The following is a 72,089-nucleotide window of genomic DNA, read 5'->3' as shown; positions in this document are numbered from 1 at the left end:
TAAAATATATATTTTTGAAAGCATTATTACTTTACATTTCCTCACACCTGCCTAAAAGGCTCCTGTATAGGGATGAGCTTGGTATTCGAGTCGAACACATGTTCGACTCGAACACCGGCTGTTCACCCATTCGGCGAAGCCAGAACTCTGTAGGGCGTTCGTGCCAAATTCGTGTGGCGCTCACGGCCCACAATGCTCTGCGCCATCGCAGTGCATTGCTGGCTCATGACTGGTCAAGCATGCACTGTGACCCCGCATGCTTGGCCAATCACAGCGCCGGCAGCAAGGAGAGCCATAATTGGCCACAGGATGCCTGTGGCCAATTATAGCTCAGGGTGTTTAGTACACGCCCCACACTATATAAGGCTGCCAGCGCGGCGGCCTTGTGTAGTGTTCTGGCATCTGCAGGAGTTAGTGGGTGTTGTGTGCCTTCAGCGCAGTATACACCTGTATCTACCCTTTGTTGCTGTTCTCTAATAGAGCCATCTGCAGGAGTTAGTGGGTGTTGTGTGCCTCCAGCACAGTATACACCTGTATCTAACCTTTATTGCTGGTGTTCTCTAATACAGCCATCTGCAGGAGTTAGTGGGTGTTGTGTGCCTCCAGCACAGCACAATATACACCTGTATCTACCCTTTATTGCGGGTGTTCTCTAATACAGCCATCTGCACAAGTTAGTGGGTGTTGTGTGCCTCCAGCACAGCACAATATACACCTGTATCTACCCTTTATTGCTGTTCTCCAATAGAGCCATCTGCAGGAGTTAGTGGGTGTTGTGTGCCTCCAGCACAGCACAATATACACCTGTATCTACCCTTTATTGCTGGAGTTCTCTAATACAGCCATCTGCACGAGTTAGTGGGTGTTGTGTGCCTCCAGAGCAGTATACACCTGTATCTACTCTTTATTGCTGTTCTCCAATAGAGCCATCTGCAGGAGTTAGTGGGTGTTGTGTGCCTCCAGCACAGCACAATATACACCTATATCTACCCTTTATTGCTGGTGTTCTCTAATACAGCCATATGCAGGAGTTATGCCGCGTACACACGATCAAACAAGCGGGTGGAAAAGTCCGGCAAACTCAAGTCCGCCGGACAATCCCCCCGTGTGTAGCCTCCGGCATACTTTTTTGACCCGAAAGTACGGCGGACTTAGAAAGTAGTTTTGCACTCCAATCTTACCGCCGGACTCGCATTTCGGCGGACAATCCTGCCGTGTGTGTGCCAGTCCGCCGTACTTTTGAAATGAGCGGACTTTTCCCGCCCGGAGAAAAGTCCGCTCATTTCGAGCGGGTCTCCAGGTAGGCGGGGCCCGCGAAGGAGACGTCGCTGGCCCCGCCACCTGGTATGGACTTAAAGGGAAACCCCAACACCGAAAAAAAATCGGCGTGGGGGTCCCCACCAAGTCCACAACAGACCCTTGTCCGAGCACGCTACCCGGCCGGCCAGGAAAGGAGGGGCGAGCGAGCGCCCCCCCCTCCTGAGCCATACCAGGCCGTGTGCCCTCAACATGGGGGGTGCCTTGGGGAAGGGGGGGCCAAGCGGCCCCCCCACCCCAAAGCACCTTGTCCCCATGTTGATGAGGACAAGGGCCTCTTCCCGACAACCCTGGCCGTTGGTTGTCGGGGTCTGCGGGCGAGGGCTTATCGGAATCCGGGAGCCCCCTTTAATAAGGGGGCCCCCGGATACCGACCCCCCACCCTATGTGAATGAGTATGGGGTACAATGTACCCCTACCCATTCACCTGTAAAATAAAGTACAAAAAAAACACAACACACAAGATAAAATAGTTTATTGCACAGCTCCGGGGGGTCTTCCGTCTTAGGGGGTCTTCTCGCCCTCTTCTTCCGACTTCGGGGGCCACCGCGCCTTCTTATAGCTCTTTTACAGGCGGTGGCCCGGTCTTCTGTTGCCGCTGTCACCGCCGCCGCCGCCACCGCCGCCACCGCCTTCTGTTCTGTTCTTCTATTCTTCTTCTTCAGATGTTGCCTCGTCGAGTCCTCCGCTTACACAATGGCTCTGACCGGGCACGCGGCGACTTATATAGGGACATCACCGGATGATGTCCCCGCCCATTATGGTGTCACAGTCCCAGAGGATGCTGGGACTGTCACATCATAATAGGCAGGGACATCATCCGGCGATGTCCCTATATAAGTCGCCGCGTGCCCGGTCAGAGCCATTGTGAGCGGAGGACTCGACGAGGCAACATCTGAAGAAGAAGAAGAGAAGAACAGAACAGAAGGCGGCGGCGGCGGCGGCGGCGGTGACAGCGGTGACAGAAGACCGGGCCACCGCATGTAAAAGAGCTATAAGAAGGCGCGGTGGCCCGCCAGAAGAACCGAAGAGGGGGGACAAGACCCCCGAAGTCGGAAGAAGAGGGCGGCGGCGAGGAAGAAAGCCGGACTCCTCCGCTAGTAAAAGAGCTACAAAAAGATAGCGGAGGAGTTCGGCGAGAAGACCCCACGAAGACGGAAGACCCCCGGAGCTGTGCAATAAACTATTTGATCTTGTGTGTTGTGTTTTTTTTGTACTTTATTTTACAGGTGAATGGGTAGGGGTACATTGTACCCCATACTCATTCACATAGGGTGGGGGGCCGGTATCCGGGGGCCCCCTTATTAAAGGGGGCTCCCGGATTCCGATAAGCCCCTCGCCCGCAGACCCCGACAACCAACGGCCAGGGTTGTCGGGAAGAGGCCCTTGTCCTCATCAACATGGGGACAAGGTGCTTTGGGGTGGGGGGGCCGCTTGGCCCCCCCTTCCCCAAGGCACCCCCCATGTTGAGGGCAAGCGGCCTGGTACGGCTCAGGAGGGGGGGCGCTCGCTCGCCCCTCCTTTCCTGGCCGGCCGGGTAGCGTGCTCGGACAAGGGTCTGTTGTGGACTTGGGGGGACCCCCACGCCAATTTTTTTCGGCGTTGGGGTTCCCCTTTAAGTCCATACCAGGTGACGGGGCCAGCGACGTCTCCTTCGCGGGCCCCACCTACCTGGAGATGCGCTCAAAATGAGCAGACTATCCTCCGGGTGTGTGGGCGAGTCCGTTCATTTCAAAAGTAGGGCGGATAGTACGGCGGACTTAGTACGTCGTATTAGTCCGCTGAAAAAGTGCCGTGTGTGGGCAAGTAGCCCGTTCGGAAAGTCCGACGGACAGTCTGACGGGAAGTCCGCCAGACTAAGTCCGTCCGACAGACGGCTACGTGTGTACGCGGCTTTAGTGGTTGTTGTGTGCCTCCAGTGCAGTATACACCTGTGTCTACCCTTTAATGCTGGTGTTCTCTAATACAGCCATCTGCAGGAGTTAGTGGGTGTTGTGTGCCTCCAGCACAGCACAATATACACCTGTATCTACCCTTTATTGCTGTTCTCCAATAGAGGCATCTGCAGGAGTTAGTGGGTGTTGTGTGCCTCCAGCACAGCACAATATATACCTGTATCTACCCTTTATTACTGGTGTTCTCTAATACAGCCATCTGCAGGAGTTAGTGGTTGTTGTGTGCCTCCAGTGCAGTATACACCTGTGTCTACCCTTTATTGCTGGTGTTCTCTAATACAGCCATCTGCAGGAGTTAGTGGGTGTTGTGTGCCTCCAGCACAATATACACTACCCAATTGCTCGTTTTCCCATCTCCCTGCAGGCCATTACTATGTCTGGAAGGCCAACAAGGAGAGGCAGACAGTCACGAGCCAATAAAAGAGGGCAAGCAGGCTCTGTGTCTAGAGACAACAGTGCTGGTCGTGGACGCGGTGCATCGTCATCAGCACGTGGCCATGGGACACGCTTGTCCTTATTTTCGGCAGCTGGACGTGTTGAGCCGCATCTTGCCGAAGACCTGGTAGATTGGATGACCAAGCCCTCTTCATCCTCCTCATCCTCTCTCACCCAGGCTCACGGTACTAGCAAAGCAGCTGCCAACGCATCCTCTTCCCTCGTCTCAATGTCCTCATCAGTCACTCCTTCCCTAGACCCACCATGTCCTCCTGAGGAGTATCCTGAACTGTTTGAGCACAGTGTTGGGTACATGCTCCAGGAGGATGCCCAGTGTTTTGAAGGCTCTGATGATGATACTCAGCTAGAGGAAGGCAGTAGCGAGGCTGGATGACCTCCGGGGGCCAGCTTAGGGGCAGCACAATGACTGAATCACACCGCAGAGCTCCGCCTGTGCAGGGTGCTGCCTCTGCGCGTTATTCCAAAAGTTCTTTGGTGTGGGCCTTTTTTGAGACTAGTGCATCAGATCACACCACTGCTATTTGCATCATATGTCTCAAGCGTATCTTGCGTGGCCAAAACATCAGCCGATTGGGCACCACATGCTTGACCAGACATATGTTGACCTGCCATGCAGCTCGTTGGCAAGCGTACCTTAAAGACCCACACCAAAGAACAATGTGGACCTCTCCTTGCTCCTCATCAGCTGGGATCTCCAACCCCACTAGACCTTCAGTCCTCTCTGAAACCTGCACTGAGAGGAATGAAAGTGTAGAATTAGGTGTGTCACAGCCAAGTGCTTGCGGGCACTCTGCTAGCAGTACACCCAAGTCAGATTGTAGCAGGCAAATTTCCCTGCAACAGCTGCTGGACTGTAGAAAGAAGTTCACTCCCAGCCATCCACATGCCCAGTGGTTGAATGCTAGCTTGACTAAATTGCTAGCACTTCAACTGCTGCCTTTTCAGTTGGTAGACTCGGCACCCTTCCGTGAGTTTGTGCAATGTGCGGTTCCTCAGTGGCAGGTCCCTAAAGGCAATTTCTGGCTCTCTACCAGCATGTGGAAGGCAATGTCCTTGCCTCGCTGAACAGGGCAGTCAGCGGTAAAGTGCATATTACCGCTGACTCAAGGTCCAGCAGGCATGGACAGGGACGTTACCTGTCTTTCACGGCCCATTGTGTCACTCTTCTGTCAGCTGGGAAGGATGCAGGTGTAGTAGTATTGGAGGTTGTTCCACCACCACGCCTCCAAAATGCTACTACTGGTTGTAACACACCTCTCTCCTCCACCCCCTACTCATTTTCTTCGTCCATGGCCTCTTCCAGTGCTCTGTCCTCGGAACCAGCAGTGCTCCGTAGGCGTTTAAGGGGCTATGCAAGTACGCAGGCAAAAAGATGCCATGGCATGCTTGCGCTGGTTTGTTTGGGGGACAGGAGCCACACTGGGGCAGATATTTTGTCAGCTCTGCAGGGGTAGGCCGAGAGGTGGTTGACGCCACGCCAGTTTAAGCCAGGAATGGTGGTTTGCGACAATGGCACCAACCTTCTCTCCGCCCTCCGTCAGGGACAACTGACCCATGTGCCCTGTGTGGCTCACGTCCTTAACCTGGTGGTGCAGCGGTTCTTGGGCAGGTACCCTGGCTTACAGGATGTCCTGAAGCAGGCCAGGAAAGTCTGTGTGCATTTTCGCCGATCATTTAATGCATGTGCTCGGCTGGCTGAGCTCCAAAAGGAGTTGAACCTGCCCAAGAACCGCCTTATATGTGACATGCCCACCAGGTGGAACTCAATGTTGGCCATGCTGCAGCGGCTGCACACGCAGCAGAGGGCCATCAATGAGTACCTGTGCGACTACGGCACCAGGACACTGTCAGGGGAGCTCGTTTTTTGTCTCACCACGCCAGTGGGGCATGATCAGGGATGCATGCACTGTCCTGTCACCGTTTGAGGAGGCCACAAGGATGGTGAGCAGTGACAGTGCATGCATCAGTGACACTGTACCTCTTGTCCACCTGTTGGAGCATAGGCTGAGTGGAATAATGGACAGGGTACTTGAGGCAGAACAGAGGCAGGAAGAGGAGGACTTCCTTGCCTCTCAAGGCCCCCTTTATCCAGACAGGGTTCCTGCTGTCCCATCCATCACACAGGAAGAGGACGAGGAGGAGGATTGTGTCAGCATGGAGGTGGAGCCTGGCACTCAGCATCAGCAGCAGCAGTCTTGTAGGGATGATTTACAGTCCCAAGAAACCCATGGACTTCTACGTGGCTGGGAGGAGGTGGCTGCGATTCATGTTGTCCTTAGTGACCCAGAGGACTCCAGACCGAATGCCTCAGCTAACCTACGCTGCATGGCCTCCCTGATCCTGCAAAGCCTGCCGAAGGATCCGCGTATTCTTCGGATCAAGGAGAGGGACCATTACTGGCTGGCCACTCTCCTTGATCCACGGTACAAGGGTAAGGTTGCGGACCTTATCTTGTCATCGCAGAGGGAGCAGAGGATGAGACATCTCCGAGAGGCCTTGCAGAAAGGTCTGTGCAACGCGTTCCCAGAGACTGGAAGGTTACAAACTCCTGGTCCTGGACAACATGTTGCTGAGGCTTCGGTCAGAAGGAGCGGTGGAGAAGGTGGCCGTCTGACCGATGCGTTCAGAATTTTTTTTCGTCTGCAGCCCCAAGGTATGATCTGTTCCAGCAACCATCGCCAGCATCTGATTTACATGGTGCGGGAATACCTAGGGAGAAGGTCAGACTTGGACACCTTTCCCACCGAAAATCCTTTGGCTTACTGGGTCTTGAGGATGGATCACTGGCCAGAGCTTGCACAGTATGCAATTGAGCTACTGGCCTGTCCTGCATCCAGCGTTCTTTCAGAAAGCACCTTCAGTGCTGCTGGTGGCTCTGTCACAGGGTGCACCTGTCCACCGACTCGGTTGATCAACTGACCTTCATAAAGATGAATAAGTCTTGGATCACCACTAGCTACCAAGCACCTGAAGCTGATGTAACCGAAGAATTTTTTTTTGAAATGTCACATCCCTTCAAGACTGCCTATGCTGATGCTGAGTGACTGTCCTGTTATGTTGACTTCCTCCTCAATGATCCCGCTGATATCTTGGAAGAACATTTTTGGTTCTGGGTGATGCCACCAGCCCAATTTTTCAGCCCCTGTTTAACAGGGGCGTGTAATTACAATTTTTGATGCAATGCTTTGCAACAGGGCTCATTCCTGCACTCCAAATAGAGTATATGGGAGAGGTTGCAGTGTCGTGGCACCAGCACCAGTGCCTAAGGCCCAGTTTTTCAGCCCTTGTTTAACAGGGACATGTAATTACAATTTTTGATGCAATGCTTTGCAGCAGGGCTCATTCCTGCACTCCAACTAGAGTATCTGGGAGAGGTTGCAGTGTTGTGGCACCAGCAAGCAGTGCCTAAGGCCCAATTTTTCAGCCCCTGTTTAACAGTTTTACAATTCTTGATATAATATTTCACAGCAGGGCCCGTTCCAGTGTCCACCAAGAGTAACTGTGAGTACTTATAGTGTTAAGGCACCAGCACCACCACCACAACCACCAAATTTTTCCACCACTGTTCAACAATGGCATGTGATTACAATTCTTGATATAATCGTTCACAGCAGGGCGCTCCAGTGCCCACCAAGAGTCACTTTGAGGGCTTACAGTGTTGTGGCAACACCAACACCTTGTTCCGCCATTTCTGCAGAGCATGTAGGGCAGGCCCCTACTTTCAAACATCCAACTTACAAACGTCTCCTACTTGCAAACGGAAGGAGACAACAGGAAGTGAGACGGACGGCAAAAAAAATTATACAGGGGTGATAAACCTTCCCATGTTTTCCAAAAAGCTTAAAAATAGATTTTTTGACTGGAGCTACACTTTCAAAATGTACCAGTTCAAAATTACAAACAGATTCTGCTTAACACAACAAACCTACACAGTCCCTGTCTTGTTTGCATCGCCTGTATACTGCTGTTCTGAGTATATAGGGCCTGGGTGCCCCACGCCTTTCCTTTTTTTTTTTTTGTGTACGGGGTTCCCCTTAATATCCGTACAAGACCCAAAGGGGCTGGTAATGGGCAGGGGGGCTACCCATGCCATTTTTCTCAATGATTTTCATCCATATTGCCGGAACCAGATATTACATTAAAACTGCAAGCAGTTTTAAATGACTTTTTTTCCGTTAAATGTTATTTTGTGCAGGGACTGTTCTAAACACGGGAAAAATGTGGCACTTCACAGGCATACTATAGACACCCCCCAGGCATGATATTTGAAGGAATATTTCACTTTTTTTTTCACTTTAATCGTCATTAAAATCAGTGCTCCCGAAAAAACTGCAGTTTTTAAAAACAATTTTGGCATTGACCCATGTCCCCTGGGGCAGGAGCCAGGTCCCCAAATCCCTTTTAGGACAATATCTTGCACATTAAAATTAGCACTTTTTATTTCGAACGTTCGAGTCCCATAGATTTCAATGGGGTTCTAAAGTTCGCACAAATTTTCGGTCCGTTCGAAAGTTCTGGTGCAAACCGAACCGGGGGGGGGGGGGGGGTGGGTGTTCGGCTCATCCCTACTCCTGTACTACTTTTTTAAAGGGAATTTATTCTTCTTTATTATATGCTATTTGCTATAATAAGCTAAACAACTGCCAAACACAATGATGTTCTCTAAGGTTACCAGGTTCTTTCCATAGTTATTGCCTGTAGTGATGTAATTGTAGGGCTATTGCTTATGAGTTGTCCTTATCACTGGAATTGCAGAATCCATAGACAGTGCCAATCTAAGCTCAAACCAAATAAGCTCTGAAAAAAACTCTCAATATAGTATTTAAAAAAATCATAACAATCCTGTTAAGTCTAAATTCTGCTCTTAGAGATCGAAGCTATAGGCTGCTATAAACAGAACTATAGCCACATGTCAACAAATACCCTAAGACTCCATTCACAAACGACTTCCAGCACGACTTTTGGAGGCAACTTGGACACGACTTGAGTGCGACTTCGAGTGACTTCAACACGACTTGGGGCGACTTATAACACGACTTTAAGTCGTCCCAGGCCAGGCAACTTTGGCCGTGGCCAATCAGAGAATAATCAGCTCTAGAGGGGGAACTCCATGCCAAATTTTAAATTAAAAAACGGCATGGGTTCCCCCTCTGGGAGTATACCGGGCCCTTAGGTCTGGTATGGATTTTAAGGTGAAACCCCCTGCACCGAAAAAACGGCATGGAGGTCCCCCCAAAATCCATCGGTCGGTCGAACCGTACCAGGCCGCGTGCCCTCAACATGGGGGGTGGGTGCTTGGGAAGGGCAGCATCCTTATCCAAGCACGTAACCTGGCAGGCCGCAGGAAAAGAGGGGGGACAAGAGAGTACCCCCCCTCCTGAACTGTACCAGGCCACATGCCCTCAACATTGGGAGGATGCTTTGGAGTCCCCACCAAAGCACTTTGTCCCCATGTTGATGAGGACAAGGGTCTTTTCCTGACAACCCTGGCCGTGGGTTTTCGGGGTCTGCGGGTGGCGGGCTTATCAGAATCCGGGAGCCCCCTTTAATAAGGGGGCCCCCAGATCCCGGCCCCCCACGCTATGTGAATGGGGTACATCGTACCCGTACCCATTCACCTGGGGAAAAAAAGTGTCAATTAAAAAAAAACACAACACAAGTAATTTATTAATCAGCTCTGGGGGTCTTCTTCCGACTTCTCCGCTCTGTTCGGCCTTTTCTTCCGGTGTCCAGCCTCTTCTCCCGCTCTCCGGTGTCGTCTCCCGCTCTCCGGCTTCTTCTCTCGCTCTCCGACGTCTTCTCCCGGGCTCCTCGGCTATCTTCTTGCAGCTCTTTTACTAGCAGAGGAGCCCAGTCTCCTCCGTCCTCTGTCCTTCTCCCCTCTTCTCTCTTCTTTCTTCTTCCGATGTTGACACAATGCTCTCTTCCGCTGTAATGGCTTGTGCAAAGTGCGCGCTGACTTATATAGGTATGGGGCGTGGTCACCGGGTAATGTCACATGGTGACCCCGCCCCTTATGACAGCAAGTCCCGGGGCATGCTGGGACTGTGACGTCATAAGGGGCAGGCTCACCTTGTGACATCACCCAGTGACCACGCCCCATACCTATATAAGTCGATGTGCACTTCGCAAAAGCCATTACAGCGGAAGAGCGCATCGTGTCAACATCGGAAGAAGAAAGAAGAGAGCAGAGGGAAGAAGGACAGAGGACAGAAGAGACCGGGCTCCTCCGCTAGTAAAAGAGTTACAAGAAGATAGCGGAGGAGCTCGGGAGAAGATGCCGGAGAGTGGGAGGTGACGCAGGAGAGTGGGAGAAGAGGCCTGACAGAGTGGAGAAGTCAGAAGAAGACCCCCAACATCGGAAGAAGACCCCTGGAGCTGATTAATAAATGACTTTAAAAACCTGTGTTGGGGTATGGCCGGGATCTGGGGGCCCCCTTATTAAAGGGGCTTCCCGGATTTCAATAAGCCCCCCACCTGCAAACCCCCGACAATCCTGGCCCTCATCAACAAGGGGACAAGGTGCTTTGGGGTGGGGGGGTCGCAGGGCGCCCCATTCCCCAAAGCACCCACCCCCCCATGTTGAAGGCATGCGGCCTGGTACGGTTCAGGAGGGGGGGCGCTCGCTCGTCCCTAACCCCTTTCCTGACCGGCCAGGCTGCGTGCTCGGATAAGGGTCTGGTATGGATTTTGGGGGGACCCTCACGCCGGTTTTTCGGCATAGGGGGGGTTCCCCTTAAAATCCATACCAGACCTAAGGGCCTGGTATGCTCCCGGAGGGGTAACCCATGCCGTTTTTTTATTTAAAATTTGGCGTGGAGTTCCTCCTCGAGAGCTGATTATCCTGTGAGAGAGGCGACATTGTCGCTTCAATATAGATGGAGATCCAACTTGGAGGTGACTTCCATTGAAATCAATGGGTACAAGTCGCCTAGAAGTCGCATTGAAGTAGTACAGAAACCTTTTCTGAAGTTGGAGGGACTTCAGTAGTGTGCATTAAGATGGCTTTCTTTCACTTACATTGATTTTTACATGTAGCGCGACTTGAGGCGACTAGAGGCGACTTTGGGCAGCTTGAAGTCGGATACAAAGTTGCCTCTGTTTGAATGAAGTCTCAATTTGTAGTCTTAGGCTGTTTGGGTGACATCACAGACTCTTTATTTTTTTCCTTGCCAATGATGGTGGGCATTCCTTCCTCCTGGACTGAGTGGTACTCACACAATGATGTGTGAGTGTCACTTAGCCAAAGAGTACTGTGAGTCCAGGTTGTGTAAAGAAATTAACCCTGGGGGCGTGTCCACGACAGCCTGGACTTGCAGTGAATTAAATGCTGACTGTTATTTAACCCCGGAGAAACGGGACAGAGAAGAGGGAAGACCACAATAGAGCATTAAGGGGGTAATTAGTGCTTGACCATTTTTTTTCCAGTGCAGGAGAGGGGCCCTTTAATTAAAAAAAATATAATAGGATTTGCGTTTTAAGAACTTTGCGAAAGCTGTTTACTGCTTATTTAATGGTTCCTAAATTTTTGCTGAAGCAGATATTGTTCAGAATAGAGTGTGTTAGCTAAGAATAAACAATACCCATGTGTATATGAGGCCTAAAAGGAAAATCTTATTTACAGACAGGTCATTACTGTCAAAATTGCTTTAGAGAAGAACTAAATGGGGCCATGGTGTTCTCCTACAGGATGGAAAGGACTCAACAGGGGCACATTTGGAAGAATGAATGTGCAGAGTCAGGCAAGGCCACTCAGAGTTGAACCATGTAGACTGCATTCAGAGGGGTGCATGCCTTAAAGGATCTAGAGTACAGTTGCCTATTATAGGGGGTGTGGGGGGTCCTTTTATAGCTTATATACAGAAAAAATGTAAGTTTCATATAAACGTAACAGTCAGAGTGGATGAAAGCACTATACTGCTGAGGAAAGCATTTTATCTGTGTGGTCGCTCATACATCCCTTAGTGCATTCATCAGCAATCCAAGCTTTGTTTTATGCAGTTTTTAAAACTGTCTGCGGAATTCTTTATGTTTCTGCTGCCAATGAGGGGGGCCCTTAAGAAAAGCACCTTGGGCTTAAATTAATTAGCTGTGTAAAGGTTAAACTGGTTTTGCATGTCATTAGAAAGTTCATTTCACATCTAATTAGCTAAGAGCAGTATCTTCCTCTGAACTGGAAATCCACAGTGTAATGTAAAATCCCTCAACAGGGAACCATCTGATTCTCACATATACAGGTTTAAAGGAGAGTGCGGGCGTTAATTGGAGATATGCAGTGGGTAAATTGTTCTTGCTGGTCTTGGAACTGCATTGTGCAAGATAATCTGCAGGGCTGTAGATGTGATGGGGCCGTATGGGAAAATCATTAAGCCCTTGTACACACGGTCGGAGATTTCGTCAAAATGTGTCCGATTGGAGCGTTTTGTCGGATATTCCGACTGTGTGTGGTCTGCATTAAATTAAAGTGGAAAAAAAAGTGAAATATTCCTTTAAATATGGTGCCTGGGGGGTGTCTGTAGTATGCCTGTGAAGTGCCACGTGTTTCCCGTGTTTAGAACAGTCCCTGCACAAAATGACATTTAACGGAAATAAAGTCATTTAAAGCTGCTTGCGGTTTTAATGTTATATCTGGTTCCTGCAATATGGTTGAAAATCATTGAGAAAAATGGCATGGGTAGCCCTCCCTGCCCATTACCAGCCCCTTTGGGTCTTGTACGCATATTAAGGGGTATCGCCTAACCCATATTAAAAAAAGGAAATGCGTGTGGCCCCCAGGCCCTATATACTCAGAACAGCAGTATACAGGCGGTGCAAACAAGACAGGGACTGTGTAGGTTTGTTTTGTTAAGTTGAATATGTTTGTCATTTTCAACTGGTACATTTTTAAAGTGTAGCTCCAGTCAAAAAAACTATTTTTAAGCTTTTTGGAAAACATAGGGAAGGGTTATCACCCCTGTATAATTTGTTTTGTCGTACATCTTTTTTCATCTCACTTGCTGTTATCTCCTTCCGTTTGCAAGTAGGAGATGTTTGTAAGTTGGATGTTTGAAAGTAGGGGCCTGCCTTATATGCTCTGCAGAAATGGCGGAACAAGGTGTTGGTTTTGCCACAACATTGTAATTACATGCCATTGTTGAACAGTGGTAGAAAAATTGACCTTTGGTGGTTGTGGTGCTGGTGCCACAACACTATAAGTCCTCACAGTTACTCTGGGTGGGCACAGGAATGGGCCCTCCTGTGAAATATTATATCAAGAATTGTAATTACATGTCCCTGTTAAACAGGGGCAGAAAAATTGGGCCTTAGGCACTGGTGCTGGTGCCACCACACTGCAACCTCTCCCATATACTCTAGTTTTATTGCAGGAATTATCCCTGCTGCAAAGCATTGCATCAAAAATTGTAATTAAACGCCCCTGTTAAACAGGGGCAGAAAAATTGGGCCTTAGGCACTGGTGCTGGTGCCACCACACTGCAACCTCTCCCATAGACTCTAGTTTTATTGCAGGAATTAGCCCTGCTGCAAAGCATTGCATCAAAAATTGTAATTAAACGCCCCTGTTAAACAGGGGCAGAAAAATTGGGCTGGTGGCATCACCCAGAGCCAGAAATGTTCTTCCAAGATATCAGCGGAGGAGGAAGAGGATAGACAATCAACATAACAGGACAGTCGCTCAGCATCAGCATAGGCAGTCTTGAAGGGATGTGATATTTCAAAAAAAATTATTCGGTTACATCAGCTTCAGGTGCTTGGTAGCTGTGGGTGATCCAAGACTCATTCATCTTGATGAAGGTCAGTCGATCAACTGATTCGGTGGACAGGCGCACCCTGTGATCGGTAACAAAGCCACCAGCAGCACTGAAGGTGCGTTCCGAAAGAACGCTGGATGCAGGACAGGCCAGTAGCTCAATTGCATACTGTGCAAGCTCTGGCCAGTGATCCATCCTCAAGACCCAGTAAGCCACAGGAGTTTCGGTGGGAAAGGTGTCCAAGTCTGACCTTGCCCCTAGGTATTCCTGCACCATGTAAATCAGACGCTGGCGATGGTTGCTGGAACCGATCATACCTTGGGGCTGCGGACTAAAAAATTGTCTGAAAGCATCAGTCAGATGGCCACCTTCTCCACCGCTCCTTCTGACCGATGCCTCAGCAATACGTTGTCCAGGACCAGGAGTTTGTAACCTCCCAGTCTCTGGGAACGCGTTGCACAGACCTTTCTGCAAGGCCTCCCGGAGATGTCTCATCCTCTGCTCCCTCTGCGATGGCAAGATAAGGTCGGCAACCTTACCCTTGTACCGTGGATCAAGGAGAGTGGCCAGCCAGTAATGGTCCCTCTCCTTGATCCGAAGAATATGAGAATCCTTCTGCAGGCTTTGCAGGATCAGGGAGGCCATGCAGCGTAGGTTAGCTAAGGCATTCGGTCCGGAGTCCTCTGGGTCACTAAGGACAACATGATCCGCAGCTACCTCCTCCCAGCCACGTACAAGTCCACGTGTTTCTTGGGACTGTAAATCATCCCTACAAGACTGCTGCTGCTGCTGCTGATGCTGAGTGCCAGCCTCCACCTCCATGCTGACACAATCATCCTCCTCCTCCTCTTCCTCCTCCTCATCCTCTTCCTGTGTGATGGGTGGCACAGCAGGAACACTGTCTGGATAAAGGGGGCCTTGAGAGGCAAGGAAGTCCTCCTCTTCCTGCCTCTGTTCTGCCTCAAGTGCCCTGTCCATTATTCCATGCAGCGTATGCTCCAAGAGGTGGACAAGAGGTACAGTGTCACTGATGCATGCACTGTCACTGCTCACCATCCTTGTGGCCTCCTCAAATGGTGACAGGACAGTGCATGCATCCCTGATCATGCCCCACTGGCGTGGTGAGAAAAAACCGAGCTCCCCTGACCCTGTCCTGGTGCCGTAGTCGCACAGGTACTCATTGATGGCCCTCTGCTGCGTGTGCAGCCGCTGCAGCATGGCCAACGTTGAGTTCCACCTGGTGGGCATGTCACATATAAGGCGGTTCTTGGGCAGGTTCAACTCCTTTTGGAGCTCAGCCAGCCGGGCACATGCATTAAATGATCGGCGAAAATGCACACAGACTTTCCTGGCCTGCTTCAGGACATCCTGTAAGCCCGGGTACCTGCCCAAGAACCGCTGCACCACAAGGCACATGGGTCAGTTGTCCCTGTCGGAGGGCGGAGAGGAGGTTGGTGCCATTGTCGCAAACCACCATTCCTGGCTTAAGCTGGTGTGGCGTCAACCACCTCTCGGCCTGCCCCTGCAGAGCTGACAAAACATCCGCCCCAGTGTGGCTCCTGTCCCCCAAACAAACCAGCGCAAGCACGGCCTGGCATCGTTTTGCCTGCGTATTTGCATAGCCCCTGGAACGCCTACGGAGCACCGCTGGTTCTGAGGACAGAGCACTGGAAGAGGCCATGGAGGAAGAAGAAGAGGAGGGGGTGGAGGAGAGAGGTGTGTCACAACCAATAGTAGCATTTTGGAGGCGTGGTGGCGGAACAACCTCCAACACTACTGCACCTTGTCCTGCACCCTTCCCAGCTGCCAGAAGAGTGACCCAATGGGCCGTGAAAGATAGGTAACGTCCCTGTCCATGCCTGCCATGAGTCAGCAGTAATATGCACCTTACCGCTGACCGCCCTGTCCAGCGAGGCAAGGACATTGCCTTCCACATGCCGGAAGAGAGCCGGAATCGCCTTCCGTGAGAAAAAGTGGAGTTTGGGGACCTGCCACTGAGGAACCGCACATTGTACAAACTCACGGAAGGGGGCCGAGTCTACCAACTGAAAAGGCAGCAGTTGAAGTGCTAGCAATTTAGCCAAGCTAGCATTCAACCGCTGGGCATGTGGATGGCTGGGAGTGAACTTCTTTCGCCGGTCCAGCAGCTGGGGCAGGGACATTTGCCTGCTATAATCGGACGTGGGTGTACTGCTAGCAGAGTGCCCGGAAGCACTTGGCTGTGACACACCTAATTCTACACCTTCATTCCTCTCAGAGCAGGTTTCAGAGAGGACTGAAGGTCTAGTGGGGTTGGAGATCCCAGCTGATGAGTAGCAAGGAGAGGTCCGCTTTGTTCTTTGGTGTGGGTCTTTGAGGTACGCTTGCCAATGAGCTGCATGGCAGGTCAACATATGTCTGGTCAAGCATGTGGTGCCCAAGCGGCTGATGTTTTGGCCACGCGAGATACGCTTGAGACATATGTTGCAAATAGCAGCGGTGCGATCTGATGCACTCGTCTCAAAAAAGGCCCACACCAAAGAACTTTTAGAATAACGCGCAGAGGCAGTGCCCTGCACAGGCGGAGCTCTGCGGTGTGATTCAGTCGGTGTGCTGCCCCTAAGCTGGCCCCCGGAGGGCATCCTGCCTCATTGGACATGTGCCTCCTCCTCCTCCTCTCTCCTACCAGGCACCCACGTGGAGTCAGTGCCCTCATCATCCCCTCCCTCTTCATCGCTGTAGCAAACCTGGCAATATGCTGCAGCTTGTGGAACATGACTGCCAGATTGCTGTCCTTCTTGAGCATCCCCTCTCTCTGCATTCACACTACTGCCTTCCTCTAGCTGAGTGTCATCATCAGAGGCTACAAAACACTGGGCATCCTCCTGGAGCATGTACCCAACACTGTGCTTATAGAGTTCAGGAGACTCCTCAGGAGGACGTGGTGGGTCTAGGGAAGGAGTCACTGATGATGACATTGAGACGAGGGAAGACGATGCGTTGGCAGCTGCTTTGCTAGTACCCTGAGACTGGGTGAGAGAGGATGAGGAGGATGAAGAGGTCTTGGTCATCCACTCTACCAAGTCATTGGCATGTTGCGGTTCAACATGTCCAGCTGCCGAAAAGAAGGACAAGCGTGTCCCATGGCCACGTGCTGATGACAATGCACCGTGTCCACGACCAGCACTGTTGTCTCTAGACACAGAGCCTGCTTGCCCTCTTTTATCGGCTGGCGCCTGTCTGCCTCTCCTTGCTGGCCTTCCAGACATGGTAATGGCCTGAAGGGAGTTGGGTAAAACAGCAGTTGGGTAGTGTATATTGTGCTGGAGGCACACAACACCCACTAACTCCTGTAGATGCCTTTATTATAGAACACCAGAGATAAAGGGGTATACTGTAATGGAGTCACACAACAACCACTAAGCCCTGCAGATGGCTCTATTAGAGAACAGCAATAAAGGGTAGATACAGGTGTGTATTGTGCTGGAGGCACAAAACACCCACTAACTCCTGCAGATGCCTTTATTATAGAACACCAGAGATAAAGGGGTATATACAGATGTATACTGTGCTGTGCTGGAGGCACACACAACTTCCAATAACTCCTGCAGATGGCAAGTGGGCTCAAATAGAGAAGAGCTATGTAGGTGGATATAGCGGTGTGTACTGGGTACAGAGCACGCAGACAGCACGCACAAGCTCCTAACACTATTGACTGCAAGCTCTATTATAAAAGATAGATCACTAGCTATATAGGTGAGGTGAATATAGCGGTGTATACTGCGGTCAGGGCATGCAGACAACAACCACTACACAACAGCAAGATCAAAAATCCGCCAATAACGATCGGTGTATACTGTGTTGAAGGTACACAGAACACCCACTAACTGCTTCAGACGCCAACACACTACACAAGGCCGCCGCACTGGCGGCCTTATATAGTGTGGGGCGTGTACTACACAGCCTGAGCTATGATTGGCCACAGGCATCCTGCCTGTGGCCAATCATGGCTCTCCTCGCTGCTGGCGCTGTGATTGGCCAAGCATGCGGGGTCACAGTGCATGTTTGGCCAATCATGAGCCAGCAATGCACTGCAAAGACGCAGTGCATTGTGGGCCGTGAGCGCCACATGAATTTGGCGCGAACGGCCCATAACGTTCGGAATTTGCCGAACGGGCGAACAGCCGATGTTCGAGTCGAACGTATGTTCGACTCGAACACGAAGCTCATCCCTATTTACCACTAGTAGTCACTAGCTGGGGCACCAAACAATAGCACCAAATGTGAATTTGTGTTGTCCGTAACTGGTAACATCTATGTACGGATAGCAGAGCATCGATGGCACACTGTCTGTTTCACTCACATATATCTTACAGGTATAATGTTAAATGGCTTTGTTTAACTTTTACAACCTTTTTTACAGGTTGCACTCATTAGACCTTCTTAAAATGAAAGCACAATCTAAGCTGTGACTTTCAAAATGTGTCTCTCCGATTTAAACCCTGATTAAAAATGTGGTGCTGTCTAAATAGGGCAGGAAGGGATTAAGAGGCAAGGGAGATATACAACGTGTTTTCTTTCTTCTTTGTATATATTTCAGATTGGGCTCTTGAGCACTGTAAACAAAAAAGCATTCTTTAACAGTGCAACTAAGAATAGACAGGTCAACTTATAATAAGAAACCTGGATATGATTTTTTATTTCTAGGTAGACATAAGAATTAGCTTATATTTGCTTTTTAGTATATTGGATTTGTTGTAAGGCAGAATGGAATGGAGAGGCTCTCTTTCTCTATCTTTGCTCTAGCATGCTTGCCCTGACAGTTTACACTTTCAAATACTTACTCTCACACCAGCTTTATGCCTCTGCAGGAAAGCCAAACTCTCCAACCACCCACTGTGCCTTGTCTGGCTGATCTGTGTACACAACTCCCTCTAGTGGCTCACAATCTCTCAGATGCTTTCTCTCTCCCTGCAAGATTACCACCATTCCTAATAGAGATTACATAAATGCTTCTCCTTGTGTAACATAAAACATTAGAGTCTTTAACAAATGTAACATTCTATACTTACAAGCATAGGATTATAAAAAAAACATGTAAAAAAGGGCACAAAGCCCTCTGTTGTGATCTGTGTGGGGCCAGCTCCCAAATACAGATTCCAAAGGGTAGTATTTCCTTTACTCCACAGTCTGGCTTCCACCAAGAACCCGATGTGTTTTTCAAAGGTCCTTAACTGCTTCTTCATTGGGGTGGCGGGGCAGACTTCAATACTTCAATACTCTTTTACAAAATACTTCTCCATTAGTTCCTCCTATTTCCACTGCATTCCTTTTAATTACAACTCCTTAGTATTACATGCTTAGAAGATTTTATACCCCTGGCCCCTCTGGATGGATTCTTAAGTACCAAACCCATCTCATAAAAAGCAATTAATATTAAAATGACTATTAAGACCTTTGGGGGCCAGGGTCCCTAGTTTGTGAATCCATTATTCTTTTTTCTGGTCCAACTGAACAATTGGATCACTCTCTTTATATTGCATGCTTCTGTAAACCAGTTGGACTGTGTTCATATAACCAGTTGGACTGTGTACATATGTCCGATACGGTATCTCACAAAAATGAGTGACACTGAAGAATTGACACTTTGCTACAATGTAAAGTAGTGAGTGTACAGCTTGCATAACTGTGTAAATTTTCTGTCCCCTTAAAATAACTCAGTTCACAGCCATTAATGTCTAAACCGCTGGCAACAAAAGTGCGTACACCTCTAAGTGAAAATGTCAATATTTTGTGTGGCCGCTAATTTTTTCCAGTGCTGCCTGGAACACTGTGGGTTACTTTTAGGCATGGCGTTCACCAGAGCTTCATGGATTGCCACTAGAATCCTCTTTCACTCCTCCATGACGACATCATGGAGCTGGTGGATGTTAAAGACCTTGCGCTCCTCCACCTTCCATTTGAGGATGCCCCACAGATGATCAATAGGGTTTAGGTCTGGAAACATGCTTAGTCAGTCCATCACCTTTACCCTCAGCTTCATTAGCAAGGTGTCAGGGCTGGGCTCTGCCCATTCTTGTCTGAGCTAGCTGCTCAGCTGTCGGCTAATTGCCAGCTTCTATCTCTCCACAGAGACTCACCTGTTGATGATATCCTGCTCATCAGTCCTGCCTACTTAAGCTGTCCAGCCCAGATGATCTCTACCTTCGCCTTGGTCACATCTCTAGAGAGGATCTCTTGTGTTCCTATTAAAGACTTGCTTGGCTAACATTCCTTCTGGCTCTAGATCCTGCTTGCTGTTCTACTATATTCCTCTCTGGCTCCTTGACGTTTTGGCTTGTCTGACTATCCATTCCTGAACTCTGGCTATGTCTTGACTACATTTACTTTACCTTTTTTTATTATTATTAAACAAGTGAGATTTAACTGTACTTCTGTCCTGTCTGATTCATGGTTTCTGACACAAGGCAGTGGTCATCTTGGAGGTGTGTTTGGGGTTGTAATTGTGTTGAAATACTGCCCTGCGGCCCAGTCTCCGAAGGGAATGAATCATGCTCTGCTTCAGTATGTCAAAATACATGTTGGCATTCATGGTTCCCTCAATGAACTGTAGCTCCCCAGTGCCAGCAGCACTCATGCAGCCCCAGACTATGACTCTCCCACCACCATGCTTGATTGTAGGCAAGACAAACTTGTCTTTGTGCTCCTCATCTGATTGCTGCCAAACACACTTAACACCATCTGAAGCAAATACATTTATCTTGGTCTCATCGGACCACAGGACATGGTTCCAGTAATCCATGTCCTTAGTCTGCTTGTCTTCAGAAAACTGCAGGCTTTCTTGTGCATCATCAAGAGGCTTCCTTCTGGGATGATAGCCATGCAGGCCAATTTGATGCAGTGTGTAGAGTATGGTCTGAACACTGACAGGCTGACCCCCCACCCCTTCAACCTCTGCAGCAATGCTGGCAGCATTCATACATCTATTTACCAAAGACAACCTCTGGATATGACGCTGGGCACGTGCACTTAGCTTTTTTGGTTGACCATGGCGAGGCCTGTTCTGAGTGGAACCTGTCCTGTTAAACCACTGTATGGTCTTGGCCACCATGCTTCAGCTCAGTTTCAGTGTCTTGGCAATCTTCTTATAGCCTAAGCAATATATATATATATATATATATATATATATATATATATATATATATATATAGCAACAATTCTTTTTTTTTTCAGATCCTCAGAGAGTTCTTTGCCATGAAGTGCGTTGAACTTCCAGTCACTAGTATGAGAGAGTGAGAGCGATAACACCAAATCTAACACGCCTGCATAGCATTCACACCTGAGACCATGTGACACTAACAAGTCACATGACACCAGGGAGGGAAAATGGCTAATTGGGCCCAATTTGGACATTTTCACTTAGGGGTTAACTCACTTTTGTTGCCAGTAGTTTAGACATTAATGGCTGTACAGTGAGTTATTTTGAGGGGACAGAAAATTTACACTGTTATACAAGCTGTACACTCACTACTTTGCATTGTAGCAAAGTGTCATTTCTTCAGTATTGTCACATGAAAAGATCTAATAAAATATTTACGAAAATGTGAGGGGTGCACTCGCTTTTGTGAGACACTGTATATATGTATATCAGATGTTTCTTGATATCTGTTTGGTTATCAAGAAACCATATGGTGCCACTAGCCCCCCCGTTGTAATAGTAACAACCCCATAACTCTATGGCCCTGTTCACATACTGTATACTGGTGTGACCTGCATTTTACCACACTGGCTGAATGCAGGTCAATGCGAGGACGCATAGAAAACGCACCTCTTCACACCACAACATTAGTGTCATGTGCAGTACATTGCGTTAAAATGCTACATCATTTATGCATTCTAACACAATGCGCATAAATGCATGCAAATGCACATCGACACAAGTCTATTGAAAAAAACAATAAAGCTTTTTTTTTTTTGTCCCTTACAAGGAATCATATGGTATAGAGAGTGTGCAATGAGGCAGAGTTTATAGAAATAAATGAGAGATCATAAATCCTGGTATATGGTCCAAAACTGCTCTCTACACCCACATTGTATGAGCAATGGATGCACTCAATACACTGTTTGGCTTTCCCCAGTCTCTTCATCCACCTCCTCCTCAATATAGATAGCAAAATCATAATGGTTAGGGCTATTACAACTAGAAATCCTGTTTGCCAGTGCCTTTCCAAAACAAAAAAGTATTTGTCTCACTGTATGTTTCTCTTATGCCCTGTACACACGGTCGGACATTCCGATGACAAAATCCATCAGATTTTTGCAGATGGATTTTGGCCCAAACTTGTCTTGCATACACATGGTCGCACAAAGTTGTCGGAAAATCAGATCGTACAGAATGTAGTGACGTACAACACATACATCGGGACTATAAAGAGGGCAGAAGCCAATAGCTTTTGCCTCGTAATTTATTCTGAGCATGCGTGGCACTTTGTCCGTCAGGAATTGTCTACACACGATCGGAATTTAAAAGATCAGATTTTGTTGTCGGAAAATTTTAGCTCCAGCTCTCAAACTTTGTGTGTCGGAAATTCTGACGGAAAAAGTCTGATGGAGCCCACACACGATTGGATTTTCTGACAACAAGATCCAATTCGTCAGAAAGTAAGACCGTATATACAGGGCATTACTCCTTCTGTCAACTCACAAGCAGGAAAAGGATGTGATGTCAGAGGAAATTACCTGCAAAATGCATAGCAACTTACTGTGCATAAAACGCATGTCAGTGTATGTTAAAATGCGCACTTAAAAATGTACGTCAATGGAATGCAACGCACTTCCAATTTTTTTGCATTTATATGCATTTTAATGCATGTTTATGTGTCAACAGGCCCTAATGTTTAAAGCTGAACCCTAGAGATGATATATTGTGTATTTGTAGCACCCTCTAGTGCTCAGACTAGGGTAGGTAAATTTGTTTCTGACTCATAGTAGCTGGGTAAGTCTGGGATTTTTGTCGGGGTTACTGTAGGTCAGGCCTCTGGTACATCCCCCTGGTTCTAGAAGCTTGGAGAAGTTTCTGGAAGCTAGTGGTTGGAGGCCAGGAGGCTCTAGTCTGCATATTTATGGGAATCGGTCAATAATCAGGTAGGAAACCTGGCAGGGTGGCTGGGTCAGCCCAAAAAATATTGTAGAGCCTGGCCAGCACAGGAGTTGGGTGGAGATGGAGTCAGGAAGTGGTGTCGTGCAGCCTGGGAGGGGACCCCAGGACTGAGGAGGGGGCCCGGCCTCCAGGCTGGGAACTGAGAAAGGAAGAAGGACAGAGGGATCTCTACTAACCTACAATCTCTTCTAGGAGACACTCTGGCTTGCAAAGAAGGACCTAGAAAGTAGAAGGCCTGAACAGAAGTCTCTTCCAATGAAGCAGGATTTCTAGGGACAGTGTGAGTACCTCTACACCCCCAGAGCCTAAATGGGAGAGAGCTGCCTGATGCAATATCTAGCAAGTTTTCTGAGACAGTGCAAACAAGCTAAACCCAATCCCTTGTTCTGGACCATTTCACCAAGCAGCCAGGTGTGATGGTATTTTCAAGAAAAGGGACATACAACTCATACAAGTTGGGACTTTGCTAGAATTCCATGCAGGGGACACAGAGCTCCTAAAAAGAGCCATTGCCTTTTTCATTAAGACTGTTGCTGTTCCAGAAGAAATACAGTCGTGGATTTGTCATTTTTGCAGTGTACATAGAGAAGGAAGTTGTCCTCATTAGTTGTTCCTCAAGTCAAATTGAGCATCCCATAAACCCTATAACCTATCCAAGTTGTTTTCCACAATACAACAACAAAAACAAGCCCATAGACTGATTCCTTGTCTTTGAACGAGAGTTAAAAATGTGTGTTGCCTAGCTGTACAGGAATAGGGGGACCCAAAAATCCTGCGGGCCTCTAGGGAGTAGCGCTGCACATACTTGCATTGTTCCAGCTTGGCACAATGTAATAATGTGATACCTGATGGACCTCTGTAGAAGCTATACATCACTGTAGTAGCCCAAGTTACTACAATGATGGCACAGCCACCATTCAGACAACACACTGCGCTTTTCTTTATGAATAGAAAACATTCACTGATTGGACAGGGGGGAGATTGTGATGGCACCACCACACCTCTACACTTAATCCATTACTACAGTGATTTACATCTTCCACAGAGGCTGATCACACTAAGCCCCCTTAATGTAAACATAAAGTGCAACTGTCAGGAGAGAGAGCTATAGTGGCTGCCATTGCTGGTCTTTTTCTATGAATGTTAGTTACCTGAATGTGTGTCTCTTAAACCACTGACCTACAACAAGCATGTTGTAAATGAGTGTCAGCTTATATCAATACTTGTTCCAGGTCAGTGACTTTGAAAAGCATCAGAATGACAGCCAGAGAATAAACATAAAGCGGAGTTCTGCTTAAAAAAAATTAAAAGTCAGCAGCTACAAATACTGCAGCTGACTTTTAATAATCGGACACTTACCTGCCCCACGGTCCAGAGATACGAAGCCCTGCTTGTCTCCCCTTCCTCTCTGCGGCTCCAGCATTGTAACTGTGGGAACCCGGCTGTGGCTTCACAGCCGGGCACCCACTGCACATGCACGAACCGCTCCACACACCCTGACTGGCTGGGAATCATCTAGAACCTGTGACATGTCCCAGATGATTGCAGAGAGGGAGGGGGAGAGGTGATCTCCCTTCCAGTGCCGCTGTGCGCCGTGAGGAAGTGGGAGCTGGGACCCTCTGAAAAGAGGGTACCTGCTCACCCCCCAAAAAATTACATGCCAAATGTGGCATGTCAGGGGGTCACCTCCCTTAAAGTGGAAGTTCCTATTTTTGAGTGGAACTCCGTTTTAAAGAGAAGTCAGAATTAGCATTCTCTCATAGGTGCTTTATTTCCTTGCTTGCTACCTCTTAGCCCTTACACACGGTCGGAGAATCCGTCGGAATGTGTCCTATCGGACCGTGTTGTTGGATAATCCGACTGTGTGTGGTATCCATCGGACTGATTCCGTCGGAATATCCGTCGGACCCAATTTTCCAACTTGTTGGAAATATTTTCCGACAAACTGGTCCGATCGGGCATACTCCGATCATGTGTATAGAATTCCGATCGGACAAAGTGCCACACATGCTCAGATCAAATTCCTACACCAAAGCTATTGGCTACTAGCCTGAACGTAGTCCCGTCGTAACGAAATAACGTCATCACGTTCTGAACGATCGGATTTTCCGTCAACTTGGTCCGACCGTGTGTATGCAACGGTTTCAGACACCATCCGTCGGACAAAATCCGTTGGACAAAATCCAAGGGATTTGGTTGGCAGAATGTCCGACCGTGTGTACAAGGGCTTAGAAAACCTCCAAAGACCAACCCTTCCTGCGCCAAGAAATACCAATGCTATCATCTTAGCCATAGAATCTTCTGTGACCATTCAAACTTTAAATCAGTAAATAATTGCTATATTAATATGCAAATGTTTGAAGCATGACAAATACTCCTTTATTTCTGCTGCCAGAAATTCATTGCATAGATGCTGAGTTTTTGGCTTAAAAAAGGGAAATGCATTGATGATGGATATTGCACACTGAAAAAGAAGGTATGCTATTAATAAAACACTGGTCACAGATACAGACACGAGTTTATGACATTTTTTATTTCTGGAGAGCAAGTAGCGAGGCTCAAAATAAGTCTACACGGTAAGCCCAGGTCTGTCACCCAAAAAAAAAAATCATCACTGATGTGCTTTTAAAGCATAATATCTACTGAAGCGATGGTTAATACATTTTCATCAATGGATGGCGGAAATTTGAGGATTCTTTTTTTGTCTACATATATTGTGTGTGTTTGCACACATATATGCCTCATAGATCACACTTATTACTTTTCACCTTTCTGTAATGAAAAGGCCTGTATGATATGGATTACCTCCTCTCCAGCAATATCTGTCATGACCAGTCCTATCAGCTGTATGATCCATCTTCAGAGAAGAAATTGCTTTTGAAATGAACAGCACAAAAAACGCACTGGTGAGCCTGTGCAGGGGGTTACAGGGGTAATGGAATTCTCAGATAGCGAGGAGGGCCAGCTATTAACTCTTCGCATGGCTTATCCAATATTCTCGCACATCAGCTGTGCCATAGATATTGGAGGGAATGCATTTCACAGCTTCTTTGAAGATCTTGGCACCTGCCTTTCTCCAAGGCAGCAGCGAAGCAATTTTTCTGCTGCCAGGATGGGAGGGGGATTCATCTCTCCTTCTGTCTGCACCCACATATCAGGAAGTCTCACATCCTCCCTCGCTGCTATTCTAAGATGTGCAAGGATCTCCCCAAGCATCAAGCATGATATATATATATATATATATATATATATATATATATATATATATATATAGATATATATATATAGATATATATATATATCTATATATATATATATATATCTCTATTTATATATATATATATCTATTTATATATATATATATATATATATATATATATATATATATCACACAGGTGGCCTGAAAAAAAGAAATTCTATATTTTTTTAGGATTGCTGCTGCTTTAGGATTATGATAACTAACCTACCCTTAACCGCAGCACTGCCTTCTTAGCTCTGGTTCACATCTGAGTGATTTGGAGTGCTTTTCTAGAATTTCAACAATGCTTGACTTGAGGTTTCCCATTGTATCCTATGATGCTCATTTACACCTGAGCATCATGTCACTTGATGCATAGACTGCATGAAGATCAAAAACCTTCTGACCTTACAACCACTTTAAAGATAAAACATTTTTCTTTAGGTATACTTTTGCTGTATGTTGTGGCAAGTCTGAAATATGTCCATGAAATCTTGTACGGATAATAAAAGGATCACATTATCCCCTTCACAAACATTTTGAGCCTCAGCAATCAGGATAGAATGCTACTAAGCTTATATAACAGTGGCAAACTCTAGTGCTGAAAAATATTTGTTATTCATTCATAGGTACGAAAATATATTGTAATATTTTTTGAGCAGAGATGTTAAGCTGTAATGATGTTAGCCACTACACCATAGTTGGGGAGCCCGAGGCCTTAAAATATTTTGCCTTGTGTCTTTATGCTAAACCCAAGCCCTGATAAAGGAGGCCAGGTGCCAGAGACCTAGAAACACATTGGTTGTCTAAAAAATAAAAAAATACAAGCAGGTAATCTCTCTATTGTAGACATGCTATATCTCTTTGAAAGGACTCAATGCCATCACCGTTAGGAATTACTACCCTCTACCTTTGATTTCTGAACTCTTTGATAGGCTTCGGGATGCTAGAATCTCCACAAAGTTGGACCTCCGTGGGGCATACAATCTGGTTAGGATCAAAGAGGAGTGATGAAAAGTGAGGAATGGAAGACAGCTTTCAACACTAGAGACAGGCATTATGAGTATCTTGTAATGCCTTTTGGCTTGTGTAATGCTGGAGCCACTTTCCAGAACTTTGTTAATGAAATTTTCGTCTGATTGCTTACATGTTTGTGTCCTTGAATATCTGGATGACATGCACATTTTTTTCTCCAGATTTAAACACTCATCGTCAGCACATGTGTATAGTTCTCCAATGTCTTCAGGAACAATCTCCTGTACACAAAACTGGAGAAGTGCCTCTTCAAGCAAACCTAGGTTCCTTTCCCTGCTTACATAGTCACAGATAAAGGGCTGCATATGGATCAAGCCAAACTTCAGGCCATCTCCAACTGGCCTCAGCCCTCTGGTCTGAAAGCTAAGCAGCACTTATTGGGGTTCACCAATTTCTGTTGCCAGTTCATTGCTGATTTTTCCACTCTGGTGGCCCTAATCACTTCTTTGACCCAGGTCGGAGTGTACCATCCTTATTCTCCATAAAGTAGAAGCGGCCCTAATGGGAGATTTGAACCTTTCGGATAAATGCTTTCTGCAGATTTACCCAACCAAGGCAGAGTAGTCCCAGGTTGGAAATCAATAGCGCAATTTAGGGACAGTATGGTCAGCAGCTTTTTTACAAAAAACATCTAGAAAAGCCTGATAATATTTGGGGAGCATCTGAGAGGTAGTGACCCCAGCCATGGTTACAGAGAGTGGCGCACCTTAAAGAGACAAATCTGATGGCATTGTGACCCGTATGACAACACTTGACCAGAATTCCAATCTAATGATCGGACTAGAAGATTAAGGCCGCGTACACACGGGCAGATTGTCTGTCCAACTTAGTCCGCTGAACCGCGTTTCAGCGGACAATCCGCTTGTGTGTGGGCTTCAGCGGACTTTTTCAGCGGACTGTCTGACGAACAAAGTCTTACGGAATTTCCGTAATTTTGTCCGTTTAAACTTGGTTTTGTCCGTCCAAACTTGGTTTCAGCGGACAGTCCGCTCGTGTGTAGGCAAGTTGGACGGACTAAGTATGGCGCATGCTCAGAAAGGATTTACACGGCCGAAGGTTGCATTGCAGTGTATAGGACGTCGTTTTTCTAGTCCCGTCGTACGTGCTGTACACGTCATCACGCACGCTTTCAGCGGACTGTCTGCTCATCGTGTGTGGTCAAGTCCGTTCATTCAAATTTTGAACGGACTGTCTGTCGGATTGTCTGACGAACTTAGTTGGGCAGACAATCCGCCCGTGTGTACGCGGCCTTAGGAAGCATCAGGAAGGGAGAGGAAGTGGACACAATCTGCAGCTGGTCCCAATGAGAGGAATGTTCCTGTAGACACTCTATGATCTTGTTAGGCCTGCTGGATGTCAACTCTCTGCGCCAAACACTGAAGTTATTCCAGAAGAGGCTGCAGTGTCTCTGAGGAGCTCATGGCTTGAGCAAACTGTCAGGTAACTGTAATAGTGAGCCCTTGTTGATCGCCAACTCCAACCCCAGTCCTGCTTCTTCACCAGGGCCCCCTTTGGTGAGGATGGATTTGCAGCAAGCTGAAACCAGATCGCGGACCACATCTGTCCGCATTACAATAAAGAAGTTTTATAGGTATCCCATTGCGGTGTGCGGCTGCCTTTTCCAAGTTCCCTGGGTATACTTAGCTGAGGATGTGGAGACCACTTGTGTGTGCAGCGTACAATGGCAGGAGACAGAAAGAAATTTAGGAAACAAGGTCAGGGATGGCAGCAGGCAAGCACAGTCAGTAGATGAAGCTGGGATCGGTACAAAGGAAGTTAAACACAGAATACATGTAATAGAGGGCAAACAGGAACTTGGAGAACTGGGAAGTTGCTCAGGTAACATGGGCTGCACTAAGCATGTGTTGCCTAAAGAAACAAACCGAGGGGCAGGCCAGGAAGAGCTGGAAGGGAAAGAAAATATACAGCCACAGAATAACAGGTTACGCCCATAGGTGAGCACAGAAGCCAAACACATGTGAAAGGAATCACAGGACTAGAAGAAACACTGCAGCGAAGTAAGAATTACACAGACAGGAAAACTGCAGACTAAATTGTGACACTGAAGCACTTATACAAAAGAAAATTGTTCTCTTTTGGGAGTTGTTTGGACTTTACTTATCACATACAACCTCAATTCCCAAAAAGTTGGGATACTGTGTAAAATCTGCATAAAAACAGAATGCAATGATTTGCAAATCTTACAAACCCATATTTTATTCACAAAAGAAAATCGAAAAATGTTTAAACTGAGAACATTTATAATTTTAAGAAAATAATAAGATAATTTTTAAAACTGATAACAGCAACACGTCTCAAGATAGGGCAACAAAAAGCTGGCAAAGTAAGTGGTACTGACGAGGAAGAGCTGAAAGAATATTTTGCAACTAATAAGGTTAATTGGCAACAGGTCAGTAACATAATAGTCAGTGTGTCTCATGCCGCGTACACACGATCAGACTATCCGGCGGACTTTGCAGCGGAGGTCCGCTGGACTTTCCGAACGAGTGGACTTGCCCACGCATGCCCACACACGACCGGACTTTTCCGACTTTTGAAATGAACGGACTTGCCCACACACGGAGTAAAGTCCGTTCATTTTGAATGTGGCTCCAGGTAGACGGAACTAGCCAAGGAAGTCAATGTCGCCGCCTCCATTGGCGAGATTGACACCTCGCTAGCCCCGTCACCTAGTATGGATTTAAAGGGGAACCCCTATGCCGAAAAAAATGGCGTGGGGGTCCCCCCAAAGTCCATAGTAGACCCTTATCTGAGCACGCAGCCCAGACGGTCAGGAAAGGGGGTGGGGACGAGCAAGTGCCCCCCCTCCTGAGCCGTACCAGGCCGTGTGCCCTCAACATAAGGGGGGTGCTTTGGGGAAGGGGGGGTCCTGCGGCCCCCCACCCGAAAGCACCTTGCCCCCATGTTGATGAGGACAAGGGCCTCTTCCCGAAAACCTTGGCCGTTGGTTGCCCGGGTCTGCGGGCGGCGGGGTGCTTATCAGAATCCAGGAACCCCCTTTAATAAGGGGCCCCCAAATTCTGGCCCCCACCCTATGTGAATGAGTATGGGGTACAATGTATCCCTACCCATTCACTTGGGGGAAAAAGTGTTAATAAAAAAACACAACACAGGTTTTTAAAATACTTTATTAGACAGCTCCAGGGGTCTTCTTCCGTCTTCTGGGTCTTCTCGCCGGACTCCTCCGCTATCTGCTGCTCTTTTACTAGTGGAGAAGCCCGGCTTTCTCCTTCGCCACTGCTGTCAGGGGGTCTTCTTCCGGCTTCGGAGGTCTTCTTCCGACTTCGGGGGTCTTGTCCCGCTCTTCAGTTCTTCTTGCCGGGCCTCCGCTTTCTTCTTCCAGCTCTTTTACTAGCGTTGGCACGGTCTTGTCGCTGCCGCCTTCTGCTTCTTCTACCTACTTCTTCTTCATGCTTCTTCTTCTTTCTTCTTCTTCTTCCTTCCGATGTTGACACAACGCTCTCTCTGGCCGTAATGGCAGGTATGCATTGTGCGGCCACTTATATAGGGATAAGGGGTGGGGTCACCGGGTGATGTCACAGTCCCAGCATCCTCTGGGACTGTGACATCATAAGGGGCGGGGTCACTGTCCCTGCCATTATGGCCAGAGAGAGCATCGTGTCAACATCGGAAGAAGAGAAGGAGAAGAAGAAGAGGCAGAAGGCAGTGGTGGCGGTGACAGAGACAAGACCGGCCCAACGCTAGTAAAAGAGCTGGTAGAAGAAAACTGAGAAGAATCAAAGAGCGGGACAAGACCCCCAAAGTCGGAAGAAGACCCCCGGACGGCGGTGACGAAGGAGAAAGCTGGGCTCCTCCGCTAGTAAAATAGCTAGTAAAAGAGCAGAAGATAATGGAGGAGTCTGGCGAGAAGACCCCCGAAGATGGAAGAAGACCCCCGGAGCTGTCTAATAAAGTAATTTTAAAACCTGTGTTGTGTTTGTGTTGTGTTTTTTTAATTAACACTTTTGAATTCACCCAGGTGAATGGGTAGGGCTAAATCCATACCAGGTGACCGGGCTAGCGAGGTGTCAATCTCGCCAATGGAGACGGCGACATTGACTTCCTTCGCTAGTTCCATCTACCTGGAGCCATGTTCAAAATGAACGGACTTTACTGTGGGCAAAAGTCTGGCGGACCCCCGCCATAGTCCGTCAGATTGTCCGTCGGACCTAGTCCGCCGAAAAAGTCTGGTCGTGTGTACACGGCATGAGACACACTGATTATTATGTTACTGACCTGTTGCCAATTAACCTAATTAGTTGCAAAATATTCTTTCAGCTCTTCCTCCTCAGTACCACTTACTTTGCCAGCTTTTTGTTGCCCTATCTTGAGATGTGTTGCTGTCATCAACTTTAAAATTACCGAGTCTGGCGGACAATTTTGAGTCAAGACTTCTTTCTAAGTCCGCTAGACTTTTGGGAACAAAAAGTCCACCGGAGCCCACACACGGGTGGATTTTCCGGGAGACCAAGTCTGCCGGATAATCCGATCGTGTGTACGTGGCATCAGAAATTAAGATGGGCAGAGGTTCACCAATCTATGAACAATTGAACTACTTCAGAATAATGTTCCTCAACATAAAATTGAAAATACTTTAACTATATCATCATCTACAGCAGAGGTCCCCATTCCCAACTGCCAGTCTGTGCCCTGTTGGGGGCCAGGCCGAGCTGCAAGGGGAGAGTGAGGCTCAAGCTGCATTGGCGGCCACTCGTGTTGTCACCTGGGCTCCACGTCTTGTCTGGTCAGCTGTGGGGGCCCTGCTGTGGACTGTGCATGCGTGGGATCTGGATCCATGTGTGGGTCTAGTGCACTGTCACCGTCCCACCACCAAAGGGCATACGCTTTCCTTCTCCCAGCAATATCACTTCCTTTTCTCTTTGTGGTCATGTCTCTCTCAGTATGGCTTCTTCAGGAGGAGCCAAGATCTCCCTCTGATGTCAGCCAGGGAAGTCATGTGGCCGCTCAGCCCCTCCCGCATTGCAAGTTTTTTATTTTTAATAATAGCGGGGAAGGGGGGCAGTGCAGAGACAGACACAGACACGGAGCTGACAGGGAGGAGGGGGAGAGCAGAGGGGACAGCTGCAGATGACAAAGGGGCGTACACTGACCACGGTGGGGGTCAGCAGTCCTGATTATAGTGGTCAGTGCAAAGAGGGGGACACAGGAAGTGGCAGGATCAGGTTTTTTACAGTTTAGAGAGGGCAGATTACACAGCACAAGCACTTGTGCTGTTTAATCTGCTTTAAGGGACCAGGATCTGAATTATTTTGGGGGTTAACAAACACTTTAAGTAGGGCTCATGTGACCAGCTAAACAGTTACAAATAAAACAGATTTAAAAATATATTTTTATTGCAATAATAATAAAAAAATATATATTTTTTTACAAATAAAGATGTGAGTGGCAGGTGAGGTAACAGGCTGCAAACCCCAGACAACTATGCTACAGTCTACGGAGGGGTCGTCATACATGAGGCTAGTTCCTGGTGCCCGGGAGATTTGGGACAGCTGATTTACAGTACAATCAAAAGATTGTGAAGTGGAAGAGTCCAGGTGCTTAGCCAGCCTGCTTGCAGTCCAGACCTTTCAGCAATTGAAAATATTTGGTGCATCTTGAAACCAAAAATATGACAGAGAAGATCCAAGACTTTCTAGCATTTCAAATCTTATATCGGACTGAAATGGGACGACATTCTTCCCCCAAAACTCCAGCAACTGATCTCCTCCTGTCCTAATTTCTTTGAGACATGTTGCTGCCATCAATTTTAAGTTTATCTTTTTTTTTTTTTTTTAAATGGTACATTTTCTTAGTTTAAGCATTTGATGTTTTCTATTTTCTATTGTGAATATTATAGGTTCATGAGACTATGTACAGTATATTTTACACAGCGTCCCCACTTTTTTTTTTAATTGGAGTTGTATGTATTGAACACGAGATTTACTTTTATCACTAAATTATTAACCTGTGTTTGGAGTTATGTATGCGTGTGTATATGTATATATATATTGGTATCTGGCAGGTTAGCGGTACTGGCACTAACCTAGCGCTGCCTGGGGCGACGCAGACCCTGACCCTAAAACCTAATTGATATCACCCGCCGGGTGATCAGGGGGTTAAACCTTTATTGGGTAATAAATGGTGGGTGCCCTGATGCTATAAAAAACAAACTAACCAGAGTCACCCGTAACACTTATACGGTGATCAGTGGTGAAAGGGTTAACTAGGGGCAATCAGGGGGTTCAAATTTTTATTAGGTAGTATATGGGGGTCCCTGGCGCTATATAAAAACCTGACGGGGAACCTAAATAACTAACTGGCTAACCAGCGTCACCAGTGACACTTATACTGTGATCGCTGGTGAAAGGGGGTGAAAGGGTTAACTAGCAGCAATCAGGGGGTTAAAACCATTATTGGGTAGTATATCGGGGTACCTAGCGCTATAAAAACCTGGCGGTGAACCTAAAAAAATAACTAGCTACCTAGCGACACTGATGCAGCGATCAGAAAAATGATCGCTTAGTGACACTGGCAAAAGGGGGTGAAAGGGTTAACTAGCGGCAATCAGGGGGTTAAAACCATTATTGGGTAGTATATCGGGGTACCTAGCGCTATAAAAACCTGGCGGTGAACCTAAAAAAATAACTAGCTACCTAGCGACACATGCAGCGATCAGAAAAATGATCGCTTAGTGACAATGGCAAAAGGGGGTGAAAGGGTTAACTAGCGGCAATCAGGGGGTTAAAACCATTATTGGGTAGTATATCGGGGTACCTAGCGCTATAAAAACCTGGCGGTGAACCTAAAAAAATAACTAGCTACCTAGCGACACTAGCGACACTGATGCAGCGATCAGAAAAATGATCGCTTAGTGACACTGGCAAAAGGGGGTGAAAGGGTTAACTAGCGGCAATCAGGGGGTTAAAACCATTATTGGGTAGTATATCGGGGTACCTAGCGCTATAAAAACCTGGCGGTGAACCTAAAAAAATAACTAGCTACCTAGCGACACATGCAGCGATCAGAAAAATGATCGCTTAGTGACACTGGCAAAAGGGGGTGAAAGGGTTAACTAGCGGCAATCAGGGGGTTAAAAACATTATTGGGTAGTATATCGGGGTACCTAGCGATATAAAAACCTGGCGGTGAACCTAAAAAAATAACTAGCTACCTAGCGACACTAGCGACACATGCAGCGATCAGAAAAATGATCGCTTAGTGACACTGGCAAAAGGGGGTGAAAGGGTTAACTCTAGGGGCAATCAGGGGGTTAAATCTTTATTGGGGGGTGATAGGGGGCTACCCTGGACCTAACACTAACTGTCCTGACAGTTTTTACTGTCACAACTGACACTGAATGCATTGATCAGTAAAGAAATGATCAATGCAATCAGTGACACTGTGACTGGGGGGGGGAGGGGGGGCGGGGGGGATCGGGGGGGCGATCGGGGGGGGGATCGGGGGGGGGTTTTGTGTGCCTGTGTGTACCTACATGTCAGTGTAGTGTTGGTGCACACTTACTATTAGTCTTCTCCTCGTAGTCCGGTCAAAAAGACCGCCCCGAGGAGAATGACATCACTTCCTCCTTCCTGTGTAAACAATACACAGTGGGAGGAAGCTTCTCATTGGCCAGGAGCGATCCAGAGGGGGTGGGCGAAAACGAACGGCCATCCCCTCATCACGGAGCGCTCCTGGAGGGAACCGGACCGTCGTATACAACGGGAGGGGGTCCGATAGGACCCCCCACCCGCTGGAAGGCAATCACGTACATCTACGTGATTGTGCCTGCCTGTGCCATTGTGCTGACGTACATTGGCAATACGGCGGTCCTGAAGTGGTTAAAGGGACAGTACACTGAATTTATGTCCTGGGTTAAAGCTGCACAAATGTTGAAAGCTGAAACAATGGAGGAGCTAATTAAACAGCTGTCCTTGGCTAATATGCAAGCGCAGACTCGCCATGAGGAAGCTAATCAGCGCTTAGCAACCCAGCTGGAGGTACAAAAAACGCACCACAATGAGGCGCTGGCTCTGCAGCAAGAAAATACTCGCCTGTTGGTGGCCCAGTTAGCAGCCCAGCAAGCGACCCAACAAGGGGTGATGCAGGCTCAGATAACTGCCTTAAAAGAAGCAGGTGACCATAAGGGCAAGCCATTTCTTGCAGAAGTTGTCCCTGAGTGATGACGTAGAGGCGTTTCTGGCAACATTTGAGAGGACGACAGAGAGAGAAGGGTGGCCCCAGGACCAGTGGGCCGGCTTAATTGCTCCTTTCCTCACCGGAGATCCTCAAAAAGCCTATTTTGACCTACCACCAGAACATGCTAAAGATTATCAAAAACTAAAGGCAGAAATACTGGCTCGGTTGGGAGTGACTACGGCTGTTCGGGCCCAACGAGTGCACCAATGGAAGTATCGTTCAAACCGGCCACCGCGATCTCAAATGCATGACCTGGTGCAACTTGTAAAAAAATGGCTGCAGCCCGAAGTGTTGTCTGGCCCCCAAATTGTGGAGCGGGTCGTGCTGGACCGATACTTAAGGTCACTGCCAGACGACCTTCAATGGTGGGTCAGCCATGGAGACCCCAAAACCGTAAACCACCTTGTCGAGATGGTGGAACGATATACAGTGGTGGAGGATCTGCTTGGCCCCGCCAAGCGTCAAGGGCCCAGTCTGCCAAGGCCTTTCCGACCAACTGCCGCCCTTCGAAAGGATATCCCCAGGAGCCCTGGAACCAACACCCCGGAAGGCCAAGAGTCACACCCGTTACCCCCTCAGCGACCTGTTCCTGATCAGAGAGGAGGGGATGTACAATGTTGGCGATGTCATGCCTGGGGCCATACCCGGGCCCACTGCCCATTGCAGGAAGAACCCATGGAATGCGGGGTTCTTCGGAGGGGGTCTTTTTATGCCCATAAAGCGTGTACAACACATCTTGACCTTGGAGAGGGGAAGTTTGAGTGTGAAGTCCAAGTGAACCACCACCCTGCACAGGCTTTGCTGGACTCTGGAAGCATGGTAACCCTGGTTCACCCTAGAGTAATTGGGAAGATCGGTCCGGTAAGCAAAATTTTGCGGGTTGTGTGCATTCATGGTGACACTAGAGAGTACCCTCTCATCTCGGTGTCCATCTCCACAGCATGTGGCACTGGTACTCAAGAGGTGGGGGTGGTAAAGAACTTGGTACATGACGTTATCATAGGACGTGACTGTCCGTTATTTGCAAAACTTCGGAGACAAGGAGAACTATCTGAAAGGTCCAGAGACTGGGAAGAAACTAGTACCTCTGTTCCTGTTGTTGAGGGTAATAACCCTGAGATGCCACATATTCGTAATATGGACCCAGTTGATAAAAACGCCAAGACTTTGGTTAATAATGATGAAAATAGTGCTGATACTGTTAAGGATGTCAAATTGTGGGGTTCTCAGACCTACCTGAACACTGAGGGGGGGGGGGGACCTTCCCCGCTTCAGGTAATGCTGGGGGAAGAGGATGAGGAAATGGCCTCTACCCCTGACTTGCCAGATTTGGGTGTTCCCCAGGGGGCATTTGGTACTGCCCAGATGCAGGACCCCACTTTGGCCAGGGCACGGGAACAGGTTGTAGTAATAAATGGGGAGCCCCAAGAGCCAGGTGCTAATGAGCGGTGGCCACATTTTTCAATATGTAATGAATTGCTTTATCGGGTTACTAAAGTGAGAGAAAATGTGGTAGAACAATTATTGGTACCCCAACAGTATAGACGCAAGGTCCTGGACCTGGCCCATGATGATGTTTTAGGGGGACACCTGGGAGTTGAAAAGACGGAGGCACGGATCGCCGACCGGTTTTACTGGCCAGGCTTGAAAGCAGAGGTAAGGAGATACTGTACCTCTTGTCCCACCTGTCAGTTGACCGCTCCGGCGACCCATTTCCGGGGCCCGTTGGTCCCTCTGCCCATAATTGAGGTCCCATTCGAGAGGATAGCCATGGATATAGTGGGTCCCTTGGTAAAGTCGGCTCGAGGTCATTCTTACATACTGGTGATCCTCGACTATGCCACTCGATGTCCTGAGGCGCTACCCCTGCGGAATACCTCCTCTAAGGCTATTGCACAGGAGTTATTCCAGTTGTTTACACGGACAGGTTTTCCCAAGGAAATTCTCACAGACCAGGGCACCCCGTTTATGTCGAAGGTTATGGCTGATGTATGCAACCTGTGCCGGATAAAACAGTTGCGCACATCGGTCTACCATCCCCAAACAGATGGATTGGTAGAACGTTTTAATAAGACCCTTAAGTCTATGCTCAAGAGAGTGGTACAAAGGGATGGGAAAGACTGAGACTGCCTGTTACCAGCTCTCCTATTTGCTATCCGAGAAGTGCCCCAGGCCTCCACTGGGTTTTCGCCCTTTGAATTGGTATATGGGCGGAGACCTCGTGGATTACTGGACTTTGTTAAAGAAGAATGGGAAAGTGAACCAATTCAGCATAAAAGTGTTCTTGAATATGTCTCTCAAATGCAGGAGAGGATCCGAACTGTGATGCCGCTAGTTAAGGAACATTTACAAAAAGCCCAGGAGGCTCAACGGCGGGTCTATAATAGGGCAGCCAAAATTAGGAACTTCCAAGTGGGGGATCGAGTAGCAGTGTTGATTCCCACTGTGGAAAGTAAGTTCTTGGCCAGATGGCAAGGCCCTTTCGAGGTTGTAGAAAAAGTGGGAGAGGTAAATTATAGAGTCCACCAGCCAGACAAGAGGAAACCCTTCCAGATATATCATGTAAACTTGTTAAAGCCCTGGACAGACAGGGAACCAGTGACCTCCCTGGCTAGTACAAAACTTGAGCCTCGGGTTGGGGTGGAGAGTGTCCAAGTAGCAAATACCCTGTCTAAAACCCAAAGTCAGCAGGCAAAGGAGTTCTTGCAGAGAAATAAAGAAAAATTTTCAGACTTGCCAGGGCTCACTAGTGTCATAGAGCATGATATTGTCACAGAACCAGGAGTCAAAGTTTTTGTCCGGCCCTACCGCATCCCAGAGGCTCAAAGGAAGGCCGTTTCAAAGGAAGTTAAAAAGATGTTAGACCTAGGGATTATTGAGGAATCGCAGAGTGAGTGGTCGAGCCCAATTGTGTTGGTATCGAAGCCCAACGGGACTCTGCGATTTTGCAATGATTTCCGGAAACTTAATGAAGTTTCCCGGTTTGATGCCTACCCCATGCCCCGGGTAGATGAGCTTATCGAGAGACTAGGTCCAGCCAGGTAACGTTAGACCTTACCAAGGGGTATTGGCAAATACCGTTGACTAAGGCCACTAGAGAGAAAACTGCTTTTTCTACCCCAGAGGGGAGTTTTCAGTACAAAAGGATGCCTTTTGGATTGCAAACTGCTCCAGCCACGTTCCAGAGAGCAATGGATAGGATTTTACGACCTCACCGGAAGTATGCCTCAGTGTACTTGGACGATATAGTCATTTTTAGCAAAGACTGGGAATCACATTTGCCCAAAGTGCAGGCAGTGCTGGACTCTCTTTGGAAGGAGGGGTTTACAATAAACCCTGAAAAATGTGCTTTGGGAATGGAGGAGGTGAAATACCTGGGTTATATCGTGGGTAGAGGGGTAGTGAAACCTCAGGTCAACAAGATAGAGGCTATACAGAATTGGCCCCGCCCCCTCACAAAAAAGCAGGTACGTGCATTCCTGGGCATGGTGGGATACTACAGGAGGTTTGTACCCAACTTTGCCACGTTGTCGGCTCCGTTGACCGATCTGACTAAGGGTCGGAAATCGGTCATGGTGGAGTGGAATGCAGACGCTGAGAAGGCTTTTTTGGAGCTCAAGTCGGCGCTGTGCCAACACCCTGTCCTGGTAGCACCCAATTTTTCAAAAGAGTTTGTTGTCCAGACTGATGCTTCCGATGTAGGATTGGGAGCGGTGTTGTCACAGGTTATTCATGGCGAGGAACACCCGGTAGTCTTCCTCAGCAGGAAGTTAACACCAGCGGAGAAAAACTATGCCATAATTGAACGAGAGTGTCTGGCCATTAAGTGGGCTCTGGAATCCCTCAGATATTACCTTTTGGGGAGGAAGTTTAGGTTGATTTCTGACCATGCCCCTTTAACATGGCTGAGACAGGGAAAAGGGACTAATGCCAGGGTTACCCGGTGGTTCCTGGCACTCCAGGAATTTAAATTTGTAGTGGAGCATAGGCCCGGGAGACTGCATCAAAATGCAGATGCCCTCTCCCGAGTCCATTGTTTGAGCTCCACTGTTGCCTCCACCTCCTTGGCGTTGGGGCACAGGGGGGGGATATGTACAGGACACCGTGGCTGGGTCCTGGAAGGACGCTATATTTCCCCTCTGTTTGGGTTGTGGTCTTTTTAAATGAATAAAATTGATTAACCAACCTGTTAAGGGAGTGTCTTTAAAAAACAAGACAGGAAGTGGTAGAGTGGTGTGGAGGAGTGGAGAAGACATGGTGGTAGGGTGACCACATTTCCAAACTGGCATTCAGGGACAATTTTGTCAAGGACCGGGGGGGGGGGGGGGGGGCGCAAATGTAGTCTCAAGATTGACGGCGGATTCAGAAGTGGGGGGGATTTGTTGGGTAAATGGCTGGTGCTAGTACTGAAATTATTCTGACACCATGCTTAGTATGGTGTCAGGATGATCAAATCACATTATTTCTATTACTACATTGTAATATAAAATGAAATAGTTCAACTCACCATAACGCTGAGGGAACCCTGAGCTTGTCATTTGCCACCAGATGCTGCTTGTCACTTGCCACTGTCTCCTGCCACCAGATGTCACTTGCCACTGTCTCCTGCCACCAGATGATGCGTGTCACTTGTCACCTGCTGCCAGAGAGAGGGCAGGGAAAGAGAGGGGGGAGAGGGGACAGGGGAGAGGGGACAGGGGAGAGGGGACAGGGGAGAGGAGACAGGGGAGAGGAGACAGGGGAGAGGAGACAGGGGAGAGGGAGACAGGGAGAGGGAGACAGGGACAGGGAGAGGGAGGGGGGACAGGGAGAGGGAGGGGGGAGAGGGGACAGGAAGAGGGAGGGGGGACAGGGAGAGGGAGGGGGGAGAGGGGACAGGGAGAGGGAGGGGGGAGAGTGAGACAGAGGGGGGACAGGGAGAGAGAGGGGGGACGGAGAGGGAGGGGGCAGAGAGGGGGGACAGGGAGAGGGAGGGGGCAGGGAGAGAGAGAGGGAGGGGAGAGAGAGGGAGCTCAGGGAGACAGAGGGGGGAACAGGGAGAGAGAGAGGGTAACAGGGAGCGGGAGAGGGAGAGGGTAACAGGGAGAGGGAGAGGGTAACAGGGAGAGGGAGGGGAGGGAGAGGGGGGACAGAGAGAGAGGGGGAGACAGAGTGGGGACAGGGAGATGAAGGGGGGACAGGGGGAGAGAGAGAGAGAGAGAGAGAGGGAGGGGAGAGAGAGGGAGGGGAGAGAGAGGGAGGGCAGAGAGAGGGAGGGCAGAGAGAGGGAGGGCAGGGAGAGGGAGGGCAGGGAGAGGGAGGGCAGGGAGGGGAGAGAGAGGGAGGGGACAGGGAGATGAAGGGGGACAGGGAGATGAAGGGGGACAGGGGGAGGGGGAGAGGGAGGGCAGAGAGAGAGAGAGAGGGGACAGGGAGAGAGAGAGGGGACAGGGGGAGAGAGAGAGGGGACAGGGGGAGAGAGAGAGGGGACAGGGAGAGAGAGAGAGGACAGGGAGAGAGAGAGGGGACAGGGAGAGAGAGAGAGGGGACAGGGAGAGAGAGAGAGGGGACAGGGAGAGAGAGAGAGGGGACAGGGAGAGAGAGGGGGGACAGGGAGAGAGAGGGGGCAGGGAGAGAGAGGGGGCAGGGAAAGGGGGGACAGGGAGGGGGGACAGGGAAAGGGAGGGGGGACAGGGAGAGGGAGGGGGGACAGGGAGAGAGAGAAATGGGGGACAGGGAGAGAGAGATGGGGGACAGGGAGAGACAGGTAGGGGGGACAGGGAGAGAGAGAGGGACAGGGAGGGGGGACAGAGAGAGAGAGGGGGGCAGGGAGAGAGAGAGGGAGGACAGGGAGACAGAGGGGGGACAGTGAGACAGAGGGGTCAGGGAGAGAGAGGGGGGACAGGGAGACAGAGGGGGCAGGGAGAGGGAGGGGGGACTGAGACAGAGGGGGCAGGGAGAGGGAGGGGGGACAGGGAGACAGAGGGGGCAGGTAGAGAGAGGGGGGAGGGAGAGGGGGGGCAGGGAGAGGGGGGGCAGGGAGAGGGAGGGAGGGGGCAGAGAGGGGGGTCAGGGTCTGGTTAGCGACAGTGCTCAGCTCACTCACTTGCATGGTCCGGGGGGGGGGCTCACAGTCAGCGGCTTCCCGGTGAGTGTCACAAGCTTGCCCAGGCAGGCATGCTGGATGGAACAGTGTGCGGATCTCCCCTCGGAGGATGGAACGGCAGCAGCCATTGGAGGACTTCTGTCCCCGCCCACCACCAGCGTGACCGTGACCTATCACAGTAGCCAAAGGAAGTTCTCCAAGGCTCTGTGCTACAGGTGGTGGGCGGGCCAACAACAGTAAAAAGCCGCCCTCAGGACTCAGGAGGAGGAGATTCAGAAGACACTCTCTGGCTGCTCTCTCTCTCTCCCTGCTGCTGTGGCTGGAGGTGGAGGTGGGTGGACTCAGAGTGCTGTTGCTAGACGCGAGGCGGGGCGGCCCTAGCAACCAGTTAGGCAATGTTTATTGCCGCGGCTGTGTGTCTTTACTTCATTCCGGGACACTGTTTTGTCCCGGAATGAAGGTGCCCGGGACACGGGACACAGGTATCAATTAAAGGACAATCCCGGGCAATCCGGGACACGTGGGCACCCTACATGGTGGATGGTGGATGGTGTTTATTTTGGACTGCAGCAACTGAAGTGGACAGCAGTGTCCTGTTTGGAAGGCTCCTGGCAGGGGAAGCTACCTGCCATCAAGATCAAGCTCTGTTTTGATAAGGACAGCTGTTCTGGACTTTGCAAGTGGTGAGACTACAAACCTTTTTCCTTTTGTTTTTGGCTGCTGTAAAGCTATTTAAGTTAATAAACCCTTTGTTGTATGAAAAGCCTGTGTCCTGCGATCTACCTGGTCCCCCGAACATTACAATATATATATATATATATATATATATATATATATATATATATATATATATATATAAATATACTGTATATATATTGGCTGAATAATTTTACACTATTGTGGAGTAGTTTAAAATAACACAACACATTGCTTTATATATTCATAACATAAAAACTACTTTGAAGCCCAATTGAACTTCATTCTTGGAGCATCTAAACAATAGGTGTCCAATATCTTACAGTTCATTTTCTTTCTGAAGTAGCTACAGCCAGAGCTGATAAGCCTTTCCCCTGCCAGTAGCTTTGGAGTGGGACCCTTGCTCTTTGTGTGGAAACAGTTGCCTTTCTGCAGAGGTCTGACATGCCCCCTGCTGAGTTCATGCTCCCTGTTGATTGGAAAGTAGAGAGAAAGAGTGAGAGAGTCAATAACGACTCCTCCCACCAGCCAACAAAGTGGAACTGATGAGAATATGCAACATCATAGTGCAATAAAGGCCCACCTTCCCATGTCTGTATATGGACTGATCAAAACAACAATGCAATAATGCTGGAACAGTACGAGCCTTACCTCCCTCAATCTGAATGAGGACCTTAAATGGAAAAACAATTGCAGTATCTACATGGAGCACTGGCTTTACCCACCCAGTGATGGGTAGGACTTTTGTTCAGAATAAATACAGTATATGACTCGAATATGATGCAGTAGATATATATATATAAAAAAATCATAACTCAATGCATGAGTGTAGCTTAAATGCTTAAGGACCGCCTCCTGCACATTTACGTCGGCAGAATGGCATGGCTGGGCACATCAGCATACAGGTACGTTGTTCTTTAAGTGCCCAGCCATGGGTCGCACGCGCGCCGCCGGTGGCACGCTCGCGACCCGGTCCTGAGCTCTGTGACTGTGGCCGCAGGACCCGTGGACCCGATCGCCGCTGGTGTCCCGTGATCGGGTCACAGAGCTGAAGAACGAGGAGAGGTATGTGTAAACAAACCTCTCCCCATGCCTCCTAGTGTGGCTGTCACCGATCGTCTGTTCCCTGTTATAGGGAAAGACGATCAGTGACGTCACATGCCAAGCTACGCCCCCCCAACAGTAAAAAAACACACACGTCACACTTAACCCCTCTCCGCCCCCTAGTGGTTATCTCCTTCACTGCCAGTGTCATTTACACAGGAATCAGTGCATTTAAATAGCACTGATTGCTGTATAAATGACAATGGTCCCAAAAATGTGTCAAAAATGTCTGATGTGTCCGCCATAATGTGGCAGTCACAATAAAAATCGATGATCGCCGCCATTACTAGTAAAAACATTTTTTTTATAAAAATGCTATAAAACTATCCCCTATTTTGTAAACGCTATAACTTTTGCTCAAACCAATCAATAATCGCTAATTGCGATTTTTTTTTTTTACCAAAAATATGTAGAAGAATACATATTGGCCTAAACTGAGGAAAACTATTTTTTTTTAATATTTTTTGGGGATATTTATTATAGCAAAAAGTAAAAAATATTGCATTTCTTTCAAAATTGTCGCTCTATTTTTGTTTATAGCGCAAAAAATAAAAACTGCAGAGGTGATCAAATACCACCAAAAGAAAGCTCTATTTGTGGGAAAAAAAGGATGCCAATTTTGTTTGGGAGCCATGTCGCACGATCGCGAAAATTGTCAGTTAAAGCGACGCAGTGCCGAATCGCAAAAAGGAGCCTGGTCCTTTGGCTGCAAATTGGTCCGGGGCTTAAGTAGTTAAAGAGACAATTGTAATAACAGCCACATTATACATTTATCAAGCAAAAAATACACTATATATTTTAGAAGAAAGGAAAAAAGGTTCAGTCATAAGGCAACCAAATTGGATGTTACATATACAGTATCTCACAAAAGTGAGTACACCCCTCAAATTTCTGTAAATATTTTATTATTATTTTTTTCATGTGACAACACTAAAGAAATTCCACTTTGCTACAATGTAAAGTGGTGAGTATACAGCTTGTATAACAGTGCAAATGTGCTGTCCCCTCAAAATAACTCAACACACAGCCATTAATGTCTAAACTGCTGGCAACAAAAGTGAGTACACCCTAAGTGAAAATGTCCAATTTGGGTCCGAATAGCCATTTTCCCTCCTCGGTGTCATGTGACTCGTTAATGCTACAAGGTCGCAGGTGTGAATGGGGAGCATGTGTGTTAAATTTGGTGTTATTGCTCTCACTCATGCCCCTACTGTGGCAAATTTGTTCATGGCGAGATGAGAATAATAGAGGCATAAACTTAAGCTACGAGATGAGCCAAAGGGAGATTCACTTTCTAGATCTGACCATTAAGGTAGATAAAGGCTGTTTAATAACATCTTCATTTTTTCGAATCAACGGACTGGAATGTGTATATTTCAAGGGTTATTAATCACCATCGACCCTGGTTGGAAGGAGTCCCCAAGGGATAGTTCCTTCACCTGAGGCGGAACTGTGCTACCCTTGCGGACTTTGATACAGAAACTGGGGTATTAAAAAACAGATTCCTTGAAAAGAATTATGACCCTGTTGCATTAGAGACCCCCACTAGACCAGGTTAGGACCATGGAGGCAGAACTACTACTGAGGGATAGGGTGAATGATAATGCAAGAGAAAATAACAACTTTGCTAGCTTCTCCCTAATCACCTCTTTTTCCATTCAGCAAACAGTTTCATAGTTAGTAAGGTTGAATAAAGACACCAGTCCATCCAGTTCAACCTGAGTGAGGTCTCTACCCCTATCCCTGTACATTGCACACTCACATTGGTTCCTACCCTCAAAGAGCCCAGAATCCAAAGTCCCCATTCATATACTAGGGCCAATTTTGGACAGAAGCCAATTAACCTACCTGCATGTCTTTAGAGTGTGGGAGGAAACCGGAGTACCCGGAGGAAACCCACGCAGGCACAGGGAGAGCATGCAAACTCCAGGCAGGTAGAGTTGTGGTTGGGATTTGAACCAGTGAACCTTTTCACTGCTAGGTGAGAGTGCTACCCACTACACCACTGTGCCGCCCAAACAGTTGACAAATGCATTTTAGGGAAACACTGGCATATCTTACAGAATGACGGAATTTTAGGGCCCCTTCTTCCTCCTAAATCACAGGTTACTTTCAGCCCTTGTACACACGGTCGGACATTCTGCCAACCAAATCCGTTTTGTCCGACGGATTTTGTCCTACGGATTTAGTCCGAAACTGTTGCATACACACGGTCGGACCAAGTTATCAGAATTTGCGGTTGCCAAGAACACGGTGACGTAAGCCGTGTACGGCGGGACTAGAAAAGGGAAGTTCAGCACCACGTCCGGCACCCTTTGGGCTCCTTCTGCTGATCTCGTGTTAGTAGAAGTTTGGTGAGAGACGATTCGCGCTTTTCAGATTAGTGATTCAGATCGCTACTGCTCTTCGGTTTGTGCTTGTCTTTGCGTATCTGATAATCAGTGCGTGCAGTCAGTAAGTATTTGTTTCTCATTGTTGACTATATCTTGGTATATAGTATGCTTTGAAAGGCATTTTTTATTGTCTGCTTGCTTCTGCTATTCAGGTCGTTCTTTCAGGCCTTGTTTTTTATCGGTGCTTTCTGTTGTCCGTTCTGATCAGCCGACCGTTTTGAAACCATGTTTCGTCTACGTACTCGTCGTAGAGTTTGTGCTGTGCAGGGGCTTCGTGTTGGGGTTCTTACTTTGACACAAGCCCGGTCCATGAACAGGGAGGGGAGGCGTTTGTGGACCAAGAATTGGTTGCGCCAACGTGACCAGTTCTCGCACATGCCTTTGTTCCGTGAGATCCGTGCGAATAATCCTGATGATTTCAGGAATTATCTCCGTATGACCCCGTTTTTCACCGTCTGCTGGCTTTGCTGACCCCTTATATCACCAGGCAGGATACCTGCATGCGGCAAGCCATCACTCCGGAGCAGAGGCTCATCATCACGTTGCGCTACTTGGCGACAGGGAGAAGCCTTCAGGACCTCAAGTTCTCTACAGGCATCTCCCCCCAGGCTCTGGGGATCATTATTCCAGAGACCTGTTCTGCCATCATAAGTTTTCTCCTTAAACATCACATTCTATGTATTTCATGCTTGTTAATGTCTTGCATTTCTTTCCTCATTCCCTAATTACCATCATTGCAATATGCTCTAATTCATATGCTCTGCCCCTTTGTCCTCAGGCATATTTGCCTCACTAACTTCCCCACCATGCTCTTCTTGGCCTATCAAACTATAGTCTAGTCACTTACCAATGTCTTTTGTCAGCTCCATAGTATTGCTTTTCCCTAAACACCCCCTAAAATGTCTAAAAAATTTGATGTGTGTGCTTCAATTAATGCAGAGTGACCTTTTTTTAAATTTTTGGGGTTGTGCCAAACTCATTAATAACCCCCCTCCCCCCAACTGCTAGCTCAGCTGATAGCAATCCTCTATCTGATGACTTGACCAAACCCAATACACACTATACCTACCTTTTTGATGATCACATTTATGGATGAATTCACCTAAGCATGTAGTGCAAGGGCCTCCCTCAATACTTTCAAATGCTATTTTTTTTTTTTTAACTATTAATTATCTTGATATGTAATAGCAGAATGTCAAAATGTGCTTCCATTTTGGTTTCTTTTTGGTATTATGACACTTATTACCTGTCCGGTGGGCTGCCAATAGTGTAACTAAGGAGGGGCTTCCCAAAGTATCACACATTATTTAGGCATTCACCTCTCAATCAAGTGGAGAGGGTTACCTGTCCTAAACATCCCCTCCAGATAATGTTATTATGTTGTGGGTCTGCTACACACACACCTTGTTTTTGTAACTAATGTATGTAGTGCATTACTGACCAAAATCGTGCTCATTTTCTGCACCATGGCAGGAAAATGGCATGATTGTCCAAATTTACACCTCACTGTGGGTGTTTTTTACTAAAGGCACATACACTATGCACTACAAGTGCACTGCAAAAGTACACCTGAAACTGCACTTGGAGTGCAAAGTGGAGTTGCCTTTAGTAAATCACACTCCTTCTCAGCACAAACTAAAATTGTACTACAAATACATTTTTGGCGCAATGAAAAAGGAAGCCACACATTGTTGAAAATTAAACTTTTTAATACAAGCACATTCACATGTGCGTTTCGAAAAGGTTTTTACAACAAACCAAGAAATTGTGTGTATCAAAAACAGAGTTTAATCCAAGTTTTGTTTACTTGGTGTTTTTGTGTAATAATGGGGGACTTTAACTACCCTGAAATTGACTGGGGTAATGGCACTGCTGGGACAGTTAAAGGGCAAAAATTTGTAAACCTATTACAGGACAATTTTATGGTCCAGTTTATTGAGGCCCCAACTAGGAATGATGCTCTGTTGGACCTGGTAATCTCCAACCATGCAGAACGTATTACTAATGTTCAGATAAAGGAACATCTGGGTAGCAGTGACCATAACATGATTTCATTTCATGTTAGCTGTAAGCAAAAATCACATACGGGAAAGATAAAAACGCTTAATTTCAAGAGAGCAAATTTTCCAAGGATGAGGGCTGCTCTCCAGGACTTAGACTGGGAGAGAATATTGGCACCAATGGGCACAGAACAGAAATGGGAATTCTTCAAAAAGCTTGTTTGTGATCTCACGGCAAAGTATATTCCCATGGGCAATAAGTTTAAAAGGTTAAAAATAAAGCCAATGTGGCTCACGGCCAAAGTTAAAAAAGCTATAAACTATAAAAAAAGAGCTTTCAAAAAATATAAAAATGAAGGAACGCTAGTGTCATTTAAATGTTACAAGGAATATAACAGAATATGTAAAAAGGAAATCAAGGATACAAAAATTCAAAATGAAAGACAGATTGCAAAAGACAGTAGGACAAACCCCCAAAAATTCTTCAAATATATTAATAGTAAAAAGGTTAAGTCTGAGCATGTAGGCCCTTTGCAAAATAATCTGGAGTGGGTGACTGGGGACAAAGAGAAGGCTAACTTATTAAATACTTTCTTCAGCTCTGTGTATACAAAGGAGCATGGGGGAGCTCATGTCCATAATGGGGGTGGTACTGACGCAGCCCCAAATCCACAATGGCTCATAAGTGATATGGTCCAGAAATATTTGGACAGAATAAAGGTGGATAAAGCACCTGGACCTGATGGCATCCACCCACAGATCCTTAAAGAATTGAGCTCTGTAATTTCAAAGCCATTGTATCTAATTTTTAGGGACTCATTAATGACAGGAATAGTAGCACTGGATTGGCGCAGGGCCAATGTGGTGCCTATATTTAAAAAGGGAACAAAGTCTTTACCAAGTAATTATAGACCCGTTAGTTTAACTTCTATAGTTGGGAAGATACTGGAGGAATTAATAAAAGACCACATTGACGAGTTCTTGCAGGAAAAAAATATTTTGAGCAACAGACAGCATGGATTCATGAAAGACAGAAGTTGTCAGACAAACCTGATTTCTTTTTATGAGGTGGTAAGTAAAACCTTGGACAGAGGGGTGGCGGTGGACGTGATATATTTGGATTTTGCAAAAACGTTCGATACAGTTCCGCACACACGGCTCATGTGTAAGGTAAAGTCTACAGGTTTGGAAACATCAGTTTGTAGATGGATAGAAAACTGGCTAAAAGACAGAATTCAGAGAGTAGTGGTTAATGATTCTTACTCTGAATGGTCTAAGGTTATCAGTGGTGTACCCCAAGGTTCAGTGCTGGGACCCTTACTTTTTAATATCTTTATAAATGATATTGGGTCTGGGATCAAAAGTAACATTTCCGTCTTTGCAGATGACACCAAGCTATGCAGTGCAATAACGTCCTTACAGGATGTCACCAATTTACAAGCCGACCTCAATGCTCTGTCTAATTGGGCGACTATGTGGCAGATGAGGTTTAATGTTGAGAAATGTAATGTTATGCACTTGGGGGCTAAGAATATGCATGCATCATACACGCTAGGGGGAGTACAACTGGGGGAATCCATAGTGGAGAAGGATCTGGGGGTTTAGGTAGATAATAAGCTCAATAATAGCATGCAATGCCAAGCTGCGGTTTCCAAAGCGAGCAAAGTCCTTTCCTGTTTTAAGAGAGGTATGTACTCCAGAGAGAGAGATATAATTTTGCCCCTGTTCAAATCATTAGTAAGACCTCATCTGGAATATGCCGTTCAGTTTTGGGCACCAGTTCTCAAAAAGGATATCGGGGAACTGGAGAAAGTGCAGCCAAACTGATAAGAGGCATGGAGGAACTCAGCTATGAGGAAAGATTAGAGGAACTGAATTTATTCACTCTTGAGAAGAGGAGATTAAGGGGGGATTTGATCAACATGTACAAATATATAAGGGGTCCATATAGGGAACTTGGTGTCGAGTTATTCACTTTACAGTCAACAAAGAGGACAAGGGGGCACTCTTTACGTCTAGAGGAGAAGAGATTTCATCTCCAAATACGGAAAGGTTTCTTCACAGTAAGAGCTGTGAAAATGTGGAATAGACTCCCTGCAGAGGTGGTTATGGCCAGCTCAGTGGATTGCTTTAAGAAAGGCCTGGATTATTTCCTAAGTGTACGTAATCTAACTGGGTACTAAAATTTATAGGTAAAGTTGATCCGGGGAAAATCCGATTGCCTCTCGAGGGATCAGGAAGGAATTTTTTCCCCTGCTTTAGCAAATTGGATCATGCTCTGCTGGCTTTTTTTGCCTTCCTCTGGATCAACTGTGGGTATAGAATTGGGTATATGGGCATACATGGTAGGGTATTTATTATATATAATTTTTTATTTTTTTGGTTGAACTGGATGGACTTGTGTCTTTTTTCAACCTGACTAACTATGTAACTATGTACCTATGCAGCCTCTTGAAGATCCACATCCTCGGGACATAAATGGCATCTGAATTTCCTGTTCTCTAGGACTTCGGGACCAGACTTCTCTCCCTGAGATATGTACTCCTCAGGCCACCAATTTTTGATATTCTTTTTTTTTTTTTTCTCTTTTTTGCCACTTCAGTAAGTTTATGCAGGAAACTTAATTCACCTTGCAGCTCATTTATGTCTCCTTCCGATTCCACATCATCGTGGCGTATTTAATAGCTTAACTTTTTCTTTCTTTCTTTATTCTTATACAAACTTCCTGTAATCTATATATCCAATTTTTTTTTTAAAACATTACAAAAAGAAGAGAAAAAAAAGAATCTAACAAAATTTAAAATACAGAAAAGGCCAGATAAGCAAAAAAACCTCCCCACCCATTGATATTCTTGAGCTAGGCTCAACGGCTATTTTCAAAACCCTACCCCCCAATGCATATGTTCTATTTTCCTCCCACTTAACGTTTTTTTTGTTTGATCAAATACTTGTGTATGTGTTTTCCTTCAAAAAGTACAGTTTATTTGTGAGCAGGCAGGTACATTTAAAAAAAAAAAAGTGAAATGAATAACAAGGGGTACCAACAATAAACAACCTGTAGATTAAAAAAGAAAAACAAAATATCAAAAATACAATAATGTTGTTGTGGTAAGTTTACACACAAAAAACACCCCAAAAAAAGGAGAAATGAGCAAACTGTCTTTAAGGGTCCTTTCACACGGGGCGGATCAGTTCTGATCCGCCCCGTGGATGTCCGTTTGCTCAGCGGGGATCACTCCGCCGATCCCCGCTGAGCAGGGAGATGACAGCTCCGTCTCTGCACACTGCGCAGGGACGGACCTGTCACAGCGCCGCTCTCCCCTATGGGAGATCGGATGACGACGGACCGCAGTGCCCATCGTCATCCGATCCGATCCACAGACGGATGGAAAAATAGCTTTTTCCTCCGTCACACTTTTTCGGATCGGAGCGGGTCGGATGTCAGCGGACATGTCACCGCTGACATCCGACGCTCCATAGAGCTCTATGGAGCACCCGTTCAGGTCCGCCTGAAAAACTGACAGGCGGGCCTGAACGGATCGTCAGTGTGAAAGGGGCCTAAAGGAGATTTTTAGGAATTAAAAAAAAAAAACATCCAAAAAAGAATAAACAAAATCTAAAATTGTGTAGATGTGACGCAAAATAAAATTGTAATGCTGAAAAGGTGAAAAAAGAGTAATGAAATACGTTCTGGAGAAGTGTGTGTGACTATGAGCATCAAAAGAAGTTCGTTCTTGCAGCATTGTAAAGAACAAGAGAATGCGCTTCATGAATGAATTTTTAACATTGCAGCGTGACGAATGTGCTATATCGCTTATGAGCAGTAGTTTTACCTGAACGAGCGCTTCCACGTCGGAATTTGAATGTGAGCATGCGTGGCACCTTGTCCGTCGGAGTAGGCTACACATGATCGGAGTATGTCTGATCGGACCAGTTTGTCGGAAAATATTTCCAGCAAGTTGGAAAATTGGGTCCGACGGATATTCCGACGGAAACAGTCCGATGCATACCACACACAGTCGGATTATCCGACAAAACGGAATCTCTGACCGTGTGTACAAGGGCTTAGAGGTGTTCCATCATTGAAAGATAAGATTGTACACAATATTGTAGACCCCCCCCTCTAGGTCTCCCCTATTCCATAACCTTACTGGACATTACAAATGTAGGGGTTGTCAAGTTTGTAACCTCAATGGTTGCAAAAAAGAAAGATAGTATATATGCTTCAATGCTTGTGTGGGTTACAATATGTCGGGCATACCACCCGAGCATTGAATGCTAGACTCAATGAGCATATAGCCAATATTCGTAAGGTCTACAAAAATCATAGTGTCTCCAGAAACTATGATTTAGTACATAATAGGGATCCAACTGAAATGCTTTTCAGGCATAGAAAGTTTCACCTCTCACTGGAGAGGCAGTCTCAAAGTCAGAGAACTGTCTAAAATTGAAACCAAATGGATTTATCTTTTAAAAAGTTACATTCCAAATGGGTTGAAAGTAGACTGGGATGTGATTTATTTTTTGAACAATTTTGCAATTTAATTTTAGATTTTTTTTTTTTCATATATTTAATTCTTACTATTATATAATTATTTGTAAATATTTGTGCCAAGTGCAAAGTGTTTATATTTACATATTGGGTAAGATACTGTCTAAGCCCGCTCCTATCTCCGATCATACCATGAATAATATATAATATACAATATTTATTTTCTCCCTGGAAGTGTTATAAATTTAAGATGGGAGGCACATGTTTCTTATTTCCGCCACTGGTTAATATCAACCAATTGAGCGCGCTCCGTTTGGAATGTGAGTGACACACACAGGCAGAAAGAGGATTGGTTCTGGATGACGTTATGGTTAATCAGAGTGAGGTGTGGTAAAAACAGAGAGCCACAGAGCGAGGAGGATGAGAGCGAGGCTTGGACAGCAACTGGAAGTATTTATAGCGAGGACAGGAAGAGATGCCTATGCCCCAGAAGAAGTCCTTTTGCGATGAAACCGGTCGGGTTTAGGCAAATATTCCTGTCTTTACACTAATGCCGCGTACACACGGTCGAACTGTATGACGTACTTAGTCCATTGAAACACATTTCAGCGGACAATCCGCTCGTGTGTGGGCTTCAGTGGACTTTTTCAGCGTGCAGTCCGGAGTACTAAGAATTTCGTCGTACTTTGGTTTCAGCTGACAATACGGTCGTCAGTATGCTAGTCCGACGGACTAAGAATGGCACATGCCCAGAAAGGATTTACAGGGCTTTGCTGTGTCTTGGACTTCCTATTTCTAGTCCCGTCGTACGTGCTGTACGTCATTGCGCAAGCTTTCGTCGGACTGTTTGTGTATCCGTGTGTGGTCAAGTCCGTTCAGTGGAAAGTACGCCGGATTGTCCGTCGGATTGTATGACGGACTAAGTACGTCATACAGTTCGACCGTGTGTACGCGGCATAAGATTGAGCCAACGATTGCTCTGGCTGAGGAAGATTTATATATGTAATGGCATGTTGATGCATTACTGGAATAAGCCAATTTTTAAAGGATTTTATACTATTGGCATTTATCTTTTTGCTGACACATCCCACTGGACACCATGATCTGAGACCAGAGTAGTATAGTTTTTCATGTAACAATGCAATGACCCCTTTTGCATTCGGGTGGAGAGTGACCATGGATGGAGTATATGAAATACATCAGGCCTATTTGATCCCCCCGTAATAGGTGGTCAATACTCTCTGGTACATCCTTATCTATGGTGGTGTAATCACAAGGTGGAATAATTGAATGAGCAAGTATCCCTTCACTTTTCAACATTTGAAGGCATTACACTGATGCCATTTTGAAGACACATGGACCGATTGTGTTTATTTCATTACTTATGTATTAAGCTCAACACTTTTTTGTTTTTCATTTATCTGTATGTGACTTTGTCTCACGTCAGTGGTGCAGCTATATATATATATATATATTGTAAGGGATCTTCCCGGGGTAGGGTGTGTTTGGACACAGTTCACAGCAGACTTGGAATATATGAAGCAGATCTTGGCGTTTATTCGTGGTACAAACAGTCCAGCAAACAAAACATACAGCAACACCGTGCTTTCTAAGTACAACAAAATAAACAAAAAACCTAGCCCGGCTGGGCGCTTACTAACAGGTTCTTCTCACCTATCTGACATTTATAAAGACAGCGTCTTTTCGTCTGGATATCGCAGGGTGGGTTTTAGCTCCAGCAGTGTCTGTGCTTGCAGCTTCCTTCAACATACAGGCTGTTCATTCCCTGGCTGGGAGCAATCACCTGCAGGCCTTGCAGAGCCTTTACCTTCCCAGGCTAATTAGGATCAAAGCTCACCTGATCCCAAACCCAGAACTGGATCGGGGGATGTGGAATGACAGGTCCCTCTACCAAACCTACCTGCCATTCCATATAAACCCAGGCCCGGCAAAATTACTTAACCACTCAACAGCATATCGCTGCTGAGAAACTGATCCATCCTGGATTTACCATCTCACACTATGTCGCAACCTAGGTGAGATGTACACCCCCTCGATCACTTCTCCAGTGACATGTCTACATATCCCCCCCCTCTTTTTCAGACCGGAGGGCTGAGCCTTTTGTCCCCACAGACAACTTACCCTCGACAATGCATCAGCATTTGCCTGTAATTTCCCTGGCCTGTGTTCCACAGTGAAATTAAAGTTTTGTAGGGACAGAAACCATCTAGTCACTCTTGCATTTCTCTCCTTGTTTAACTTCATCCATGTTAGGGGGGCATGGTCTGTCACCAACTTGAATTTCCTGCCTAGCAAGTAATACTTTAAAGCTTCTAGAGCCCACTTTACTGCCAAACATTCTCGCTCCACAATGGCATAATTTTTCTCGGCCGGGGTTAGTTTCCTACTCAAGTACGTCACTGGATGCTCCTCACCATTCACTACTTGTGAGAGTACTGCACCTAAGCCTGTGTTAGAGGCATCTGTCTGGACCAGAAATTCTCGCCTGAAATCGGGGGTGATTAACACAGGTGGTTGGCACAAGGCAGACTTAAGGCTTTGGAAAGCCTTCTCGGCCTCTGGGGTCCACGTGACCATTGCTGTCTTTCCGCCCTTTGTCAAGTCAGTTAGTGGAGCAGCAACTGAGGCAAAGTTCGGCACAAATCTACGGTAATACCCCGTAATACCCAGGAAAGCTCTAACCTGTTTCCTTGTCAGGGGTCTAGGCCAATTCTGTATTGCCTCAATCTTATTTAGCTGTGGCTTAATCAACCCTCTCCCAATAATGTAGCCCAGATATTTGGCCTCTTCTAGGGCTAGAGCACACTTCTCGGCATTTATGGTCAACCCCGCATCACTTATGGCATCCAACACGGCCTGTACCTTACAGAGGTGACTTTCCCAATCAGGGCTAAAAATGACCACATCATCGAGGTAGGCAGCTGAGTAATCACGATGTGGTCGCAGAATTAAGTCCATCAACCTCTGGAAGGTTGCAGGCGCTCCATGTAACCCGAATGGCATCACTACATACTGGAATAGTCCATCAGGGGTAGAGAATGCCGTTTTCTCTTTAGCCTCAGCAGACAGTGGAATCTGCCAGTAGCCCTTTGTGAGATCGAGGGTGGTTATGTACCTGGCGTTACCCAACTTCTCAATTAACTCATCTACCCTGGGCATAGGATACGCATCGAACTTGGAGATCTCATTCAACTTTCTGAAATCGTTACAGAACCTCCAAGTTCCATTGGGCTTTGGGATTAGCACAATTGGGCTGGACCATTCACTCTGGGACACCTCAATTACCCCCAGAGCAAGCATACGTTTTACCTCGGCAGATACGGCTTCCCTACGTGCCTCCGGTATCCTATAGGGCTTAAGGTTTACTCTGCTTCTAGGCTCAGTTTCAATGTGATGATGGATGAGGTGTGTACGCCCTGGGAGGTCAGAGAACTTGTTTTTGTTTTTCTGTAGAAATTCCTGAGCCTCCTGTTTCTGTGACACTGATAGAGTATCACCTACCTTGACTGGAGGGATTGGTTGTGACAAATTATTAACAGTATTTGTCGCCACCAAGGATTCCCTGTCTTTCCAGGGCTTGATCAAGTTTATGTGATAAACTTGGAAAGGCTTCCTTCTACCTGGTTGGTGCACCTTGTAGTTCACCTCACTGATCTTTTCAACAATTTCATAGGGACCTTGCCACTTCGCCAAGAATTTACTCTCAACAGTGGGGACTAGTATAAGGACCCTATCGCCTGGGTTGAATGTCCTGATTCTTGCGGACCGGTTGTAAATCCTACTTTGGGCCTCTTGAGCCCTCTGGAGGTGTTCCCTTACGAGGGGCATTACAGTGGCTATACGGTCCTGCATTTGTGCTACATGTTCAATAACACTCTTGTATGGGGTGGACTCATTCTCCCATGTCTCTTTTGCGATGTCCAGTAGACCCCTAGGGTGACGACCATAGACCAACTCGAATGGTGAGAACCCGGTGGACGCTTGGGGCACTTCCCTAATAGCAAACATGAGGTAGGGTAATAAATGATCCCAGTCACGACCATCTTTTTCCACCACTTTCTTCAACATATGTTTCAAAGTTTTATTAAATCTCTCCACCAATCCGTCCGTCTGGGGGTGGTATACAGAGGTACGGATGTGTGAGATTTTAAATAGTTTGCATAACTCCTTCATTACTTTCGACATAAATGGCGTACCTTGGTCAGTTAGGATTTCTTTGGGGATCCCAGTCCTAGAGAACATATAAAACAACTCACGTGCAATTGTTTTAGATGCAGTGTTTCTTAAGGGTACAGCCTCAGGATAGCGGGTCGCATAATCCAGGACTACCAAAATATACTGGTGTCCTCTAGCTGACTTTACAATGGGACCCACTAAATCCATGGCAATACGCTCAAAAGGCACCTCTATAATAGGGAGCGAAACCAAAGGACTGCGAAAATGAGACACTGGGGCATTAACCTGACATGTGGGGCACGACTCACAGTATTTTTTAATGTCATCATATATGGCCGGCCAAAAAAATCTCTGGAGAACCCTCTCTCTCGTTTTGTCAGTCCCCAAGTGTCCCCCAAGAACATGGTTATGAGCCATGTCAAGCACCTGACGCCGGTACGGCTTAGGTACCAGAAGCTGTTCCACAATCTCATCCTTAATCTTATTGACTCTATAGAAAAGATCATTAGTCACCGAAAAATGTGGAAATCTTTTTTCAGCATCTGGTTCCTGAGGTACCCCATTCATAACAGTAACCTGCTCTCTCGCATTTTTGAGAGTGGGGTCCTGTAATTGTGCAGCCCCAAAATTATCCCTAGACACCTCTAAGTCTAGTATATTTTGCTCAGTGGGAGGATCCTCCTCCCCAACCAGGACCTGCAAAGGAAAACAATCATTTTCATCCTGCATACTTTTATCATTCACAGCGGACAAGGCAACCTCCTTAGAGGTATCCTCACTCCTTTTGGGGATTTCTCTTTTTTCCCAGAGAGCCCAGAATAACGGAAAATCGCGGCCCAATATTACATCATGCATGAGGTTTTTAACCACACCCACTTCATATTGTACGGTGCCTTGTTTAGTCCCGACTTTAGCCCGCACTATAGGGTACACTTTTGTATCACCATGTATGCACACAACACTCATATGCTTGTTAGGCTCTAAGTCCCCAGCCACCAGGCTAGCATGCACCAAGGTTACGAGGCTTCCTGAGTCCATTAACGCTTTAACAGGAAAGTCATTGATTGTGATGTTGCAGATTTGCGGTTCAGTCTCTAGTCCAGGAACTGCAGCACAAGATGGTTCCGCAAATAGCGACTGGCGCCGGCTAGCGTCACATTCCATGGGTTCAGAGGTAAGAGGGCAATGGGCAGACACGTGTCCCGCCTCATGGCATCTCCAACACTGGATAGGGGCTGGTCTCCTTGGCAAGGAGTCCTTTTTAGAGCCCCTTAGCCACCCGGGACCATCACCAGTCTTTTGTCCCTGAGACACCACTTGAGCCCTTATCCCTCCATCAGCAGCCCTCCACACTCCCCCAATAGATGGAAGTCTCTTACCAGCTGACGGCACAGGTCTGGCGCTCCGGGGAGGTGAAGATGCTGCAGGAACATCACGGAGGTAGTCCTCAGTCGCCTGGAACCTCTCCACAAGGTTGACAAGTTCGTTTGCATCCTTAGGATCACCTTGTCCCACCCAGCGTTGCAGGTCAGTAGGAAGTGCTCGGAGGTAGCGATCCATCACGATCTTCTCTAGGATTTGTGCAGGAGTAGAAGTGTCTGGCTCCAACCACTTTCTTGCCAAATGGATTAGGTCATACATCTGGGACCTCGCTGATTGGTCCAGACTGTAGCTCCAGTTGCGTACCCTCCGGGCACGGACCGCAGTAGTAACTCCTAGTCGGGCAAGTATCTCTGCTTTTAGCCGAGTATAGTCCTTGACCTCTTGCTCACTGAGGTCATAGTAGGCCTTTTGAGGTTCACCTGTTAAATAGGGCGCAATTACCTCTGCCCATTCAGCGGCTGGTAACTTCTCTCGCTCAGCCACGCGCTCAAATATTGTTAGAAAGGCCTCAACATCGTCCTCAGCAGTCATCTTTTGCAGCGCTTTCTGCACAGTCCTTCTCCCAAAAAAAATTTCTGGAGCGGCTCCCTCCACTGTGGGTGGATTAGCAACCACAGGCGCCTCTCGATTTGCTATCAGGTGCTCGAGAAGTTGTTGTTGTGCAGCCATCATCTGCTGTTGTGCAGCCATGGACTGTTCATGTCGTCTATTGGCCTCTGTCTGCGCCTGCTGTTGTGCAGCCATCATCTGCTGTTGTTCAGCCATGGACTGTTCATGTCGTTTATTGGCCTCTGTCTGAGCCTGCTGTTGTTGCAAACTCACTTGCATAAACTGCTTCAGCATCTCCTCCATGTTGCTGGACTGTTCTTGGAGTTTAGATGTAGCTTTCACCCAGGACATAAGCAGCTGTAGCCAAGTCTGTCCACACCGTTGCCCCTAGCAACCGTCTGTTGCCCGCATTCGAACACCAATTGTAAGGGATCTTCCCGGGGTAGGGTGTGTTTGGACACAGTTCACAGCAGACTTGGAATATATGAAGCAGATCTTGGCGTTTATTCGTGGTACAAACAGTCCAGCAAACAAAACATACAGCAACACCGTGCTTTCTAAGTACAACAAAATAAACAAAAAACCTAGCCCGGCTGGGCGCTTACTAACAGGTTCTTCTCACCTATCTGACATTTATAAAGACAGCGTCTTTTCGTCTGGATATCGCAGGGTGGGTTTTAGCTCCAGCAGTGTCTGTGCTTGCAGCTTCCTTCAACATACAGGCTGTTCATTCCCTGGCTGGGAGCAATCACCTGCAGGCCTTGCAGAGCCTTTACCTTCCCAGGCTAATTAGGATCAAAGCTCACCTGATCCCAAACCCAGAACTGGATCGGGGGATGTGGAATGACAGGTCCCTCTACCAAACCTACCTGCCATTCCATATAAACCCAGGCCCGGCAAAATTACTTAACCACTCAACAGCATATCGCTGCTGAGAAACTGATCCATCCTGGATTTACCATCTCACACTATGTCGCAACCTAGGTGAGATGTACACCCCCTCGATCACTTCTCCAGTGACATGTCTACAATATATATATATATATCTACTCAAGTGTACTACACTAGCGCAGTTTTTTTTCTATTTTTCATGTACTGTGACATACTGAAGAAGAGAATGATCCCCTCCCTTCAGAGACTGGGCCACAGGGCAGTTTTCCAACATAACGACCCCAAACACACCTCCAAGACAACCACTGCCTTGCTAAAGAAGCTAAGGGTTAAGGTTATGGACTGGCCAAGCATGTCTCCAGACCTAAACACTATTGAGCATCTGTGGGGCATCTTCAAACGGAAGGTGAAAGAGCGCAAGGTCCCTAACATCCACCAACTCCATGATGTCATCATGGAGGAGTGGAAGAGGACTCCAGTGGCGACCTGTGAAGCTCTGGTGAACTCCATGCCCAAGAGGGTTAAGGCAGTACTGGAAAAAAATTGGTGGCCACACAAAATATTGACAGTTTGGGCCCAATTTAGACATTTTCATTTAGGGGTATACTCACTTCTGTTGCCAGCGGTTTAGACAATAATGGCTGTGTGTTGAGTTATTTTCTAGGGGGCAGCAAATTTACACTGTTATACATAGTTACATAGTAGGTGAGGTTGAAAAAAGACACAAGTCCATCAAGTCCAACCTATGTATGTGATTATATGTCAGTATTACATTGTATATTCCTGTATGTTGTGGTCTTTCAGGTGCTTATCTAATAGTTTCTTGAAACGATCAATTTCCCTCGCTGAGACCACCGCCTGTGGAAGGGAGTTCCACATCCTTGCCGCTATTACAGTAAAGAACCCTCTACGTAGTTTAAGGTTAAACCTCTTTTCTTCTAATTTTAATGAGTGGCCACGAGTCTTGTTAAACTCCCTCTTGCGAAAAAGTTTTATCCCTATTGTGGGGTCACCAGTATGGTATTTGTATATTGAAATAATATCCCCTCTCAAGCGTCCCTTCTCCAGAGAGAATAAGTTCAGTGCTCGCAACCTTTCCTAATAACTAATATCCTCCAGACCCTTTATCAGCTTTGTTGCCCTTCTTTGTACTCGCTCCATTTCCAGTACATCCTTCCTGAGGACTGGTGCCCAGAACTGGACAGGGTATTCCAGGTGCGGCCGGACCAGAGACTTGTAGCGTGGGAGAATTATCGTTTTATCTCTGGAGTTGATGCCCTTTTTAATGCATGCCAATATTCTGTTTGCTTTGTTAGCAGCAGCTTGGCATTGCATGCCATTGCTGAGCCTATCATCTACTAGGACCCCCAGGTCCTTTTCCATCCTAGATTCCCCCAGAGGTTCTCCCCCCAGTGTATAGATTGCATTCCTATTTTTCCACCCAAATGCATTATTTTACATTGTTCTACATTGAACCTCATTTGCCACATAGTTGCCCACCCCATTAATTTGTTCAGATCTTTTTGCAAGGTTTCCACATCCTGTGGAGGAGTTATTGCCCTGCTTAGCTTAGTATCGTCCACAAATACAGAGATTAAACTGTTTACTCCATCCTCCAGGTCATTTATGAACAAAATAAATAGGATTGGTCCCAGCACAGAACCCTGGGGGACTCCACTACCCACCCCTGACCATTCCAAGTACTCCCCATTTATCACCACCCTCTGAATTCGCCCATGTAGCCAGTTTTCAATCCATGCACTCACACTATGGTCCATGCCAACGGACCATATTTTGTACAGTAAACATTTATGGAGAACTGTGCCAAATGCTTTTGCAAAAATTCAGATACACCCCGTCTATGGACCTTCCTTTATCTAGCTGGCAAACTCACTTCCTCATAGAAGCTGTACACTCACTACATTACATTGTAGTGAAGTGTAATTTCTTCAGTGTTGTCACATGAAAAGATATAATAAAATATTTACAAAGATGTGAGGGGTGTACTCACTTTTGTAAGATACTTTACATATGCCACCAATTATTAACATTAAAATAATTAAAAATGTAAACTTTTTGTATCATTAACTACACACACCTAAGAAAATACCAAGGATGACTGAAAACTTACACAAAAAAATACCAGAAATGTGATATGTAGTATGTAAAAATATGGAACAAATGTACTTGTTAGGTACCTGGTGGTGAGCCTGACTTGATGGAAGAAGACCTCTCTTATGCCGCGTACACACAGTCGGAGAATCCGTCGGAATGCGTCTTATCGGACCGTGTCGTCAGATAATCCGACTGTGTGTGGTATGCATCGGACTGATTCCGTCCGAATCTCCTTTGGACCCAATTTTCCAACATGTTGGAAATATTTCCCGACCAACTGGGTCGGTCGGACGTAATCCGATTATGTGTAGAGAATTTTGATCGGACCAAGTGCCACGCATGCTCAGATCAAATTCCTACATCAAAGCTATTGGCTACTAGACATTTTTTCTCAGTCGTTTAGATGACATAGAGGGAGACCGCTATGTCAGGCTGTGCCTGGCGTACGCGTTATTTTATGCAAGGAGGGAGATACTGCTCAGGTGGAAGCAGGCGGATCCGCCGTCTGCAGCGTTGTGGCGGGAAAACGATCAATAATGTTCTGCCATTGTACCGTATTACATATGAAAGTAGAAATTGTCCGAAAAAATATGACAAGATCTGGTCAAATTGGATTGACGCATGCGGCTGACCCCCCTTAGACGGGGTGGGCCGGAGGTGGACTCCCCTACCCCCCCCCCCCATAGCAGTCATTAGGCTGTGGGGTTGGGTTTGGCTCCTGGGTGCTGTCCCTTCTGTATCGGTAGGCTCCTCTCAGCAATGTTAATTGTGCGCCCCCCCCCCCCCCCGGGTAGATAGTACTCGTGCCCTATTAGATGCAGCCAGGAGAACCTGTTGTCCCCCATTGGGGGTGACACAATCCGTCAGACTAAATCTGACGGACAAAATCCGACGGATTTGGTTGGCAGAATCTCCGACCGTGTGTACAGGGGCTTACAGCTCTGGTTCAGGGACCACTGGAATGGAGACAGTGGCCTCGTAAGCCCGGCGGGGTAGGAGTGTCTGAGCTGGAAGCAGCGGCTGGATCCTCTGGAAACTAGAACTGCAGAGTAGATGATGGATCAGCAGTCAGTGGTCAGCATACACAGGAGCAGCAGCGGCAGGACCAGGATGCAGTACACTTGAAATGAGCAGAGGAATGGTCAGACAGGCCGGGTCACAACAGATAAGGCAATCGTGTATGTCCAGCAGGCAGAAGCGAGGTTCAGTAACAGAAGTTCAATCCAAAGCAAGGTCTGGCAGGCTGGGGTCAGGACAGGAGAGGTAAGCAAAGTCAAATGAAAGCCGGGTCAGAGAATGCGATCAGCAGGCAGATTACAGGGGACTCAGGTACAGAGCTGCAGACAAACAGCGCTGAGCAAGTGCAGCTGCCCTGCTACTGCCCTGCTACTGGCGCCAAACAGTGCTACACGCGCACACGCGCCCAGCGCATATTTGCCCATTTCGTGAGGGCGAAACCCTGACAGTACTATACCGTGTTTACTTTTGCTAGTAAACGGATTGTTTGAATTAGAAGGATGTAGTTCATTTTTCACTTGTTTCCTTACTTTGCTTTCATATCTTGTGATTGAGCAGTTTGTTACTAACGTTAAAAGTGATTAGATAAGTTGATGGACAATTTGCACCTTGGTCAGATAAAGGTTATTGAGAATTTTTTGAAGATAAATTTTATGAGCAGCCATAGAGTCAAATTTGACCCGTCACATTGCTAATTAGTTTATGGAAATGCATGTAGAAGCCATGACATGTGAAGGACCTAATCCACAGTCGGTTAAGCCACCCGTTATACATAATATCCAAACCCTCCAAACCCCCTCACAAATGACATGACAAGATTTTGGAGTAAATGGCCTTGACGGCCTTTTATTAACAATTACTTTAAACTTAAACAAATAACATTTTTTTAAATAAATCTTAACCCGACTTATGTCCTCTTGGGGTATTCGAGGGTAACACACATCACTGGTCACTGCGACAAACTTCTTTTAACTTTAGGCCTCCAGTCGCAAGCCCCCTGACCCGGAGACGGTACTCAACTTTCGCAGTGACCTACCTTTTACCCCTTCCAGGTTAACCCCTCATTAACCGGAAGGTACCTGATAACCCCATCCACAGATGGGTACCACCATGTTAATCCCATACCACAAATGGGTACCAACCATGTTAACCCCATACCACAGATGGGTACCAACCATGTTAACCCCATCCTACAAGATGGGTACCAACCATGTTAACCCCATACTACAAGATGGGTACCAACCATGTTAACCCCATACCACATATGGGTACCAACCATGTTAACCCCATCCACAGATGGGTGCCAACCATGTTAACCCCATGCCACAGATGGGTACCAACCATGTTAACCCCATACCACAGATGGGTACCAACCATGTTATATATGCATATAACATCCATATTCTCATCCTCCGAAGACCCAACCACTGCCACAGGCTTTCCTTACCGCCCCTACTATAATGAACCATACTCGGGAGGGTGGGTGGGAATCTTCTCCACCGTCGCTCAGTACTGATGTCACTCCCCCTCCTTCCTCCTAGCTTCCTAACCCAAGTGCCTCCCCTGCTCCGGCCACTCCCCTTTTCTTAAAGGGGACACATTTTTCTTTCCCAATAGCCTGACTGTGCTGTCCACACCTGTCATGCCGTCCCTGCGCTAATTCTTTTCTCTCCTTCTGCTCCGGGACTCTCTTTATACAGATTTGTTGTTTCATAAGTATACCCATCTTTGGGTGAGATAGCGTGATGATATTTTTGTGCTATGGGCTCAAACACATTCAACCTTATTGTCCTTTATACAAGGACAACATAAGAAATATCCAATTATGAAACTTTCTGTAAAGACTTCCTGTCTGTGAAAAGCAGACTACTTATTTAGGCATATTTGTAGACAGTAATGGTAATCTTTCTATTACATCAACTCACAGGAATTCCCTATTATGATATCAGAGTTTCCATCATAAGTCAAGAGTCAATAAGATAGTGATGGATCCCAAGAATAAATCAGAGCATTCATGGGGTATGATAAAAAAAGTTTGAGAAAAAGGAGCCACCTTTAAAGAGGAAGTAAACCCTGATGAGTTTACTTCCTCTTTCATTCCCTGCAAAGGCAAAGCATAATGGACTACTGTGCATCACATAGTAGCCCATTATGTGTCACTTACCTGACACAGGAGCCAGCGAAGTCGCCGCTGTCCCCTGTAGTCCGCCGCATCCATCTTGTTGGTGGGGTCTCGCAGCACCGCCTCTGTCATTCGGCGAAGCCGCGATGACGTCACTCCCGCGCATGCGCACGGGAGCCGACACATGCGGCAGCTCCGTCGCTGAGAATGCCGTGCTCAGTGCGCATGCTGCCTGTTTTCGGGCAAATATCTCCTAAACTCTATAGGTTTAGGAGATATTGCTTGGACCTACAGGTAAGCCTTAATCTAGGCTTACCTGTAGGTCAAAGTGGTTTGTAAGGGTTTAGAACCACTTTAATGAATTTGGACAAGCAAAAAGGGCAAGAATAAAACCTTATAAAGCCCCATTTGTCACCCGCTATAATGCATTATCTACCCATTATTAGTAAGGCTATACAAAATTCATGGAGTATTTTAAAGGACAATTTTTTTTTGATCTAGTTTTTTATTCCTATAACAGTGCACCTTCTTTTGTGATAAGTTTGTCAAAGTTGATGTTGGCTCAGCCAGAATTGGAGCAAGTGTTTTTGAGAAGATAAAATGCACATTTCCTTGTCCAGGACAGTGTTTCTCAACCTTTTTTTCAGTCAAGGCACCCTTTAAAATTATAGACAGTCTCAAGACACCCCATTCTAAAATGTAAAAAAAACTATTTTAATAGTTATACATAAAGCGACAGCATTGACACATGTTGGACACCCATAATTAGAGGTTATTTATTCTTCCAAAGCAAATACACTTTTGCACACCAGTACTAACTAGTATTCCAGTGTTTCTCCTCTCCCTTAGTTTCTCTCCACTATTCTAATAGTTTTCCATAATGCGGCAGCATCGACACATGTAGGACACCCAACATTAGAGGTGATTTATTCTTCCAAAGCAAATACACTTTTGTATGCCTGTAAAGACTGGTATGTCTTTCTCTTCTCCCTCAGTTTCTCTGCATCACTCAGCTAATGTGACCCCAATGTTGACGGAGAGGGGCAAAGGAAGGTTAAACAAGGCTGCTGTGTAAGCCATCGACACCCTTCTTATCAACGCTGATGACATCACTGGTTGTTAGGATGCTGGTGGCTGGTAGTTTGAAATGATCCACAATAAAAACCTGTGGCTTTGTGTAACTAAAAGGCAGGCTTGATCCACATGCTGGTTTATATAAAATTTTGGGCCATTTTTAGGCATTTTGCCAAGGCATCCCTGAAAATACCTTAAGGCACCCTGGTTAAAAAAGGCTGGTCTAGGATTTGACTAATGCCGGGTACACATGATCAGAATTCTCGTCGGAAAAAGCTCTGATGGTTTTCCCGATGGAATTCCGATGGAATTCGGCTCAAGCTGTCTTGTCTACACACGGTCACACCACATTCCGATCGTTTATAATGCAGTGACGTACAACACATACGACGCAACTAGAAAAAGAAAGTTCAATAGCCAGTAGCCAATAGCTTCTGTCTCGTAGTTGAATCTGAGCATGTGTGATCTTTGGCGTGTCGGAATTGCATACACACGATCGGAATTACCGATAGAAAGTTTTTCCGTTGTGAAAATTGAGAACATGCTATAAATTTTTGGCTGGCAGGAATTTGGATAGCTAAATTCCGATGGAGCATACACACGGTCGCATTTTTTCAGATGAAAAGCTCTCTTTGGTCTTTTTCTGGCCGGAATTCCGATCATGTGTACACGGCATAAGAAGCCGGTGTTCTGATGAGAAAGGTCCCCCCTTCAGATAGTGTCCGCCCTGTACTGCGCAGGTGCAGCGCAGTATGGAGGACAAAGGAGATGCCGAAAGTCTCTGAACATGAACAGCTGTTCATGAGCTCTACACGGAGCCTGCGGAATTAATAGCACATTCTGTCACATGCTCCCGCACGCTCTCGATGTTCGTGGGGGTGGATTTCTCAAATGGGAGGATCTTTGCGAGGCGTGTTTACACAACTGAAGGGCGGGTTTAGCAATGTTGATGGGTGGGTTTGGTGGACCTACACACTTCCCAATAATACATCCGCCCATCGTATGAGCTCTGCCAATCATGCAACCTCTTCTGTATGCATTCACCCCTACATCGGGAGTGCGCGGGAGCGTGTGACAGAATGTACTGTTAATTGCGCAGGCGCCGCGTAGAGCTCATGAACAACTGTTCATGTTCGGAGACTTTTGCCTTCTCCTTTGTCCTCTGTACGGTGCAAGTGATGTACCTGCGCAGTACAGGGCAGACACTATCTGATGCGGGACATTTCTCGACAGGACACTGGGATTGGAGCAGATGTTTTTGAGAGGCTGAAAAGCACATTTACTTGTCTAGGATGTAAACAAAGAGAAAATAAAAAGGGGGACGCAAATGCCTAGCGCATTACCAGATTATAACTTTTATTAGAAGGAACAGAAAAATGCATACTCACAAGAACCAAAGGCTTAAAGGCCTTGGAACGAGGAGCCTTTGCTCTGATGAAGAAGGTCAATCCCTGGAAATAGCTAATAAGTCTTGGTGACGCCAGGGTGCATTGACACACTACTTACTGAGAGTTATCTGGCCACCTGGGTCTGGTTTCAATTCCCTTGGACTTTTTTGAGTAAGCATTTTTCTGTTCTTTCTATTAAAAGTAATATCTGGTAATACACTAGGTATTTGCACCCCCTTTTTTTTCTCTTTGTTGCACTTTTAAGCATCATTAGCCATCAGGACATGTATCAAAACCTCAGAACCTACCTGCTAATCTACTGTATGTGCTTGGCTGTGCACCCAAATACACAACATGCATGAAAGGAGTTCTGCATGTACACGTGCTGGGACAGAGAAAGGGGGTCTGAATATGGAAGGGTTCATTAATGTTCACAGAATAGGAAAAAAAAACCCATCAAGAATGGTAGCAACAGGAAGCTACAGCAGAGGTAGTAGCAGAAAGCTTCCAGGCAGCCTAGAGAGAGAGGTCCAGGGGAGAGATGTGCAGCTAAGGAACTGACCACCATTGAACAGACTTGTCATGAACAACCACTAAACACCTGATGAGTTTGTTTATCCTGGACAAGAAGTGGAAGAAAATAAGAAAGCATTTGTTCTTTTATCAGGGTATTATAGTTATCTTTTCACCCATATACTGTACCTATAATTACAACTTTTACTCATCTATGCTATATATCTCAAATGTTGAACTAACTTCTAATCATCTATTGCAACATTTGGCTATGAAAGGTTGCACTTCTCATTTCATGCTTTTAGTTCCCTGTTTAGTATCTGTTTTTAGGGTTTCACTTCATCTATAAGCTTTCAAAAATGTTTCTACACTAAATACTGCTACTCAGCTCTAGTGATGGACGAACTTCCGACGGGACGTTTCGCGAAAGCGAAATGCGAACGGACCCAAACGTTCGCGAAACCGAACGTTCGCCGCGGGCCCCATTGACTTCAATGGGAGGCGAACTTTGCAAACCTTCATGTCGAATTTGCGGCCACGTGGTAATTATTAGGGGGTAAAACGTAGTCCCACCATCTGGACAATGACATAATACATGTATGAGGTGAATTTGGGATCGATAACTACAAGCATTTTTATTTTATTTGGGAAATTGTTCTAACAATTCAGGACTATGGAGCTAATGAAGGCAATGGAGGAGAGGGAAGGTCAGGGACCAGGGTAGGCAAAGAAGAGGGTGCAGGAGATGATCACCAGCAGCGTGACATACCGGAATGACACATGCACCGTGATAGAGGCATCTGACAGCAGCACCGTAATACAGAGCACTGACAGCAGCACCGTGACATACAGCGCTGACAGCAGCACCGTGACATACAGCGCTGACAGCAGCACCGTGACATACAGCGCTGACAGCAGCACCGTGACATACAGCGCTGACAGCAGCACCGTGACATACAGCGCTGACAGCAGCACCGTGACATACAGCGCTGACAGCAGCACCGTGACATACAGCGCTGACAGCAGCACCGTGACATACAGCACTGACAGCAGCACCGTAAGCAGCCCCAGGAGGAAGTCAGCACAGCACAGGGATGGTGTGATCCCCTCATAATAAGAACCCCCAGGAGGAAGTCAGCACAGCACAGGGATAGTGTGATCCCTTCATAATAAGAACCCCCAGGAGGAAGTCAGCACAGCACAGGGATATCATAAGCAGCCCCAGTAGAAATATGACACCGCTCAACCTCTTCAAAGAGGAGGGTAGGGGCATATAGTACGGTGTGCTTTTTTGGGTCAAGGAAGTGAGCAGACTGTACGTCAGTCCCTATACCGCTGAAGGACTGCTGCAGTATAGGGCAGCGGTCAGCAGTGGTGCACGTCAACCCTATCTATTGTGGACCTATAGCGGTCCTTACAGAACAGCAGACTGTACCGCACTCAAGCCTATGTACCGTAGCACCCTATACCAAGTTACCAGTCCTTATAAGAACTTTTGTGGACCAAGCAGGTTGTGTATTAGTGTTTAGCAGACTGTACGTCAGTCCCTATACCGCTGAAGGACTGCTGCAGTATAGGGCAGCGGTCAGCAGTGGTGCACGTCAACCCTATCTATTGTGGACCGATAGCGGTCCTTACAGAACAGCAGACTGTACCGCACTCAAGCCTATGTACCGTAGCACCCTATACCAAGTTACCAGTCCTTATAAGAACTTTTGTGGACCAAGCAGGTTGTGTATTAGTGTTTAGCAGACTGTACGTCAGTCCCTATACCGCTGAAGGACTGCTGCAGTATAGGGCAGCGGTCAGCAGTGGTGCACGTCAACCCTATCTATTGTGGACCGATAGCGGTCCTTACAGAACAGCAGACTGTACCGCACTCAAGCCTATGTACCGTAGCACCCTATACCAAGTTACCAGTCCTTATAAGAACTTTTGTGGACCAAGCAGGTTGTGTATTAGTGTTTAGCAGACTGTACGTCAGTCCCTATACCGCTGAAGGACTGCTGCAGTATAGGGCAGCGGTCAGCAGTGGTGCACGTCAACCCTATCTATTGTGGACCGATAGCGGTCCTTACAGAACAGCAGACTGTACCGCACTCAAGCCTATGTACCGTAGCACCCTATACCAAGTTACCAGTCCTTATAAGAACTTTTGTGGACCAAGCAGGTTGTGTATTAGTGTTTAGCAGACTGTACGTCAGTCCCTATACCGCTGAAGGACTGCTGCAGTATAGGGCAGCGGTCAGCAGTGGTGCACGTCAACCCTATCTATTGTGGACCGATAGCGGTCCTTACAGAACAGCAGACTGTACCGCACTCAAGCCTATGTACCGTAGCACCCTATACCAAGTTACCAGTCCTTATAAGAACTTTTGTGGAACAAGTGAGTTGTGAATGTTTAGCAGACTGCAGCAGAAGGGCAGCAGTCAAGTATAATATCCTTTCTATATTTGGAAGAAAGAATATTATACATGTACAAGCCTATTACTGTACCACTGATACCAGTCCTGAAAAGAACCTTTGTGGAACTAATAATAACAGCAAGTCTTTAAAATTACCCTCACTGCCTGACAACACTGCTTCCTTCCTGTCCCTATACAAATTGGCAAAAAAAGAGAACGATTAGTGGTTACTGGAACAGCTCTTTTGTGGACCTTGATAGTAACAGCTAATGATGATGATGATGATGATGATGATGAAAGACTAATCTGGCTGTCCCTGTAGCATACACCGTCCTTTCCCTTTCTCTAAACTAACAAAAGACACTCAGGCTGCTGCAAGAATCAGCAGCACAGCAAACCTATCAACACCTAACACCTATACCAGTCCTGAAAAGAACTTTTGTGTACCAAATAGCTAGTGGTTTATCTCTCCCTACTCCACACAGGAACCTGTCCCTATCGTAACAGAAGAAAGAATGTAAAATGGCCACCGGATCGGGTGTATTTATAGGTTAGGGGGAATGTCCAAGTGTCCATGTGCTGTCATGTCTCAATTGGCTGTCCTGTATCACATGATAAACGTGTCACCAAAGGTTAAAGTTCTTGTATACATTAAACACGTAAGTCCGCCGCGGCGAACGACGGAAAAAGGCGTTCGAACGTGCGGACCGCGAATGTCGGAAATTCGCCGCGAAACGACCGCCGGGCGAAACGTTCGTCCATCACTACTCAGCTCTGCCAACATATTGTACTGCTGTGTGAGAACATGACTAGTGTAGCCTGAATGTTCCCCTTCTATTTTCCTTTCACCAATACCTTCCCCCCATTAGAAACAAGACCACACCATAAGTTGGAGTAAATTGGCCACAACAGCCTTTATTAAACATAACTCAAAACTCACTCCAATAACTTGTATATATATGAAAATATATAAATATATATAAATATATATAAATATAAATAACTTTATTAACATTAAACAACATTAAACAACATTAAATGCCCATTCCGGTGATCTCTGAGGGTGACCCCACTTAAACCAATACCAACTCACTGCGGTACACCTGACCAACTTTCCCAAAGGCCTCCACCTGTGACCGGTCGGAGACAACTTCCGCCAGTGAACATAACCGTATTCCATCCACCGTTCAGAAATACCCAGAGGGGCCGATCTTTTGATGAGCCCCCCACACCCTCAGATCCCTTCTGAGTAACTGTCTACCGTCAGAAACCACCAGAACACACCGCTCCCACCAGGAAGATCCTCCAGCTGTCGTGACAACCGACGAAACCTGCAAAAGAAGAAAAGACCAGCAACAACGGCACACCAAGATCAACACATAACATTAGGGCGGGAGGGCGGGAAAAACTGCCTCCTCTGTGTCTCGCTGGGCTCCGAATGATCCCTTGGGCTCCACCCCTCCCTTTTATATGGCTCCTCCCCTTTACCAAACTTCTTCATTCAAACTTTCCTCAGCTCCACCTACCAACGTTAACCCTGTGAGTCCCTCAGTCACCCTGTCATGCCCAGCACTCCTTAGTCCTTTCATTCCTTAATCCGTGCTTCTCTGGAAGCAACATTTTCATTGGGAGAAAAGAGATTTCTCTTATATTCACCGACCGACACAGCTCCTCTCTGTAACAAAATGGGTTGTTAGCCCTATCACTAGGAGATACTAGGCAAAGTTGAAATACAACACTTCAGAACTCTTATGCCCCGTACACACGAGCGGACTTAAGTCCGACAGACTTCCAAAGGAGTTCCGTCGGAGTTCTGCTGGAATTCCGACGGAGTTCTGACAGACTTTTCGGCCGAACGGACTTGGCCACACACAATCACACTAAACTCCGACGGATTCGAACGTGATGACGTACGACTGGACTCGAATAAGGAAGTTCATAGCCAGTAGCCAATAGCTGCCCTAGCGTCGGTTTTAGTCCGTCGGAGTAGCATACACACGAGCGGAGTTTTCGAAGGGGACCGGGTCCGGCGGAGTTCCGTCGGGAAAATTTGAAGCATGCTTCATTTCTAAAGTCCGTCAGACTTTGGCGAATCAAAAGTCCGTTGCAGCCCACACACGATCGGATAGTCTGACGGACTCGGTCCTTCGGACTTTGGATGTTGAAAAGTCCGCTCGTGTGTACGGGGCATTAGTTCCGCCCAGGGGGGCAGCCCCTTAGGCTACAATCCCCCACACTCTGCACTAGCAGCCTCAGTTTTATTTTGCCTAGTGAATGAGATAGACCTAGGAACCCTGCGGGCCCATAGGTCTGTGTTTTTTGATGCAGAAGCTTGGCTTTTTGCGCAAGATGAATGATCCTGTGATTTTCTATCAACAGCCGGCTGGGTGACAGGCTGGTTCACTTATCCTTGTAGTCTCCTCAGTCCGGCCATCGAGCGTGTGCAGGTCGCAGCTACGGCTCTGCAGGCCACGACATACCTCAGCTCCAGAGGTGGTCTGTGAGCTTTTATGCTACGGGGCATGCATATGACTGGGCTACTGATGTCTGCGTCACAGT

The sequence above is a fragment of the Lithobates pipiens genome, unplaced genomic scaffold, assembly GCF_037356315.1.
Source record: "Lithobates pipiens isolate NorthernLeopardFrog02 unplaced genomic scaffold, aLitPip1_a1.2 Scaffold_28, whole genome shotgun sequence".
Lineage (NCBI taxonomy): Eukaryota > Metazoa > Chordata > Amphibia > Anura > Ranidae > Lithobates > Lithobates pipiens.
This window is presented reverse-complemented; position numbering follows the sequence as displayed.